This window comes from Macrotis lagotis, chromosome 2 (assembly GCF_037893015.1).
Source record: "Macrotis lagotis isolate mMagLag1 chromosome 2, bilby.v1.9.chrom.fasta, whole genome shotgun sequence".
NCBI classification, from domain to species: domain Eukaryota; kingdom Metazoa; phylum Chordata; class Mammalia; order Peramelemorphia; family Peramelidae; genus Macrotis; species Macrotis lagotis.
The window spans coordinates 27,337,952-27,408,748 of NC_133659.1; positions in this window are offsets into that span (position 1 = coordinate 27,337,952).

The following is a 70,797-nucleotide window of genomic DNA, read 5'->3' on the forward strand; positions in this document are numbered from 1 at the left end:
CGACAACCCAAGGCTCGGCAATAAACGGAAGGCAAGCAAAGAGTAACGGAAGGCAAGGAAGGCAAGGGAAAGCAGGGGAAGGCAAGGGTAACGGAAGGAACGGCACGGTAATGGGAAACAAGGCTAAGTCACGACAACGCAGGGCTAGCCAATGCACGGCAAGGAAAGGAAAGGGTAACGCAAGGCAAGGCACCGTTACGCGAGGCAAGGCTAAGGCACGACAACGCAAGGCTAGGCAATGCACGGAAGGCAAGCAAAGAGTAACGGAAGGCAAGGAAGGCAAGGGAAAGCAAGGCAAGGCAAGGGTAACGGAAGGAACGGCACGGCAAGGGGAAACAAGGCTAAGGCACGGCAACGCACGGCTAGGCAATGCACGGCCAGGCAAGGAAAGGGTAACGCAAGGCAAGGCACGGTAAGGCAAGACAAGGCTAATGCACGACAACGCACGGCTAGGCAATGCACGGCCAGGCAAGGAAAGGGTAACGCAAGGCAAGGCACGGTGAGGCAAGGCAAGGCAAATGCACGACAACGCACGGCTAGGCAATGCACGGCAAGGCAAGGAAAGGGTAACGCAAGGCAAGGCACGGTCAGGCGAGGCAAGTCTAAGGCACGACAACGCAAGGCTAGGCAATGAACGGAAGGCAAGCAAAGAGTAACGGAAGGCAAGGAAGGCAAGGGAAAGCAAGGGAAGGCAAGGGCAACGAAAGGAACGGCACGGTAAGGGGAAACAAAGCTAAGGCAGGACAATGCAGGGCTAGGCAATGCACGGCAAGGCAAGGAAAGGGTAACGCAAGGCAAAGCACGGTGAGGCAAGACAAGGCAAATGCACGAGAACGCACGGCTAGGCAATGAACGGCAAGGCAAGGAAAGGGTAACGCAAGGCAAGGCACGGTTACGCGAGGCAAGGCTAAGGCACGACAACGCACGGCTAGGCAATGCACGGCGAGGCAAGGAAAAGGTAACGCAAGGCAAGGCACGGTAAGACAAGACAAGGCTAAGGCACGACAACGCACGGCTAGGCAATGCACGGCCAGGCAAGGAAAGAGTATCGCAAGGCAAGGCACGGTGAGGCAAGGCAAGGCAAATGCACGACAACGCACGGCTAGGCAATGCACGGCAAGGCAAGGAAAGGGTAACTCAAAGCAAGGCACGGTCAGGCGAGGCAAGGCTAAGGCACGACAACGCAAGGCTAGGCAATGCACGGAAGGCAAGCAAAGAGTAACGGAAGGCAAGGAAGGCAAGGGAAAGCAAGGCAAGGCAAGGGTAACGGAAGGAACGGCACGGCAAGGGGAAACAAGGCTAAGGCACGACAACACAGGGCTAGGCAATGCACGGCAAGGCAAGGATAGCGTAACGCAAGGCAAGGCACGGTGAGGCAAGGCAAGGCTGATGCACGACAACGCACGGCTAGGCAATGCACGGCAAGGCAAGGAAAGGGTAACGCAAGGCAAGGCACGGTCAGGCGAGGCAAGGCTAAGGCACGACAACGCAAGGCTAGGCAATGCACGGCCAGGCAAGGAAAGGGTAACGCAAGGCAAGGCACGGTAAGGCGCGGCAAGGCTAAGGCACGACAACGCAAGGCTAGGCAATAAACGGAAGGCAAGCAAAGAGTAACGGAAGGCAAGGAAGGCAAGGGAAAGCAGGGGAAGGCAAGGGTAACGGAAGGAACGGCACGGTAAGGGGAAACAAGGCTAAGGCACGACAACGCAGGGCTAGCCAATGCACGGCAAGGAAAGGAAAGGGTAACGCAAGGCAAGGCACCGTTACGCGAGGCATGGCTAAGGCACGACAACGCAAGGCTAGGCAATGCACGGCAAGGCAAGGAAAGGGTAACGCAAGGAAAGGAACGGTCAGGCGAGGCAAGGCTAAGGCACGACAACGCAAGGCTAGGAAATGCACGGCAAGGCAAGGAAAGGGTAACGCAAGACAAGGCACTGTCAGGCGAGGCAAGGCTAAGGCACGACAACGCAAGGCTAGGCAATGCACGGAAGGAAAGCAAAGAGTAACGGAAGGCAAAGAAAGGAAGGGAAAGCAAGGCAAGGTAAGGGTAACGCAAGGCAAGGCACGGTGAGGCAAGGCAAGGCTGATGCACGACAACGCACGGCTAGGCAATTCACGGCAAGGCAAGGAAAGGGTAACGCAAGGCAAGGCACGGTCAGGCGAGGCAAGGCTAAGGCACGACAACGCAAGGCTAGGCAATGCACGGAAGGCAAGCAAAGAGGAACGGAAGGCAAGGAAGGCTAGGGAAAGCAGGGAAAGGCAAGGGTAACGGAAGGAACGGCACTGTAAGGGCAAACAAGACTAAGGCACGACAACACAGGGCTAGGCAATGCAGGGCAAGGCAAGGAAATGGTAACTCAAGGCAAGGCACGGTTTGGGGAGGCAAAGCTAATGCACGACAACGCAAGGCTAGGCAGTGCACGGCTAGGCAAGGAAAGAGTAACGGAATGAAAGGAAGGCAAGGCAAAGCAAGGCAAGGCAAGTGTAACAAAAGGCAAGGCACGGCAAGGGGAAACAAGGCTAAGGAACGGCAACGCACGGCTACGCAATGCACGGCCAGGCAAGGAAAGGGTAACGCAAGGCAAGGCACGGTAAGGCAAGACAAGGCTAATGCACGACAACGCACGGCTAGGCAATGCACGGCCAGGCAAGGAAAGGGTAACGCAAGGCAAGGAACGGTGAGGCAAGGCAAGGCAAATGCACGACAACGCACGGCTAGGCAATGCACGGCAAGGCAAGGAAAGGGTAACGCAAGGCAAGGCACGGTCAGGCGAGGCAAGGCTAAGGCACGACAACGCAAGGCTAGGCAATGAACGGAAGGCAAGCAAAGAGTAACGGAAGGCAACGAAGGCAAGGGAAAGCAAGGGAAGGCAAGGGCAACGAAAGGAACGGCACGGTAAGGGGAAACAAAGCTAAGGCACGACAATGCAGGGCTAGGCAATGCACGGCAAGGCAAGGAAAGGGTAACGCAAGGCAAGGCACGGTTCGGGGAGGAAGGCGAATGCACGACAACGCAAGGCAAGGCAATGCACGGAAGGCAAGCAAAGAGTAACGGAAGGCAAGGAAGGCAAGGGAAAGCAAGGCAAGGCAAGGGTAACAGAAGGAACGGCACGGCAAGGGGAAACAAGGCTAAGGCACGGCAACGCACGGCTAGGCAATGCACGGCAAGGCAAGGAAAGGGTAACGCAAGGCAAGGCACGGTGAGGCAAGGCAAGGCTGATGCACGACAACGCACGGCTAGGCAATGCACGGCAAGGCAAGGAAAGGGTAACGCAAGGCAAGGCACGGTCAGGCGAGGCAAGGCTAAGGCACGACAACGCAAGGCTAGGAAATGCACGGCAAGGCAAGGAAAGGGTAACGCAAGACAAGGCACGGTCAGGCGAGGCAAGGCTAAGGCACGACAACGCAAGGCTAGGCAATGCACGGAAGGCAAGCAAAGAGTAACGGAAGGGTAACGCAAGGCAAGGCACGGTGAGGCAAGGCAAGGCTGATGCACGACAACGCACGGCTAGGCAATTCACGGCAAAGCAAGGAAAGGGTAACGCAATGCAAGGCACGGTCAGGCGAGGCAAGGCTAAGGCACGACAACGCAAGGCTAGGCAATGCACGGAAGGCAAGCAAAGAGGAACGGAAGGCAAGGAAGGCTAGGGAAAGCAGGGAAAGGCAAGGGTAACGGAAGGAACGGCACGGTAAGGGCAAACAAGACTAAGGCACGACAACACAGGGCTAGGCAATGCAGGGCAAGGCAAGGAAATGGTAACGCAAGGCAAGGCACGGTTTGGGGAGGCAAAGCTAATGCACGACAACGCAAGGCTAGGCAGTGCACGGCTAGGCAAGGAAAGAGTAACGGAATGAAAGGAAGGCAAGGCAAAGCAAGGCAAGGCAAGTGTAACAAAAGGCAAGGCACGGCAAGGGGAAACAAGGCTAAGGAACGGCAACGCACGGCTACGCAATGCACGGCCAGGCAAGAAAAGGGTAACGCAAGGCAAGGCACGGTAAGGCAAGACAAGGCTAATGCACGACAACGCACGGCTAGGCAATGCACGGCCAGGCAAGGAAAGGGTAACGCAAGGCAAGGAACGGTGAGGCAAGGCAAGGCAAATGCACGACAACGCACGGCTAGGCAATGCACGGCAAGGCAAGGAAAGGGTAACCCAAGGCAAGGCACGGTAAGGCGCGGCAAGGCTAAGGCACGACAACGCAAGGCTAGGCAATAAACGGAAGGCAAGCAAAGAGTAACGGAAGGCAAGGAAGGCAAGGGAAAGCAGGGGAAGGCAAGGGTAACGGAAGGAACGGCACGGTAAGGGGAAACAAGGCTAAGGCACGACAACGCAGGGCTAGCCAATGCACGGCAAGGAAAGGAAAGGGTAACGCAAGGCAAGGCACCGTTACGCGAGGCAAGGCTAAGGCACGACAACGCAAGGCTAGGCAATGCACGGAAGGCAAGCAAAGAGTAACGGAAGGCAAGGAAGGCAAGGGAAAGCAAGGGAAGGCAAGGGCAACGAAAGGAACGGCACGGTAAGGGGAAACAAAGCTAAGGCAGGACAATGCAGGGCTAGGCAATGCACGGCAAGGCAAGGAAAGGGTAACGCAAGGCAAAGCACGGTGAGGCAAGACAAGGCAAATGCACGAGAACGCACGGCTAGGCAATGCACGGCAAGGCAAGGAAAGGGTAACGCAAGGCAAGGCACGGTTACGCGAGGCAAGGCTAAGGCACGACAACGCACGGCTAGGCAATGCACGGCCAGGCAAGGAAAGGGTAACGCAAGGCAAGGCACGGTAAGTCAAGACAAGGCTAATGCACGACAACGCACGGCTAGGCAATGCACGGCCAGGCAAGGAAAGGGTATCGCAAGGCAAGGCACGGTGAGGCAAGGCAAGGCAAATGCACGACAACGCACGGCTAGGCAATGCACGGCAAGGCAAGGAAAGGGTTACGCAAGGCAAGGCACGGTCAGGCGAGGCAAGGCTAAGGCACGACAACGCAAGGCTAGGCAATGCAGGGAAGGCAAGGAAGGCAAGGGAAAGCAAGGGAAGGCAAGGGCAACGAAAGGAACGGCACGGTAAGGGGAAACAAAGCAAGGCACGACAATGCAGGGCTAGGCAATGCACGGCAAGGCAAGGAAAGGGTAACGCAAGGCAAAGCACGGTGACGCAAGACAAGGCAAATGCACGACAACGCACGGCTAGGCAATGCACGGCAAGGCAAGGAAAGGGTAACTCAAAGCAAGGCACGGTCAGGCGAGGCAAGGCTGATGCACGACAACGCACGGCTAGGCAATGCACGGCAAGGCAAGGAAAGGGTAACGCAAGGCAAGGCACCGTTACGCGAGGCAAGGCTAGGGCACGACAACGCAAGGCTAGGCAATGCACAGAAGGCAAGCAAAGAGTAACGGAAGGCAAGGAAGGCAAGGGAAAGCAAGGAAAGGCAAGGATAACGGAAGGAACGGCACGGCAAGGGGAAACAAGGCTAAGGCACGGCAACGCACGGCTAGGCAATGCACGGCAAGGCAAGGAAAGGGTAACGCAAGGCAAGGCACTGTCAGGCGAGGCAAGGCTAAGGCACGACAACGCAAGGCTAGGCAATGCACGGAAGGAAAGCAAAGAGTAACGGAAGGCAATGAAAGGAAGTGAAAGCAAGGCAAGGTAAGGGTAACGCAAGGCAAGGCACGGTGAGGCAAGGCAAGGCTGATGCACGACAACGCACGGCTAGGCAATTCACGGCAAGGCAAGGAAAGGGTAACGCGAGGCAAGGCACGGTCAGGCGAGGCAAGGCTAAGGCACGACATCGCAAGGCTAGGCAATGCACGGAAGGCAAGCAAAGAGGAACGGAAGGCAAGGAAGGCTAGGGAAAGCAGGGAAAGGCAAGGGTAACGGAAGGAACGGCACGGTAAGGGCAAACAAGACTAAGGCACGACAACACAGGGCTAGGCAATGCAGGGCAAGGCAAGGAAATGGTAACGCAAGGCAAGGCACGGTTTGGGGAGGCAAAGCTAATGCACGACAACGCAAGGCTAGGCAGTGCACGGCTAGCCAAGGAAAGAGTAACGGAAGGAAAGGAAGGCAAGGCAAAGCAAGGCAAGGCAAGTGTAACAAAAGGCAAGGCACGGCAAGGGGAAACAAGGCTAAGGAACGGCAACGCACGGCTACGCAATGCACGGCCAGGCAAGGAAAGGGTAACGCAAGGCAAGGCACGGTAAGGCAAGACAAGGCTAATGCACGACAACGCACGGCTAGGCAATGCACGGCCAGGCAAGGAAAGGGTAACGCAAGGCAAGGCACGGTGAGGCAAGGCAAGGCAAATGCACGACAACGCACGGCTAGGCAATGCACGGCCAGGCAAGGAAAGGGTAACGCAAGGCAAGGCACGGTGAGGCAAGGCAAGGCAAATGCACGACAACGCACGGCTAGGCAATGCACGGCAAGGCAAGGAAAGGGTAACGCAAGGCAAGGCACGGTCAGGCGAGGCAAGTCTAAGGCACGACAACGCAAGGCTAGGCAATGAACGGAAGGCAAGCAAAGAGTAACGGAAGGCAACGAAGGCAAGGGAAAGCAAGGGAAGGCAAGGGCAACGAAAGGAACGGCACGGTAAGGGGAAACAAAGCTAAGGCACGACAATGCAGGGCTAGGCAATGCACGGCAAGGCAAGGAAAGGGTAACGCAAGGCAAAGCACGGTGAGGCAAGACAAGGCAAATGCACGACAACGCACGGCTAGGCAATGCACGGCAAGGCAAGGAAAGGGTAACTCAAGGCAAGGCGACGGTCAGGCGAGGCAAGGCTAAGGCACGACAACGCAAGGCTAGGCAATGCACGGAAGGCAAGCAAAGAGTAACGGAAGGCAAGGAAGGCAAGGGAAAGCAAGGCAAGGCAAGGGTAACGGAAGGAACGGCACGGCAAGGGGAAACAAGGCTAAGGCACGGCAACGCACGGCTAGGCAATGCACGGCAAGGCAAGGAAAGGGTAACGCAAGGCAAGGCACTGTCAGGCGAGGCAAGGCTAAGGCACGACAACGCAAGGCTAGGCAATGCACGGAAGGCAAGCAAAGAGGAACGGAAGGCAAGGAAGGCTAGGGAAAGCAGGGAAAGGCAAGGGTAACGGAAGGAACGGCACGGTAAGGGCAAACAAGACTAAGGCACGACAACACAGGGCTAGGCAATGCAGGGCAAGGCAAGGAAATGGTAACGCAAGGCAAGGCACGGTTTGGGGAGGCAAAGCTAATGCACGACAACGCAAGGCTAGGCAGTGCACGGCTAGGCAAGGAAAGAGTAACGGAAGGAAAGGAAGGCAAGGCAAAGCAATGCAAGGCAAGTGTAACAAAAGGCAAGGCAGGGCAAGGGGAAACAAGGCTAAGGAACGGCAACGCACGGCTACGCAATGCACGGCCAGGCAAGGAAAGGGTAACGCAAGGCAAGGCACGGTAAGGCAAGACAAGCCTAATGCACGACAACGCACGGCTAGGCAATGCACGGCCAGGCAAGGAAAGGGTAACGCAAGGCAAGGCACGGTGAGGCAAGGCAAGGCAAATGCACGACAACGCACGGCTAGGCAATGCACGGCAAGGCAAGGAAAGGGTAACGCAAGGCAAGGCACGGTCAGGCGAGGCAAGGCTAAGGCACGACAACGCAAGGCTAGGCAATGAACGGAAGGCAAGCAAAGAGTAACGGAAGGCAAGGAAGGCAAGGGAAAGCAGGGGAAGGCAAGGGTAACGGAAGGAACGGCACGGTAAGGGGAAACAAGGCTAAGGCACGACAACGCAGGGCTAGCCAATGCACGGCAATGAAAGGAAAGGGTAACGCAAAGCAAGGCACCGTTAGGCGAGGCAAGGCTAGGGCACGACAACGCAAGGCTAGGCAATGCACGGAAGGCAAGCAAAGAGTAACGGAAGGCCAGGAAGGCAAGGGAAAGCAAGGCAAGGCAAGGGTAACGGAAGGAACGGCATGGCAAGGGGAAACAAGGCTAAGGCACGGCAACGCACGGCTAGGCAATGCACGGCAAGGCAAGGAAAGGGTAACGCAAGACAAGGCACTGTCAGGCGAGGCAAGGCTAAGGCACGACAACGCAAGGCTAGGCAATGCACGGAAGGAAAGCAAAGAGTAACGGAAGGCAATGAAAGGAAGGGAAAGCAAGGCAAGGTAAGGGTAACGCAAGGCAAGGCACGGTGAGGCAAGGCAAGGCTGATGCACGACAACGCACGGCTAGGCAATTCACGGCAAGGCAAGGAAAGGGTAACGCAAGGCAAGGCACGGTCAGGCGAGGCAAGGCTAAGGCACGACAACGCAAGGCTAGGCAATGCACGGAAGGCAAGCAAAGAGGAACGGAAGGCAAGGAAGGCTAGGGAAAGCAGGGAAAGGCAAGGGTAACGGAAGGAACGGCACGGTAAGGGCAAACAAGACTAAGGCACGACAACACAGGGCTAGGCAATGCAGGGCAAGGCAAGGAAATGGTAACGCAAGGCAAGGCACGGTTTGGGGAGGCAAAGCTAATGCACGACAACGCAAGGCTAGGCAGTGCACGGCTAGGCAAGGAAAGAGTAACGGAAGGAAAGGAAAGCAAGGCAAAGCAAGGCAAGGCAAGGGTAACAAAAGGCAAGGCACGGCAAGGGGAAACAAGGCTAAGGAACGGCAACGCACGGCTACGCAATGCACGGCCAGGCAAGGAAAGGGTAACGCAAGGCAAGGCACGGTAAGGCAAGACAAGGCTAATGCACGACAACGCACGGCTAGGCAATGCACGGCCAGGCAAGGAAAGGGTAACGCAAGGCAAGGAACGGTGAGGCAAGGCAAGGCAAATGCACGACAACGCACGGCTAGGCAATGCACGGCAAGGCAAGGAAAGGGTAACGCAAGGAAGGCACGGTCAGGCGAGGCAAGGCTAAGGCACGACAACGCAAGGCTAGGCAATGAACGGAAGGCAAGCAAAGAGTAACGGAAGGCAAGGAAGGCAAGGGAAAGCAAGGGAAGGCAAGGGCAACGAAAGGAACGGCACGGTAAGGGGAAACAAAGCTAAGGCACGACAATGCAGGGCTAGGCAATGCACGGCAAGGCAAGGAAAGGGTAACGCAAGGCAAAGCACGGTGAGGCAAGACAAGACAAATGCACGACAACGCAGGGCTAGGCAATGCACGGCAAGGCAAGGAAAGGGTAACTCACGGCAAGGCACGGTCAGGCGAGGCAAGGCTAAGGCACGACAACGCAAGGCTAGGCAACGCACGGAAGGCAAGCAAAGAGTAACGGAAGGCAAGGAAGGCAAGGGAAAGCTGGGGAAGGCAAGGGTAACGAAAGGAACGGCACGGTAAGGGGAAACAAGGCTAAGACACGACAACACAGGGCTAGGCAATGCACGGCAAGGCAAGGAAAGGGTAACGCAAGGGAAGGCACGGTGAGGCAAGGCAAGGCTGATGCACGACAACGCACGGCTAGGCAATGCACGGCAAGGCAAGGAAAGGGTAACGCAAGGCAAGGCACGGTAAGGCGCGGCAAGGCTAAGGCACGACAACCCAAGGCTCGGCAATAAACGGAAGGCAAGCAAAGAGTAACGGAAGGCAAGGAAGGCAAGGGAAAGCAGGGGAAGGCAAGGGTAACGGAAGGAACGGCACGGTAATGGGAAACAAGGCTAAGTCACGACAACGCAGGGCTAGCCAATGCACGGCAAGGAAAGGAAAGGGTAACGCAAGGCAAGGCACCGTTACGCGAGGCAAGGCTAAGGCACGACAACGCAAGGCTAGGCAATGCACGGAAGGCAAGCAAAGAGTAACGGAAGGCAAGGAAGGCAAGGGAAAGCAAGGCAAGGCAAGGGTAACGGAAGGAACGGCACGGCAAGGGGAAACAAGGCTAAGGCACGGCAACGCACGGCTAGGCAATGCACGGCCAGGCAAGGAAAGGGTAACACAAGGCAAGGCACGGTAAGGCAAGACAAGGCTAATGCACGACAACGCACGGCTAGGCAATGCACGGCCAGGCAAGGAAAGGGTAACGCAAGGCAAGGCACGGTGAGGCAAGGCAAGGCAAATGCACGACAACGCACGGCTAGGCAATGCACGGCAAGGCAAGGAAAGGGTAACGCAAGGCAAGGCACGGTCAGGCGAGGCAAGTCTAAGGCACGACAACGCAAGGCTAGGCAATGAACGGAAGGCAAGCAAAGAGTAACGGAAGGCAAGGAAGGCAAGGGAAAGCAAGGGAAGGCAAGGGCAACGAAAGGAACGGCACGGTAAGGGGAAACAAAGCTAAGGCACGACAATGCAGGGCTAGGCAATGCACGGCAAGGCAAGGAAAGGGTAACGCAAGGCAAAGCACGGTGAGGCAAGGCAAGGCAAATGCACGACAACGCACGGCTAGGCAATGAACGGCAAGGCAAGGAAAGGGTAACGCAAGGCAAGGCACGGTTACGCGAGGCAAGGCTAAGGCACGACAACGCACGGCTAGGCAATGCACGGCCAGGCAAGGAAAGGGTATCGCAAGGCAAGGCACGGTGAGGCAAGGCAAGGCTAATGCACGACAACGCACGGCTAGGCAATGCACGGCAAGGCAAGGAAAGGGTAACGCAAGGCAAGGCACGGTCAGGCGAGGCAAGGCTAAGGCACGACAACGCAAGGCTAGGCAATGAACGGAAGGCAAGGAAGGCAAGGGAAAGCAAGGGAAGGCAAGGGCAACGAAAGGAACGGCACGGTAAGGGGAAACAAAGCAAGGCACGACAATGCAGGGCTAGGCAATGCACGGCAAGGCAAGGAAAGGGTAACGCAAGGCAAAGCACGGTGACGCCAGACAAGGCAAATGCACGACAACGCACGGCTAGGCAATGCACGGCAAGGCAAGGAAAGGGTAACTCAAAGCAAGGCACGGTCAGGCGAGGCAAGGCTGATGCACGACAACGCACGGCTAGGCAATGCACGGCAAGGCAAGGAAAGGGTAACGCAAGGCAAGGCACGGTCAGGCGAGGCAAGGCTAAGGCACGACAACGCAAGGCTAGGCAATGCACGGCAAGGCAAGGAAAGGGTAACGCAAGGCAAGGCACCGTTACGCGAGGCAAGGCTAGGGCACGACAACGCAAGGCTAGGCAATGCACGGAAGGCAAGCAAAGAGTAACGGAAGGCAAGGAAGGCAAGGGAAAGCAAGGAAAGGCAAGGGTAACGGAAGGAACGGCACGGCAAGGGGAAACAAGGCTAAGGCACGGCAACGCACGGCTAGGCAATGCACGGCAAGGCAAGGAAAGGGTAACGCAAGGCAAGGCACTGTCAGGCGAGGCAAGGCTAAGGCACGACAACGCAAGGCTAGGCAATGCACGGAAGGAAAGCAAAGAGTAACGGAAGGCAATGAAAGGAAGTGAAAGCAAGGCAAGGTAAGGGTAACGCAAGGCAAGGCACGGTGAGGCAAGGCAAGGCTGATGCACGACAACGCACGGCTAGGCAATTCACGGCAAGGCAAGGAAAGGGTAACGCGAGGCAAGGCACGGTCAGGCGAGGCAAGGCTAAGGCAAGACAACGCAAGGCTAGGCAATGCACGGAAGGCAAGCAAAGAGGAACGGAAGGCAAGGAAGGCTAGGGAAAGCAGGGAAAGGCAAGGGTAACGGAAGGAACGGCACGGTAAGGGCAAACAAGACTAAGGCACGACAACACAGGGCTAGGCAATGCAGGGCAAGGCAAGGAAATGGTAACGCAAGGCAAGGCACGGTTTGGGGAGGCAAAGCTAATGCACGACAACGCAAGGCTAGGCAGTGCACGGCTAGGCAAGGAAAGAGTAACGGAAGGAAAGGAAGGCAAGGCAAAGCAAGGCAAGGCAAGTGTAACAAAAGGCAAGGCACGGCAAGGGGAAACAAGGCTAAGGAACGGCAACGCACGGCTACGCAATGCACGGCCAGGCAAGGAAAGGGTAACGCAAGGCAAGGCACGGTAAGGCAAGACAAGGCTAATGCACGACAACGCACGGATAGGCAATGCACGGCAAGGCAAGGAAAGGGTAACGCAAGGCAAGGCACGGTGAGGCAAGGAAAGGGTAACGCAAGGCAAGGCACGGTCACGCGAGGCAAGGCTAAGGCACGACAACGCAAGGCTAGGCAATGCACGGAAGGCAAGCAAAGAGTAACGGAAATCAAGGAAGGCAAGGGAAAGCAAGGGAAGGCAAGGGCAAAGAAAGGAACGGCACGGTAAGGGGAAACAAAGCTAAGGCACGACAATGCAGGGCTAGGCAACGCACGGCAAGGCAAGGAAAGGGTATCGCAAGGCAAAGCACGGTGAGGCAAGACAAGGCAAATGCACGACAAAGCACGGCTAGGCAATGCACGGCAAGGCAAGGAAAGGGTAACTCAAGGCAAGGCACGGTCAGGCGAGGCAAGGCTAAGGCACGACAACGCAAGGCTACGCAATAAACGGAAGGCAAGCAAAGAGTAACGGAAGGCAAGGAAGGCAAGGGAAAGCAGGGGAAGGCAAGGGTAACGAAAGGAACGGCACGGTAAGGGGAAACAATGCTAAGGCACGACAGCACAGGGCTAGGCAATGCAGGGCAAGGCAAGGAAAGGGTAACGCAAGGCAAGGCACGGTTTGGGGAGGAAGGCGAATGCACGACAACGCAAGGCTAGGCAATGCACGGAAGGCAAGCAAAGAGTAACGGAAGGCAAGGAAGGCAAGGGAAAGCAAGGCAAGGCAAGGGTAACAGAAGGAACGGCACGGCAAGGGGAAACAAGGCTAAGGCACGGCAACGCACGGCTAGGCAATGCACGGCAAGGCAAGGAAAGGGTAACGCAAGGCAAGGCACGGTGAGGCAAGGCAAGGCTGATGCACGACAACGCACGGCTAGGCAATGCACGGCAAGGCAAGGAAAGGGTAACGCAAGGCAAGGCACGGTCAGGCGAGGCAAGGCTAAGGCACGACAACGCAAGGCTAGGCAATGCACGGCAAGGCAAGGAAAGGTTAACGCAAGGCAAGGCACCGTTACGCGAGGCAAGGCTAAGGCACGACAACGCACGGCTAGGCAATGCACGGCCAGGCAAGGAAAGGGTAACGCAAGGCAAGGCACGGTAAGGCAAGACAAGGCTAATGCACGACAACGCACGGCTAGGCAATGCACGGCCAGGCAAGGAAAGGGTAACGCAAGGCAAGGCACGGTGAGGCAAGGCAAGGCAAATGCACGACAACGCACGGCTAGGCAATGCACGGCAAGGCAAGGAAAGGGTAACGCAAGGCAAGGCACGGTCAGGCGAGGCAAGTCTAAGGCACGACAACGCAAGGCTAGGCAATGAACGGAAGGCAAGCAAAGAGTAACGGAAGGCAACGAAGGCAAGGGAAAGCAAGGGAAGGCAAGGGCAACGAAAGGAACGGCACGGTAAGGGGAAACAAAGCTAAGGCACGACAATGCAGGGCTAGGCAATGCACGGCAAGGCAAGGAAAGGGTAACGCAAGGCAAAGCACGGTGAGGCAAGACAAGGCAAATGCACGACAACGCACGGCTAGGCAATGCACGGCAAGGCAAGGAAAGGGTAACGCAAGGCAAGGCACGGTCAGGCGAGGCAAGGCTAAGGCACGACAACGCAAGGCTAGGCAATGCACGCAAGGAAAGCAAAGAGTAACGGAAGGCAATGAAAGGAAGGGAAAGCAAGGCAAGGTAAGGGTAACGCAAGGCAAGGCACGATGAGGCAAGGCAAGGCTGATGCACGACAACGCACGGCTAGGCAATTCACGGCAAGGCAAGGAAAGGGTAACGCAAGGCAAGGCACGGTCAGGCGAGGCAAGGCTAAGGCACGACAACGCAAGGCTAGGCAATGCACGGAAGGCAAGCAAAGAGGAACGGAAGGCAAGGAAGGCTAGGGAAAGCAGGGAAAGGCAAGGGTAACGGAAGGAACGGCACGGTAAGGGCAAACAAGACTAAGGCACGACAACACAGGGCTAGGCAATGCAGGGCAAGGCAAGGAAATGGTAACGCAAGGCAAGGCACGGTTTGGGGAGGCAAAGCTAATGCACGACAACGCAAGGCTAGGCAGTGCACGGCTAGGCAAGGAAAGAGTAACGGAAGGAAAGGAAGGCAAGGCAAAGCAAGGCAAGGCAAGTGTAACAAAAGGCAAGGCACGGCAAGGGGAAACAAGGCTAAGGAACGGCAACGCACGGCTACGCAATGCACGGCCAGGCAAGGAAAGGGTAACGCAAGGCAAGGCACGGTAAGGCAAGACAAGCCTAATGCACGACAACGCACGGCTAGGCAATGCACGGCCAGGCAAGGAAAGGGTAACGCAAGGCAAGGCACGGTGAGGCAAGGCAAGGCAAATGCACGACAACGCACGGCTAGGCAATGCACGGCAAGGCAAGGAAAGGGTAACGCAAGGCAAGGCACGGTCAGGCGAGGCAAGGCTAAGGCACGACAACGCAAGGCTAGGCAATGAACGGAAGGCAAGGAAAGAGTAACGGAAGGCAAGGAAGGCAAGGGAAAGCAGGGGAAGGCAAGGGTAACGGAAGGAACGGCACGGAAAGGGGAAACAAGGCTAAGGCACGACAACGCAGGGCTAGCCAATGCACGGCAATGAAAGGAAAGGGTAACGCAAAGCAAGGCACCGTTACGCGAGGCAAGGCTAGGGCACGACAACGCAAGGCTAGGCAATGCACGGAAGGCAAGCAAAGAGTAACGGAAGGCCAGGAAGGCAAGGGAAAGCAAGGCAAGGCAAGGGTAACGGAAGGAACGGCATGGCAAGGGGAAACAAGGCTAAGGCACGGCAACGCACGGCTAGGCAATGCACGGCAAGGCAAGGAAAGGGTAACGCAAGACAAGGCACTGTCAGGCGAGGCAAGGCTAAGGCACGACAACGCAAGGCTAGGCAATGCACGGAAGGAAAGCAAAGAGTAACGGAAGGCAATGAAAGGAAGGGAAAGCAAGGCAAGGTAAGGGTAACGCAAGGCAAGGCACGGTGAGGCAAGGCAAGGCTGATGCACGACAACGCACGGCTAGGCAATTCACGGCAAGGCAAGGAAAGGGTAACGCAAGGCAAGGCACGGTCAGGCGAGGCAAGGCTAAGGCACGACAACGCAAGGCTAGGCAATGCACGGAAGGCAAGCAAAGAGGAACGGAAGGCAAGGAAGGCTAGGGAAAGCAGGGAAAGGCAAGGGTAACGGAAGGAACGGCACGGTAAGGGCAAACAAGACTAAGGCACGACAACACAGGGCTAGGCAATGCAGGGCAAGGCAAGGAAATGGTAACGCAAGGCAAGGCACGGTTTGGGGAGGCAAAGCTAATGCACGACAACGCAAGGCTAGGCAGTGCACGGCTAGGCAAGGAAAGAGTAACGGAAGGAAAGGAAGGCAAGGCAAAGCAAGGCAAGGCAAGTGTAACAAAAGGCAAGGCACGGCAAGGGGAAACAAGGCTAAGGAACGGCAACGCACGGCTGCGCAATGCACGGCCAGGCAAGGAAAGGGTAACGCAAGGCAAGGCACGGTAAGGCAAGACAAGCCTAATGCACGACAACGCACGGCTAGGCAATGCACGGCCAGGCAAGGAAAGGGTAACGCAAGGCAAGGCACGGTGAGGCAAGGCAAGGCAAATGCACGACAACGCACGGCTAGGCAATGCACGGCAAGGCAAGGAAAGGGTAACGCAAGGCAAGGCACGGTCAGGCGAGGCAAGGCTAAGGCACGACAACGCAAGGCTAGGCAATGAACGGAAGGCAAGCAAAGAGTAACGGAAGGCAAGGAAGGCAAGGGAAAGCAGGGGAAGGCAAGGGTAACGGAAGGAACGGCACGGAAAGGGGAAACAAGGCTAAGGCACGACAACGCAGGGCTAGCCAATGCACGGCAATGAAAGGAAAGGGTAACGCAAAGCAAGGCACCGTTACGCGAGGCAAGGCTAGGGCACGACAACGCAAGGCTAGGCAATGCACGGAAGGCAAGCAAAGAGTAACGGAAGGCCAGGAAGGCAAGGGAAAGCAAGGCAAGGCAAGGGTAACGGAAGGAACGGCATGGCAAGGGGAAACAAGGCTAAGGCACGGCAACGCACGGCTAGGCAATGCACGGCAAGGCAAGGAAAGGGTAACGCAAGACAAGGCACTGTCAGGCGAGGCAAGGCTAAGGCACGACAACGCAAGGCTAGGCAATGCACGGCCAGGCAAGGAAAGAGTAACGGAAGGCAAGGAAAGCAAGGGAAAGCAAGGCAAGGTAAGGGTAACGCAAGGCAAGGCACGGTGAGGCAAGGCAAGGCTGATGCACGACAACGCACGGCTAGGCAATTCACGGCAAGGCAAGGAAAGGGTAACGCAAGGCAAGGCACGGTCAGGCGAGGCAAGGCTAAGGCACGACAACGCAAGGCTAGGCAATGCACGGAAGGCAAGCAAAGAGGAACGGAAGGCAAGGAAGGCTAGGGAAAGCAGGGAAAGGCAAGGGTAACGGAAGGAACGGCACGGTAAGGGCAAACAAGACTAAGGCACGACAACACAGGGCTAGGCAATGCAGGGCAAGGCAAGGAAATGGTAACGCAAGGCAAGGCACGGTTTGGGGAGGCAAAGCTAATGCACGACAACGCACGGCTAGGCAATGCACGGCCAGGCAAGGAAAGAGTAACGGAAGGCAATGAAAGGAAGGGAAAGCAAGGCAAGGTAAGGGTAACAAAAGGCAAGGCACGGCAAGGGGAAACAAGGCTAAGGAACGGCAACGCACGGCTACGCAATGCACGGCCAGGCAAGGAAAGGGTAACGCAAGGCAAGGCACGGTAAGGCAAGACAAGGCTAATGCACGACAACGCACGGCTAGGCAATGCACGGCCAGGCAAGGAAAGGGTAACGCAAGGCAAGGAACGGTGAGGCAAGGCAAGGCAAATGCACGACAACGCACGGCTAGGCAATGCACGGCTAGGCAAGGAAAGAGTAACGGAATGAAAAGGCACGGTCAGGCGAGGCAAGGTTAAGGAACGACAACGCAAGGCTAGGCAATGCACGGAAGGCAAGCAAAGAGTAACGGAAGGCAAGGAAGGCAAGGGAAAGCAAGGGAAGGCAAGGGCAACGAAAGGAACGGCACGGTAAGGGGAAACAAAGCTAAAGCACGACAATGCAGGGCTAGGCAATGCACGGCAAGGCAAGGAAAGGGTAACGCAAGGCAAGGCACGGTAAGGCAAGACAAGGCTAATGCACGACAACGCAGGGCTAGGCAATGCACGGCAAGGCAAGGAAAGGGTAACGCAAGGCAAGGCACGGTCAGGCGAGGCAAGGCTAAGGCACGACAACGCAAGGCTAGGCAACGCACGGAAGGCAAGCAAAGAGTAACGGAAGGCAAGGAAGGCAAGGGAAAGCTGGGGAAGGCAAGGGTAACGAAAGGAACGGCACGGTAAGGGGAAACAAGGCTAAGGCACGACAACACAGGGCTAGGCAATGCACGGCAAGGCAAGGAAAGGGTAACGCAAGGGAAGGCACGGTGAGGCAAGGCAAGGCTGATGCACGACAACGCACGGCTAGGCAATGCACGGCAAGGCAAGGAAAGGGTAACGCAAGGCAAGGCACGGTAAGGCGCGGCAAGGCTAAGGCACGACAACGCAGGGCTAGGCAATGCAGGGCAAGGCAAGGAAATGGTAACGCAAGGCAAGGCACGGTTTGGGGAGGCAAAGCTAATGCACGACAACGCAAGGCTAGGCAGTGCACGGCTAGGCAAGGAAAGAGTAACGGAATGAAAGGAAGGCAAGGCAAAGCAAGGCAAGGCAAGTGTAACAAAAGGCAAGGCACGGCAAGGGGAAACAAGGCTAAGGAACGGCAACGCACGGCTACGCAATGCACGGCCAGGCAAGGAAAGGGTAACGCAAGGCAAGGCACGGTAAGGCAAGACAAGGCTAATGCACGACAACGCACGGCTAGGCAATGCACGGCCAGGCAAGGAAAGGGTAACGCAAGGCAAGGAACGGTGAGGCAAGGCAAGGCAAATGCACGACAACGCACGGCTAGGCAATGCACGGCAAGGCAAGGAAAGGGTAACGCAAGGCAAGGCACGGTCAGGCGAGGCAAGGCTAAGGCACGACAACGCAAGGCTAGGCAATGAACGGAAGGCAAGCAAAGAGTAACGGAAGGCAACGAAGGCAAGGGAAAGCAAGGGAAGGCAAGGGCAACGAAAGGAACGGCACGGTAAGGGGAAACAAAGCTAAGGCACGACAATGCAGGGCTAGGCAATGCACGGCAAGGCAAGGAAAGGGTAACGCAAGGCAAGGCACGGTTCGGGGAGGAAGGCGAATGCACGACAACGCAAGGCAAGGCAATGCACGGAAGGCAAGCAAAGAGTAACGGAAGGCAAGGAAGGCAAGGGAAAGCAAGGCAAGGCAAGGGTAACAGAAGGAACGGCACGGCAAGGGGAAACAAGGCTAAGGCACGGCAACGCACGGCTAGGCAATGCACGGCAAGGCAAGGAAAGGGTAACGCAAGGCAAGGCACGGTGAGGCAAGGCAAGGCTGATGCACGACAACGCACGGCTAGGCAATGCACGGCAAGGCAAGGAAAGGGTAACGCAAGGAAAGGAACGGTCAGGCGAGGCAAGGCTAAGGCACGACAACGCAAGGCTAGGAAATGCACGGCAAGGCAAGGAAAGGGTAACGCAAGACAAGGCACTGTCAGGCGAGGCAAGGCTAAGGCACGACAACGCAAGGCTAGGCAATGCACGGAAGGAAAGCAAAGAGTAACGGAAGGCAATGAAAGGAAGGGAAAGCAAGGCAAGGTAAGGGTAACGCAAGGCAAGGCACGGTGAGGCAAGGCAAGGCTGATGCACGACAACGCACGGCTAGGCAATTCACGGCAAGGCAAGGAAAGGGTAACGCAAGGCAAGGCACGGTCAGGCGAGGCAAGGCTAAGGCACGACAACGCAAGGCTAGGCAATGCACGGAAGGCAAGCAAAGAGGAACGGAAGGCAAGGAAGGCTAGGGAAAGCAGGGAAAGGCAAGGGTAACGGAAGGAACGGCACGGTAAGGGCAAACAAGACTAAGGCACGACAACACAGGGCTAGGCAATGCAGGGCAAGGCAAGGAAATGGTAACGCAAGGCAAGGCACGGTTTGGGGAGGCAAAGCTAATGCACGACAACGCAAGGCTAGGCAGTGCACGGCTAGGCAAGGAAAGAGTAACGGAATGAAAGGAAGGCAAGGCAAAGCAAGGCAAGGCAAGTGTAACAAAAGGCAAGGCACGGCAAGGGGAAACAAGGCTAAGGAACGGCAAAGCACGGCTACGCAATGCACGGCCAGGCAAGGAAAGGGTAACGCAAGGCAAGGCACGGTAAGGCAAGACAAGGCTAATGCACGACAACGCACGGCTAGGCAATGCACGGCCAGGCAAGGAAAGGGTAACGCAAGGCAAGGAACGGTGAGGCAAGGCAAGGCAAATGCACGACAACGCACGGCTAGGCAATGCACGGCAAGGCAAGGAAAGGGTAACCCAAGGCAAGGCACGGTAAGGCGCGGCAAGGCTAAGGCACGACAACGCAAGGCTAGGCAATAAACGGAAGGCAAGCAAAGAGTAACGGAAGGCAAGGAAGGCAAGGGAAAGCAGGGGAATGCAAGGGTAACGGAAGGAACGGCACGGTAAGGGGAAACAAGGCTAAGGCACGACAACGCAGGGCTAGCCAATGCACGGCAAGGAAAGGAAAGGGTAACGCAAGGCAAGGCACCGTTACGCGAGGCAAGGCTAAGGCACGACAACGCAAGGCTAGGCAATGCACGGAAGGCAAGCAAAGAGTAACGGAAGGCAAGGAAGGCAAGGGAAAGCAAGGGAAGGCAAGGGCAACGAAAGGAACGGCACGGTAAGGGGAAACAAAGCTAAGGCAGGACAATGCAGGGCTAGGCAATGCACGGCAAGGCAAGGAAAGGGTAACGCAAGGCAAAGCACGGTGAGGCAAGACAAGGCAAATGCACGAGAACGCACGGCTAGGCAATGCACGGCAAGGCAAGGAAAGGGTAACGCAAGGCAAGGCACGGTTACGCGAGGCAAGGCTAAGGCACGACAACGCACGGCTAGGCAATGCACGGCCAGGCAAGGAAAGGGTAACGCAAGGCAAGGCACGGTAAGTCAAGACAAGGCTAATGCACGACAACGCACGGCTAGGCAATGCACGGCCAGGCAAGGAAAGGGTATCGCAAGGCAAGGCACGGTGAGGCAAGGCAAGGCAAATGCACGACAACGCACGGCTAGGCAATGCACGGCAAGGCAAGGAAAGGGTTACGCAAGGCAAGGCACGGTCAGGCGAGGCAAGTCTAAGGCACGACAACGCAAGGCTAGGCAATGAACGGAAGGCAAGGAAGGCAAGGGAAAGCAAGGGAAGGCAAGGGCAACGAAAGGAACGGCACGGTAAGGGGAAACAAAGCAAGGCACGACAATGCAGGGCTAGGCAATGCACGGCAAGGCAAGGAAAGGGTAACGCAAGGCAAAGCACGGTGACGCAAGACAAGGCAAATGCACGACAACGCACGGCTAGGCAATGCACGGCAAGGCAAGGAAAGGGTAACTCAAAGCAAGGCACGGTCAGGCGAGGCAAGGCTGATGCACGACAACGCACGGCTAGGCAATGCACGGCAAGGCAAGGAAAGGGTAACGCAAGGCAAGGCACCGTTACGCGAGCCAAGGCTAGGGCACGACAACGCAAGGCTAGGCAATGCACGGAAGGCAAGCAAAGAGTAACGGAAGGCAAGGAAGGCAAGGGAAAGCAAGGAAAGGCAAGGATAACGGAAGGAACGGCACGGCAAGGGGAAACAAGGCTAAGGCACGGCAACGCACGGCTAGGCAATGCACGGCAAGGCAAGGAAAGGGTAACGCAAGGCAAGGCACTGTCAGGCGAGGCAAGGCTAAGGCACGACAACGCAAGGCTAGGCAATGCACGGAAGGAAAGCAAAGAGTAACGGAAGGCAATGAAAGGAAGTGAAAGCAAGGCAAGGTAAGGGTAACGCAAGGCAAGGCACGGTGAGGCAAGGCAAGGCTGATGCACGACAACGCCCGGCTAGGCAATTCACGGCAAGGCAAGGAAAGGGTAACGCGAGGCAAGGCACGGTCAGGCGAGGCAAGGCTAAGGCACGACATCGCAAGGCTAGGCAATGCACGGAAGGCAAGCAAAGAGGAACGGAAGGCAAGGAAGGCTAGGGAAAGCAGGGAAAGGCAAGGGTAACGGAAGGAACGGCACGGTAAGGGCAAACAAGACTAAGGCACGACAACACAGGGCTAGGCAATGCAGGGCAAGGCAAGGAAATGGTAACGCAAGGCAAGGCACGGTTTGGGGAGGCAAAGCTAATGCACGACAACGCAAGGCTAGGCAGTGCACGGCTAGCCAAGGAAAGAGTAACGGAAGGAAAGGAAGGCAAGGCAAAGCAAGGCAAGGCAAGTGTAACAAAAGGCAAGGCACGGCAAGGGGAAACAAGGCTAAGGAACGGCAACGCACGGCTACGCAATGCACGGCCAGGCAAGGAAAGGGTAACGCAAGGCAAGGCACGGTAAGGCAAGACAAGGCTAATGCACGACAACGCACGGCTAGGCAATGCACGGCCAGGCAAGGAAAGGGTAACGCAAGGCAAGGCACGGTGAGGCAAGGCAAGGCAAATGCACGACAACGCACGGCTAGGCAATGCACGGCCAGGCAAGGAAAGGGTAACGCAAGGCAAGGCACGGTGAGGCAAGGCAAGGCAAATGCACGACAACGCACGGCTAGGCAATGCACGGCAAGGCAAGGAAAGGGTAACGCAAGGCAAGGCACGGTCAGGCGAGGCAAGTCTAAGGCACGACAACGCAAGGCTAGGCAATGAACGGAAGGCAAGCAAAGAGTAACGGAAGGCAACGAAGGCAAGGGAAAGCAAGGGAAGGCAAGGGCAACGAAAGGAACGGCACGGTAAGGGGAAACAAAGCTAAGGCACGACAATGCAGGGCTAGGCAATGCACGGCAAGGCAAGGAAAGGGTAACGCAAGGCAAAGCACGGTGAGGCAAGACAAGGCAAATGCACGACAACGCACGGCTAGGCAATGCACGGCAAGGCAAGGAAAGGGTAACTCAAGGCAAGGCACGGTCAGGCGAGGCAAGGCTAAGGCACGACAACGCAAGGCTAGGCAATGCACGGAAGGCAAGCAAAGAGTAACGGAAGGCAAGGAAGGCAAGGGAAAGCAAGGCAAGGCAAGGGTAACGGAAGGAACGGCACGGCAAGGGGAAACAAGGCTAAGGCACGGCAACGCACGGCTAGGCAATGCACGGCAAGGCAAGGAAAGGGTAACGCAAGGCAAGGCACTGTCAGGCGAGGCAAGGCTAAGGCACGACAACGCAAGGCTAGGCAATGCACGGAAGGCAAGCAAAGAGGAACGGAAGGCAAGGAAGGCTAGGGAAAGCAGGGAAAGGCAAGGGTAACGGAAGGAACGGCACGGTAAGGGCAAACAAGACTAAGGCACGACAACACAGGGCTAGGCAATGCAGGGCAAGGCAAGGAAATGGTAACGCAAGGCAAGGCACGGTTTGGGGAGGCAAAGCTAATGCACGACAACGCAAGGCTAGGCAGTGCACGGCTAGGCAAGGAAAGAGTAACGGAAGGAAAGGAAGGCAAGGCAAAGCAAGGCAAGGCAAGTGTAACAAAAGGCAAGGCACGGCAAGGGGAAACAAGGCTAAGGAACGGCAACGCACGGCTACGCAATGCACGGCCAGGCAAGGAAAGGGTAACGCAAGGCAAGGCACGGTAAGGCAAGACAAGCCTAATGCACGACAACGCACGGCTAGGCAATGCACGGCCAGGCAAGGAAAGGGTAACGCAAGGCAAGGCACGGTGAGGCAAGGCAAGGCAAATGCACGACAACGCACGGCTAGGCAATGCACGGCAAGGCAAGGAAAGGGTAACGCAAGGCAAGGCACGGTCAGGCGAGGCAAGGCTAAGGCACGACAACGCAAGGCTAGGCAATGAACGGAAGGCAAGCAAAGAGTAACGGAAGGCAAGGAAGGCAAGGGAAAGCAGGGGAAGGCAAGGGTAACGGAAGGAACGGCACGGTAAGGGGAAACAAGGCTAAGGCACGACAACGCAGGGCTAGCCAATGCACGGCAATGAAAGGAAAGGGTAACGCAAAGCAAGGCACCGTTACGCGAGGCAAGGCTAGGGCACGACAACGCAAGGCTAGGCAATGCACGGAAGGCAAGCAAAGAGTAACGGAAGGCCAGGAAGGCAAGGGAAAGCAAGGCAAGGCAAGGGTAACGGAAGGAACGGCATGGCAAGGGGAAACAAGGCTAAGGCACGGCAACGCACGGCTAGGCAATGCACGGCAAGGCAAGGAAAGGGTAACGCAAGACAAGGCACTGTCAGGCGAGGCAAGGCTAAGGCACGACAACGCAAGGCTAGGCAATGCACGGAAGGAAAGCAAAGAGTAACGGAAGGCAATGAAAGGAAGGGAAAGCAAGGCAAGGTAAGGGTAACGCAAGGCAAGGCACGGTGAGGCAAGGCAAGGCTGATGCACGACAACGCACGGCTAGGCAATTCACGGCAAGGCAAGGAAAGGGTAACGCAAGGCAAGGCACGGTCAGGCGAGGCAAGGCTAAGGCACGACAACGCAAGGCTAGGCAATGCACGGAAGGCAAGCAAAGAGGAACGGAAGGCAAGGAAGGCTAGGGAAAGCAGGGAAAGGCAAGGGTAACGGAAGGAACGGCACGGTAAGGGCAAACAAGACTAAGGCACGACAACACAGGGCTAGGCAATGCAGGGCAAGGCAAGGAAATGGTAACGCAAGGCAAGGCACGGTTTGGGGAGGCAAAGCTAATGCACGACAACGCAAGGCTAGGCAGTGCACGGCTAGGCAAGGAAAGAGTAACGGAAGGAAAGGAAAGCAAGGCAAAGCAAGGCAAGGCAAGGGTAACAAAAGGCAAGGCACGGCAAGGGGAAACAAGGCTAAGGAACGGCAACGCACGGCTACGCAATGCACGGCCAGGCAAGGAAAGGGTAACGCAAGGCAAGGCACGGTAAGGCAAGACAAGGCTAATGCACGACAACGCACGGCTAGGCAATGCACGGCCAGGCAAGGAAAGGGTAACGCAAGGCAAGGAACGGTGAGGCAAGGCAAGGCAAATGCACGACAACGCACGGCTAGGCAATGCACGGCAAGGCAAGGAAAGGGTAACGCAAGGAAGGCACGGTCAGGCGAGGCAAGGCTAAGGCACGACAACGCAAGGCTAGGCAATGAACGGAAGGCAAGCAAAGAGTAACGGAAGGCAAGGAAGGCAAGGGAAAGCAAGGGAAGGCAAGGGCAACGAAAGGAACGGCACGGTAAGGGGAAACAAAGCTAAGGCACGACAATGCAGGGCTAGGCAATGCACGGCAAGGCAAGGAAAGGGTAACGCAAGGCAAAGCACGGTGAGGCAAGACAAGACAAATGCACGACAACGCAGGGCTAGGCAATGCACGGCAAGGCAAGGAAAGGGTAACTCACGGCAAGGCACGGTCAGGCGAGGCAAGGCTAAGGCACGACAACGCAAGGCTAGGCAACGCACGGAAGGCAAGCAAAGAGTAACGGAAGGCAAGGAAGGCAAGGGAAAGCTGGGGAAGGCAAGGGTAACGAAAGGAACGGCACGGTAAGGGGAAACAAGGCTAAGACACGACAACACAGGGCTAGGCAATGCACGGCAAGGCAAGGAAAGGGTAACGCAAGGGAAGGCACGGTGAGGCAAGGCAAGGCTGATGCACGACAACGCACGGCTAGGCAATGCACGGCAAGGCAAGGAAAGGGTAACGCAAGGCAAGGCACGGTAAGGCGCGGCAAGGCTAAGGCACGACAACCCAAGGCTCGGCAATAAACGGAAGGCAAGCAAAGAGTAACGGAAGGCAAGGAAGGCAAGGGAAAGCAGGGGAAGGCAAGGGTAACGGAAGGAACGGCACGGTAATGGGAAACAAGGCTAAGTCACGACAACGCAGGGCTAGCCAATGCACGGCAAGGAAAGGAAAGGGTAACGCAAGGCAAGGCACCGTTACGCGAGGCAAGGCTAAGGCACGACAACGCAAGGCTAGGCAATGCACGGAAGGCAAGCAAAGAGTAACGGAAGGCAAGGAAGGCAAGGGAAAGCAAGGCAAGGCAAGGGTAACGGAAGGAACGGCACGGCAAGGGGAAACAAGGCTAAGGCACGGCAACGCACGGCTAGGCAATGCACGGCCAGGCAAGGAAAGGGTAACGCAAGGCAAGGCACGGTAAGGCAAGACAAGGCTAATGCACGACAACGCACGGCTAGGCAATGCACGGCCAGGCAAGGAAAGGGTAACGCAAGGCAAGGCACGGTGAGGCAAGGCAAGGCAAATGCACGACAACGCACGGCTAGGCAATGCACGGCAAGGCAAGGAAAGGGTAACGCAAGGCAAGGCACGGTCAGGCGAGGCAAGTCTAAGGCACGACAACGCAAGGCTAGGCAATGAACGGAAGGCAAGCAAAGAGTAACGGAAGGCAAGGAAGGCAAGGGAAAGCAAGGGAAGGCAAGGGCAACGAAAGGAACGGCACGGTAAGGGGAAACAAAGCTAAGGCAGGACAATGCAGGGCTAGGCAATGCACGGCAAGGCAAGGAAAGGGTAACGCAAGGCAAAGCACGGTGAGGCAAGACAAGGCAAATGCACGAGAACGCACGGCTAGGCAATGAACGGCAAGGCAAGGACAGGGTAACGCAAGGCAAGGCACCGTTAGGCGAGGCAAGGCTAAGGCACGACAACGCAGGGCTAGGCAATGCACGGCCAGGCAAGGAAAGGGTAACGCAAGGCAAGGCACGGTGAGGCAAGGCAAGGCTAATGCACGACAACGCACGGCTAGGCAATACACGGCAAGGCAAGGAAAGGGTAACGCAAGGCAAGGCACGGTGAGGCAAGGCAAGGCTAATGCACGACAACGCACGGCTAGGCAAGGCACGGCAAGGCAAGGAAAGGGTTACGCAAGGCAAGGCACGGTCAGGCGAGGCAAGGCTAAGGCACGACAACGCAAGGCTAGGCAATGAACGGAAGGCAAGCAAAGAGTAACGGAAGGCAAGGAAGGCAAGGGAAAGCAAGGGAAGGCAAGGGCAACGAAAGGAACGGCAAGTTAAGGGGAAACAAAGCTAAGGCACGACAATGCAGGGCTAGGCAATGCACGGCAAGGCAAGGAAAGGGTAACGCAAGGAAAAGCACGGTGAGGCAAGACAAGGCAAATGCACGACAACGCACGGCTAGGCAATGCACGGCAAGGCAAGGAAAGGGTAACTCAAAGCAAGGCACGGTCAGGCGAGGCAAGGCTAAGGCACGACAACGCAAGGCTAGGCAATGCACGGAAGGCAAGCAAAGAGTAACGGAAGGCAAGGAAGGCAAGGGAAAGCAGGGGAAGGCAAGGGTAACGAAAGGAACGGCACGGTAAGGGGAAACAAGGCTAAGGCACGACAACACAGGGCTAGGCAATGCACGGCAAGGCAAGGATAGCGTAACGCAAGGCAAGGCACGGTGAGGCAAGGCAAGGCTGATGCACGACAACGCACGGCTAGGCAATGCACGGCAAGGCAAGGAAAGGGTAACGCAAGGCAAGGCACGGTCAGGCGAGGCAAGGCTAAGGCACGACAACGCAAGGCTAGGCAATGCACGGCCAGGCAAGGAAAGGGTAACGCAAGGCAAGGCACGGTAAGGCGCGGCAAGGCTAAGGCACGACAACGCAAGGCTAGGCAATAAACGGAAGGCAAGCAAAGAGTAACGGAAGGCAAGGAAGGCAAGGGAAAGCAGGGGAAGGCAAGGGTAACGGAAGGAACGGCACGGTAAGGGGAAACAAGGCTAAGGCACGACAACGCAGGGCTAGCCAATGCACGGCAAGGAAAGGAAAGGGTAACGCAAGGCAAGGCACCGTTACGCGAGGCAAGGCTAAGGCACGACAACGCAAGGCTAGGCAATGCACGGAAGGCAAGCAAGGCAAGGAACGGTCAGGCGAGCCAAGGCTAAGGCACGACAACGCAAGGCTAGGCAATGCACGGCAAGGCAAGGAAAGGGTAACGCAAGACAAGGCACTGTCAGGCGAGGCAACGCTAAGGCACGACAACGCAAGGCTAGGCAATGCACGGAAGGAAAGCAAAGAGTAACGGAAGGCAAAGAAAGGAAGGGAAAGCAAGGCAAGGTAAGGGTAACGCAAGGCAAGGCACGGTGAGGCAAGGCAAGGCTGATGCACGACAACGCACGGCTAGGCAATTCACGGCAAGGCAAGGAAAGGGTAACGCAAGGCAAGGCACGGTCAGGCGAGGCAAGGCTAAGGCACGACAACGCAAGGCTAGGCAATGCACGGAAGGCAAGCAAAGAGGAACGGAAGGCAAGGAAGGCTAGGGAAAGCAGGGAAAGGCAAGGGTAACGGAAGGAACGGCACTGTAAGGGCAAACAAGACTAAGGCACGACAACACAGGGCTAGGCAATGCAGGGCAAGGCAAGGAAATGGTAACTCAAGGCAAGGCACGGTTTGGGGAGGCAAAGCTAATGCACGACAACGCAAGGCTAGGCAGTGCACGGCTAGGCAAGGAAAGAGTAACGGAATGAAAGGAAGGCAAGGCAAAGCAAGGCAAGGCAAGTGTAACAAAAGGCAAGGCACGGCAAGGGGAAACAAGGCTAAGGAACGGCAACGCACGGCTACGCAATGCACGGCCAGGCAAGGAAAGGGTAACGCAAGGCAAGGCACGGTAAGGCAAGACAAGGCTAATGCACGACAACGCACGGCTAGGCAATGCACGGCCAGGCAAGGAAAGGGTAACGCAAGGCAAGGAACGGTGAGGCAAGGCAAGGCAAATGCACGACAACGCACGGCTAGGCAATGCACGGCAAGGCAAGGAAAGGGTAACGCAAGGCAAGGCACGGTCAGGCGAGGCAAGGCTAAGGCACGACAACGCAAGGCTAGGCAATGAACGGAAGGCAAGCAAAGAGTAACGGAAGGCAACGAAGGCAAGGGAAAGCAAGGGAAGGCAAGGGCAACGAAAGGAACGGCACGGTAAGGGGAAACAAAGCTAAGGCACGACAATGCAGGGCTAGGCAATGCACGGCAAGGCAAGGAAAGGGTAACGCAAGGCAAGGCACGGTTCGGGGAGGAAGGCGAATGCACGACAACGCAAGGCAAGGCAATGCACGGAAGGCAAGCAAAGAGTAACGGAAGGCAAGGAAGGCAAGGGAAAGCAAGGCAAGGCAAGGGTAACAGAAGGAACGGCACGGCAAGGGGAAACAAGGCTAAGGCACGGCAACGCACGGCTAGGCAATGCACGGCAAGGCAAGGAAAGGGTAACGCAAGGCAAGGCACGGTGAGGCAAGGCAAGGCTGATGCACGACAACGCACGGCTAGGCAATGCACGGCAAGGCAAGGAAAGGGTAACGCAAGGAAAGGAACGGTCAGGCGAGGCAAGGCTAAGGCACGACAACGCAAGGCTAGGAAATGCACGGCAAGGCAAGGAAAGGGTAACGCAAGACAAGGCACTGTCAGGCGAGGCAAGGCTAAGGCACGACAACGCAAGGCTAGGCAATGCACGGAAGGAAAGCAAAGAGTAACGGAAGGCAATGAAAGGAAGGGAAAGCAAGGCAAGGTAAGGGTAACGCAAGGCAAGGCACGGTGAGGCAAGGCATGGCTGATGCACGACAACGCACGGCTAGGCAATTCACGGCAAGGCAAGGAAAGGGTAACGCAATGCAAGGCACGGTCAGGCCAGGCAAGGCTAAGGCACGACAACGCAAGGCTAGGCAATGCACGGAAGGCAAGCAAAGAGGAACGGAAGGCAAGGAAGGCTAGGGAAAGCAGGGAAAGGCAAGGGTAACGGAAGGAACGGCACGGTAAGGGCAAACAAGACTAAGGCACGACAACACAGGGCTAGGCAATGCAGGGCAAGGCAAGGAAATGGTAACGCAAGGCAAGGCACGGTTTGGGGAGGCAAAGCTAATGCACGACAACGCAAGGCTAGGCAGTGCACGGCTAGGCAAGGAAAGAGTAACGGAATGAAAGGAAGGCAAGGCAAAGCAAGGCAAGGCAAGTGTAACAAAAGGCAAGGCACGGCAAGGGGAAACAAGGCTAAGGAACGGCAACGCACGGCTACGCAATGCACGGCCAGGCAAGAAAAGGGTAACGCAAGGCAAGGCACGGTAAGGCAAGACAAGGCTAATGCACGAAAACGCACGGCTAGGCAATGCACGGCCAGGCAAGGAAAGGGTAACGCAAGGCAAGGAACGGTGAGGCAAGGCAAGGCAAATGCACGACAACGCACGGCTAGGCAATGCACGGCAAGGCAAGGAAAGGGTAACCCAAGGCAAGGCACGGTAAGGCGCGGCAAGGCTAAGGCACGACAACGCAAGGCTAGGCAATAAACGGAAGGCAAGCAAAGAGTAACGGAAGGCAAGGAAGGCAAGGGAAAGCAGGGGAAGGCAAGGGTAACGGAAGGAACGGCACGGTAAGGGGAAACAAGGCTAAGGCACGACAACGCAGGGCTAGCCAATGCACGGCAAGGAAAGGAAAGGGTAACGCAAGGCAAGGCACCGTTACGCGAGGCAAGGCTAAGGCACGACAACGCAAGGCTAGGCAATGAACGGAAGGCAAGCAAAGAGTAACGGAAGGCAAGGAAGGCAAGGGAAAGTAAGGGAAGGCAAGGGCAACGAAAGGAACGGCACGGTAAGGGGAAACAAAGCTAAGGCAGGACAATGCAGGGCTAGGCAATGCACGGCAAGGCAAGGAAAGGGTAACGCAAGGCAAAGCACGGTGAGGCAAGACAAGGCAAATGCACGAGAACGCACGGCTAGGCAATGCACGGCAAGGCAAGGAAAGGGTAACGCAAGGCAAGGCACGGTTACGCGAGGCAAGGCTAAGGCACGACAACGCACGGCTAGGCAATGCACGGCCAGGCAAGGAAAGGGTAACGCAAGGCAAGGCACGGTAAGTCAAGACAAGGCTAATGCACGACAACGCACGGCTAGGCAATGCACGGCCAGGCAAGGAAAGGGTATCGCAAGGCAAGGCACGGTGAGGCAAGGCAAGGCAAATGCACGACAACGCACGGCTAGGCAATGCACGGCAAGGCAAGGAAAGGGTTACGCAAGGCAAGGCACGGTCAGGCGAGGCAAGGCTAAGGCACGACAACGCAAGGCTAGGTAATGAACGGAAGGCAAGGAAGGCAAGGGAAAGCAAGGCAAGGCAAGGATAACGAAAGGAACGGCACGGTAAGGGGAAACAAAGCAAGGCACGACAATGCAGGGCTAGGCAATGCACGGCAAGGCAAGGAAAGGGTAACGCAAGGCAAAGCACGGTGACGCAAGACAAGGCAAATGCACGACAACGCACGGCTAGGCAATGCACGGCAAGGCAAGGAAAGGGTAACTCAAAGCAAGGCACGGTCAGGCGAGGCAAGGCTGATGCACGACAACGCACGGCTAGGCAATGCACGGCAAGGCAAGGAAAGGGTAACGCAAGGCAAGGCACCGTTACGCGAGGCAAGGCTAGGGCACGACAACGCAAGGCTAGGCAATGCACAGAAGGCAAGCAAAGAGTAACGGAAGGCAAGGAAGGCAAGGGAAAGCAAGGAAAGGCAAGGATAACGGAAGGAACGGCACGGCAAGGGGAAACAAGGCTAAGGCACGGCAACGCACGGCTAGGCAATGCACGGCAAGGCAAGGAAAGGGTAACGCAAGGCAAGGCACTGTCAGGCGAGGCAAGGCTAAGGCACGACAACGCAAGGCTAGGCAATGCACGGAAGGAAAGCAAAGAGTAACGGAAGGCAATGAAAGGAAGTGAAAGCAAGGCAAGGTAAGGGTAACGCAAGGCAAGGCACGGTGAGGCAAGGCAAGGCTGATGCACGACAACGCACGGCTAGGCAATTCACGGCAAGGCAAGGAAAGGGTAACGCGAGGCAAGGCACGGTCAGGCGAGGCAAGTCTAAGGCACGACATCGCAAGGCTAGGCAATGCACGGAAGGCAAGCAAAGAGGAACGGAAGGCAAGGAAGGCTAGGGAAAGCAGGGAAAGGCAAGGGTAACGGAAGGAACGGCACGGTAAGGGCAAACAAGACTAAGGCACGACAACACAGGGCTAGGCAATGCAGGGCAAGGCAAGGAAATGGTAACGCAAGGCAAGGCACGGTTTGGGGAGGCAAAGCTAATGCACGACAACGCAAGGCTAGGCAGTGCACGGCTAGCCAAGGAAAGAGTAACGGAAGGAAAGGAAGGCAAGGCAAAGCAAGGCAAGGCAAGTGTAACAAAAGGCAAGGCACGGCAAGGGGAAACAAGGCTAAGGAACGGCAACGCACGGCTACGCAATGCACGGCCAGGCAAGGAAAGGGTAACGCAAGGCAAGGCACGGTAAGGCAAGACAAGGCTAATGCACGACAACGCACGGCTAGGCAATGCACGGCCAGGCAAGGAAAGGGTAACGCAAGGCAAGGCACGGTGAGGCAAGGCAAGGCAAATGCACGACAACGCACGGCTAGGCAATGCACGGCCAGGCAAGGAAAGGGTAACGCAAGGCAAGGCACGGTGAGGCAAGGCAAGGCAAATGCACGACAACGCACGGCTAGGCAATGCACGGCAAGGCAAGGAAAGGGTAACGCAAGGCAAGGCACGGTCAGGCGAGGCAAGTCTAAGGCACGACAACGCAAGGCTAGGCAATGAACGGAAGGCAAGCAAAGAGTAACGGAAGGCAACGAAGGCAAGGGAAAGCAAGGGAAGGCAAGGGCAACGAAAGGAACGGCACGGTAAGGGGAAACAAAGCTAAGGCACGACAATGCAGGGCTAGGCAATGCACGGCAAGGCAAGGAAAGGGTAACGCAAGGCAAAGCACGGTGAGGCAAGACAAGGCAAATGCACGACAACGCACGGCTAGGCAATGCACGGCAAGGCAAGGAAAGGGTAACTCAAGGCAAGGCACGGTCAGGCGAGGCAAGGCTAAGGCACGACAACGCAAGGCTAGGCAATGCACGGAAGGCAAGCAAAGAGTAACGGAAGGCAAGGAAGGCAAGGGAAAGCAAGGCAAGGCAAGGGTAACGGAAGGAACGGCACGGCAAGGGGAAACAAGGCTAAGGCACGGCAACGCACGGCTAGGCAATGCACGGCAAGGCAAGGAAAGGGTAACGCAAGGCAAGGCACTGTCAGGCGAGGCAAGGCTAAGGCACGACAACGCAAGGCTAGGCAATGCACGGAAGGCAAGCAAAGAGGAACGGAAGGCAAGGAAGGCTAGGGAAAGCAGGGAAAGGCAAGGGTAACGGAAGGAACGGCACGGTAAGGGCAAACAAGACTAAGGCACGACAACACAGGGCTAGGCAATGCAGGGCAAGGCAAGGAAATGGTAACGCAAGGCAAGGCACGGTTTGGGGAGGCAAAGCTAATGCACGACAACGCAAGGCTAGGCAGTGCACGGCTAGGCAAGGAAAGAGTAACGGAAGGAAAGGAAGGCAAGGCAAAGCAAGGCAAGGCAAGTGTAACAAAAGGCAAGGCAGGGCAAGGGGAAACAAGGCTAAGGAACGGCAACGCACGGCTACGCAATGCACGGCCAGGCAAGGAAAGGGTAACGCAAGGCAAGGCACGGTAAGGCAAGACAAGCCTAATGCACGACAACGCACGGCTAGGCAATGCACGGCCAGGCAAGGAAAGGGTAACGCAAGGCAAGGCACGGTGAGGCAAGGCAAGGCAAATGCACGACAACGCACGGCTAGGCAATGCACGGCAAGGCAAGGAAAGGGTAACGCAAGGCAAGGCACGGTCAGGCGAGGCAAGGCTAAGGCACGACAACGCAAGGCTAGGCAATGAACGGAAGGCAAGCAAAGAGTAACGGAAGGCAAGGAAGGCAAGGGAAAGCAGGGGAAGGCAAGGGTAACGGAAGGAACGGCACGGTAAGGGGAAACAAGGCTAAGGCACGACAACGCAGGGCTAGCCAATGCACGGCAATGAAAGGAAAGGGTAACGCAAAGCAAGGCACCGTTACGCGAGGCAAGGCTAGGGCACGACAACGCAAGGCTAGGCAATGCACGGAAGGCAAGCAAAGAGTAACGGAAGGCCAGGAAGGCAAGGGAAAGCAAGGCAAGGCAAGGGTAACGGAAGGAACGGCATGGCAAGGGGAAACAAGGCTAAGGCACGGCAACGCACGGCTAGGCAATGCACGGCAAGGCAAGGAAAGGGTAACGCAAGACAAGGCACTGTCAGGCGAGGCAAGGCTAAGGCACGACAACGCAAGGCTAGGCAATGCACGGAAGGAAAGCAAAGAGTAACGGAAGGCAATGAAAGGAAGGGAAAGCAAGGCAAGGTAAGGGTAACGCAAGGCAAGGCACGGTGAGGCAAGGCAAGGCTAATGCACGACAACGCACGGCTAGGCAATGCACGGCCAGGCAAGGAAAGGGTAACGCAAGGCAAGGCACGGTCAGGCAAGGCAAGGCTAAGGCACGACAACGCACGGCTAGGCAATGCACGGCCAGGCAAGGAAAGGGTAACGCAAGGCAAGGAACGGTGAGGCAAGGCAAGGCAAATGCACGACAACGCACGGCTAGGCAATGCACGGCAAGGCAAGGAAAGGGTAACGCAAGGCAAGGCACGGTCAGGCGAGGCAAGGCTAAGGCACGACAACGCAAGGCTAGGCAATGAACGGAAGGCAAGCAAAGAGTAACGGAAGGCAAGGAAGGCAAGGGAAAGCAGGGGAAGGCCAGGGCAACGAAAGGAACGGCACGGTAAGGGGAAACAAAGCTAAGGCACGACAATGCAGGGCTAGGCAATGCACGGCAAGGCAAGGAAAGGGTAACGCAAGGCAAAGCACGGTGAGGCAAGACAAGACAAATGCACGACAACGCAGGGCTAGGCAATGCACGGCAAGGCAAGGAAAGGGTAACTCACGGCAAGGCACGGTCAGGCGAGGCAAGGCTAAGGCACGACAACGCAAGGCTAGGCAACGCACGGAAGGCAAGCAAAGAGTAACGGAAGGCAAGGAAGGCAAGGGAAAGCTGGGGAAGGCAAGGGTAACGAAAGGAACGGCACGGTAAGGGGAAACAAGGCTAAGACACGACAACACAGGGCTAGGCAATGCACGGCAAGGCAAGGAAAGGGTAACGCAAGGGAAGGCACGGTGAGGCAAGGCAAGGCTGATGCACGACAACGCACGGCTAGGCAATGCACGGCAAGGCAAGGAAAGGGTAACGCAAGGCAAGGCACGGTAAGGCGCGGCAAGGCTAAGGCACGACAACCCAAGGCTCGGCAATAAACGGAAGGCAAGCAAAGAGTAACGGAAGGCAAGGAAGGCAAGGGAAAGCAGGGGAAGGCAAGGGTAACGGAAGGAACGGCACGGTAATGGGAAACAAGGCTAAGTCACGACAACGCAGGGCTAGCCAATGCACGGCAAGGAAAGGAAAGGGTAACGCAAGGCAAGGCACCGTTACGCGAGGCAAGGCTAAGGCACGACAACGCAAGGCTAGGCAATGCACGGAAGGCAAGCAAAGAGTAACGGAAGGCAAGGAAGGCAAGGGAAAGCAAGGCAAGGCAAGGGTAACGGAAGGAACGGCACGGCAAGGGGAAACAAGGCTAAGGCACGGCAACGCACGGCTAGGCAATGCACGGCCAGGCAAGGAAAGGGTAACACAAGGCAAGGCACGGTAAGGCAAGACAAGGCTAATGCACGACAACGCACGGCTAGGCAATGCACGGCCAGGCAAGGAAAGGGTAACGCAAGGCAAGGCACGGTGAGGCAAGGCAAGGCAAATGCACGACAACGCACGGCTAGGCAATGCACGGCAAGGCAAGGAAAGGGTAACGCAAGGCAAGGCACGGTCAGGCGAGGCAAGTCTAAGGCACGACAACGCAAGGCTAGGCAATGAACGGAAGGCAAGCAAAGAGTAACGGAAGGCAAGGAAGGCAAGGGAAAGCAAGGGAAGGCAAGGGCAACGAAAGGAACGGCACGGTAAGGGGAAACAAAGCTAAGACAGGACAATGCAGGGCTAGGCAATGCACGGCAAGGCAAGGAAAGGGTAACGCAAGGCAAAGCACGGTGAGGCAAGACAAGGCAAATGCACGAGAACGCACGGCTAGGCAATGAACGGCAAGGCAAGGAAAGGGTAACGCAAGGCAAGGCACGGTTACGCGAGGCAAGGCTAAGGCACGACAACGCACGGCTAGGCAATGCACGGCCAGGCAAGGAAAGGGTATCGCAAGGCAAGGCACGGTGAGGCAAGGCAAGGCAAATGCACGACAACGCACGGCTAGGCAATGCACGGCAAGGCAAGGAAAGGGTTACGCAAGGCAAGGCACGGTCAGGCGAGGCAAGTCTAAGGCACGACAACGCAAGGCTAGGCAATGAACGGAAGGCAAGGAAGGCAAGGGAAAGCAAGGGAAGGCAAGGGCAACGAAAGGAACGGCACGGTAAGGGGAAACAAAGCAAGGCACGACAATGCAGGGCTAGGCAATGCACGGCAAGGCAAGGAAAGGGTAACGCAAGGCAAAGCACGGTGACGCCAGACAAGGCAAATGCACGACAACGCACGGCTAGGCAATGCACGGCAAGGCAAGGAAAGGGTAACTCAAAGCAAGGCACGGTCAGGCGAGGCAAGGCTGATGCACGACAACGCACGGCTAGGCAATGCACGGCAAGGCAAGGAAAGGGTAACGCAAGGCAAGGCACGGTCAGGCGAGGCAAGGCTAAGGCACGACAACGCAAGGCTAGGCAATGCACGGCAAGGCAAGGAAAGGGTAACGCAAGGCAAGGCACCGTTACGCGAGGCAAGGCTAGGGCACGACAACGCAAGGCTAGGCAATGCACGGAAGGCAAGCAAAGAGTAACGGAAGGCAAGGAAGGCAAGGGAAAGCAAGGAAAGGCAAGGGTAACGGAAGGAACGGCACGGCAAGGGGAAACAAGGCTAAGGCACGGCAACGCACGGCTAGGCAATGCACGGCAAGGCAAGGAAAGGGTAACGCAAGGCAAGGCACTGTCAGGCGAGGCAAGGCTAAGGCACGACAACGCAAGGCTAGGCAATGCACGGAAGGAAAGCAAAGAGTAACGGAAGGCAATGAAAGGAAGTGAAAGCAAGGCAAGGTAAGGGTAACGCAAGGCAAGGCACGGTGAGGCAAGGCAAGGCTGATGCACGACAACGCACGGCTAGGCAATTCACGGCAAGGCAAGGAAAGGGTAACGCGAGGCAAGGCACGGTCAGGCGAGGCAAGGCTAAGGCAAGACAACGCAAGGCTAGGCAATGCACGGAAGGCAAGCAAAGAGGAACGGAAGGCAAGGAAGGCTAGGGAAAGCAGGGAAAGGCAAGGGTAACGGAAGGACCGGCACGGTAAGGGCAAACAAGACTAAGGCACGACAACACAGGGCTAGGCAATGCAGGGCAAGGCAAGGAAATGGTAACGCAAGGCAAGGCACGGTTTGGGGAGGCAAAGCTAATGCACGACAACGCAAGGCTAGGCAGTGCACGGCTAGGCAAGGAAAGAGTAACGGAAGGAAAGGAAGGCAAGGCAAAGCAAGGCAAGGCAAGTGTAACAAAAGGCAAGGCACGGCAAGGGGAAACAAGGCTAAGGAACGGCAACGCACGGCTACGCAATGCACGGCCAGGCAAGGAAAGGGTAACGCAAGGCAAGGCACGGTAAGGCAAGACAAGGCAAATGCACGACAACGCACGGATAGGCAATGCACGGCCAGGCAAGGAAAGGGTAACGCAAGGCAAGGCACGGTGAGGCAAGGAAAGGGTAACGCAAGGCAAGGCACGGTCAGGCGAGGCAAGGCTAATGCACGACAACGCAAGGCTAGGCAATGAACGGAAGGCAAGCAAAGAGTAACGGAAATCAAGGAAGGCAAGGGAAAGCAAGGGAAGGCAAGGGCAAAGAAAGGAACGGCACGGTAAGGGGAAACAAAGCTAAGGCACGACAATGCAGGGCTAGGCAATGCACGGCAAGGCAAGGAAAGGGTAACGCAAGGCAAAGCACGGTGAGGCAAGACAAGGCAAATGCACGGCAAGGCAAGGAAAGGGTAACGCAAGGCAAGGCACGGTCAGGCGAGGCAAGGCTAAGGCACGACAACGCAAGGCTACGCAATCAACGGAAGGCAAGCAAAGAGTAACGGAAGGCAAGGAAGGCAAGGGAAAGCAGGGGAAGGCAAGGGTAACGAAAGGAACGGCACGGTAAGGGGAAACAATGCTAAGGCACGACAACACAGGGCTAGGCAATGCAGGGCAAGGCAAGGAAAGGGTAACGCAAGGCAAGGCACGGTTTGGGGAGGAAGGCGAATGCACGACAACGCAAGGCTAGGCAATGCACGGAAGGCAAGCAAAGAGTAACGGAAGGCAAGGAAGGCAAGGGAAAGCAAGGCAAGGCAAGGGTAACAGAAGGAACGGCACGGCAAGGGGAAACAAGGCTAAGGCACGGCAACGCACGGCTAGGCAATGCACGGCAAGGCAAGGAAAGGGTAACGCAAGGCAAGGCACGGTGAGGCAAGGCAAGGCTGATGCACGACAACGCACGGCTAGGCAATGCACGGCAAGGCAAGGAAAGGGTAACGCAAGGCAAGGCACGGTCAGGCGAGGCAAGGCTAAGGCACGACAACGCAAGGCTAGGCAATGCACGGCAAGGCAAGGAAAGGTTAACGCAAGGCAAGGCACCGTTACGCGAGGCAAGGCTAAGGCACGACAACGCACGGCTAGGCAATGCACGGCCAGGCAAGGAAAGGGTAACGCAAGGCAAGGCACGGTAAGGCAAGACAAGGCTAATGCACGACAACGCACGGCTAGGCAATGCACGGCCAGGCAAGGAAAGGGTAACGCAAGGCAAGGCACGGTGAGGCAAGGCAAGGCAAATGCACGACAACGCACGGCTAGGCAATGCACGGCAAGGCAAGGAAAGGGTAACGCAAGGCAAGGCACGGTCAGGCGAGGCAAGTCTAAGGCACGACAACGCAAGGCTAGGCAATGAACGGAAGGCAAGCAAAGAGTAACGGAAGGCAACGAAGGCAAGGGAAAGCAAGGGAAGGCAAGGGCAACGAAAGGAACGGCACGGTAAGGGGAAACAAAGCTAAGGCACGACAATGCAGGGCTAGGCAATGCACGGCAAGGCAAGGAAAGGGTAACGCAAGGCAAAGCACGGTGAGGCAAGACAAGGCAAATGCACGACAACGCACGGCTAGGCAATGCACGGCAAGGCAAGGAAAGGGTAACTCAAGGCAAGGCACGGTCAGGCGAGGCAAGGCTAAGGCACGACAACGCAAGGCTAGGCAATGCACGGAAGGCAAGCAAAGAGTAACGGAAGGCAAGGAAGGCAAGGGAAAGCAAGGCAAGGCAAGGGTAACGGAAGGAACGGCACGGCAAGGGGAAACAAGGCTAAGGCACGGCAACGCACGGCTAGGCAATGCACGGCAAGGCAAGGAAAGGGTAACGCAAGGCAAGGCACTGTCAGGCGAGGCAAGGCTAAGGCACGACAACGCAAGGCTAGGCAATGCACGGAAGGCAAGCAAAGAGGAACGGAAGGCAAGGAAGGCTAGGGAAAGCAGGGAAAGGCAAGGGTAACGGAAGGAACGGCACGGTAAGGGCAAACAAGACTAAGGCACGACAACACAGGGCTAGGCAATGCAGGGCAAGGCAAGGAAATGGTAACGCAAGGCAAGGCACGGTTTGGGGAGGCAAAGCTAATGCACTACAACGCAAGGCTAGGCAGTGCACGGCTAGGCAAGGAAAGAGTAACGGAAGGAAAGGAAGGCAAGGCAAAGCAAGGCAAGGCAAGTGTAACAAAAGGCAAGGCACGGCAAGGGGAAACAAGGCTAAGGAACGGCAACGCACGGCTACGCAATGCACGGCCAGGCAAGGAAAGGGTAACGCAAGGCAAGGCACGGTAAGGCAAGACAAGGCTAATGCACGACAACGCACGGCTAGGCAATGCACGGCCAGGCAAGGAAAGGGTAATGCAAGGCAAGGCACGGTGAGGCAAGGCAAGGCAAATGCACGACAACGCACGGCTAGGCAATGCACGGCAAGGCAAGGAAAGGGTAACGCAAGGCAAGGCACGGTCAGGCGAGGCAAGGCTAAGGCACGACAACGCAAGGCTAGGCAATGAACGGAAGGCAAGCAAAGAGTAACGGAAGGCAAGGAAGGCAAGGGAAAGCAGGGGAAGGCAAGGGTAACGGAAGGAACGGCACGGTAAGGGGAAACAAGGGTAAGGCACGACAACGCAGGGCTTGCCAATGCACGGCAATGAAAGGAAAGGGTAACGCAAAGCAAGGCACCGTTACGCGAGGCAAGGCTAGGGCACGACAACGCAAGGCTAGGCAATGCACGGAAGGCAAGCAAAGAGTAACGGAAGGCCAGGAAGGCGAGGGAAAGCAAGGCAAGGCAAGGGTAACGGAAGGAACGGCATGGCAAGGGGAAACAAGGCTAAGGCACGGCAACGCACGGCTAGGCAATGCACGGCAAGGCAAGGAAAGGGTAACGCAAGACAAGGCACTGTCAGGCGAGGCAAGGCTAAGGCACGACAACGCAAGGCTAGGCAATGCACGCAAGGAAAGCAAAGAGTAACGGAAGGCAATGAAAGGAAGGGAAAGCAAGGCAAGGTAAGGGTAACGCAAGGCAAGGCACGATGAGGCAAGGCAAGGCTGATGCACGACAACGCACGGCTAGGCAATTCACGGCAAGGCAAGGAAAGGGTAACGCAAGGCAAGGCACGGTCAGGCGAGGCAAGGCTAAGGCACGACAACGCAAGGCTAGGCAATGCACGGAAGGCAAGCAAAGAGGAACGGAAGGCAAGGAAGGCTAGGGAAAGCAGGGAAAGGCAAGGGTAACGGAAGGAACGGCACGGTAAGGGCAAACAAGACTAAGGCACGACAACACAGGGCTAGGCAATGCAGGGCAAGGCAAGGAAATGGTAACGCAAGGCAAGGCACGGTTTGGTTAGGCAAAGCTAATGCACGACAACGCAAGGCTAGGCAGTGCACGGCTAGGCAAGGAAAGAGTAACGGAAGGAAAGGAAGGCAAGGCAAAGCAAGGCAAGGCAAGTGTAACAAAAGGCAAGGCACGGCAAGGGGAAACAAGGCTAAGGAACGGCAACGCACGGCTACGCAATGCACGGCCAGGCAAGGAAAGGGTAACGCAAGGCAAGGCACGGTAAGGCAAGACAAGGCTAATGCACGACAACGCACGGCTAGGCAATGCACGGCCAGGCAAGGAAAGGGTAACGCAAGGCAAGGAACGGTGAGGCAAGGCAAGGCAAATGCACGACAACGCACGGCTAGGCAATGCACGGCAAGGCAAGGAAAGGGTAACTCAAGGCAAGGCACGGTCAGGCGAGGCAAGGCTAAGGCACGACAACGCAAGGCTAGGCAATGAACGGAAGGCAAGCAAAGAGTAACGGAAGGCAAGGAAGGCAAGGGAAAGCAAGGGAAGGCAAGGGCAACGAAAGGAACGGCAAGTTAAGGGGAAACAAAGCTAAGGCACGACAATGCAGGGCTAGGCAATGCACGGCAAGGCAAGGAAAGGGTAACGCAAGGAAAAGGACGGTGAGGCAAGACAAGGCAAATGCACGACAACGCACGGCTAGGCAATGCACGGCAAGGCAAGGAAAGGGTAACTCAAAGCAAGGCACGGTCAGGCGAGGCAAGGCTAAGGCACGACAACGCAAGGCTAGGCAATGCACGGAAGGCAAGCAAAGAGTAACGGAAGGCAAGGAAGGCAAGGGAAAGCAGGGGAAGGCAAGGGTAACGAAAGGAACGGCACGGTAAGGGGAAACAAGGCTAAGGCACGACAACACAGGGCTAGGCAATGCACGGCAAGGCAAGGATAGCGTAACGCAAGGCAAGGCACGGTGAGGCAAGGCAAGGCTGATGCACGACAACGCACGGCTAGGCAATGCACGGCAAGGCAAGGAAAGGGTAACGCAAGGCAAGGCACGGTCAGGCGAGGCAAGGCTAAGGCACGACAACGCAAGGCTAGGCAATGCACGGCAAGGCAATTAAAGGGTAACCCAAGGCAAGGCACGGTAAGGCGCGGCCAGGCTAAGGCACGACAACGCAAGGCTAGGCAATAAACGGAAGGCAAGCAAAGAGTAACGGAAGGCAAGGAAGGCAAGGGAAAGCAGGGGAAGGCAAGGGTAACGGAAGGAACGGCACGGTAAGGGGAAACAAGGCTAAGGCACGACAACGCAGGGCTAGCCAATGCACGGCAAGGAAAGGAAAGGGTAACGCAAGGCAAGGCACGGTAAGGCAAGACAAGGCTAATGCACGACAACGCACGGCTAGGCAATGCACGGCCAGGCAAGGAAAGGGTAACGCAAGGCAAGGCACGGTGAGGCAAGGCAAGGCAAATGCACGACAACGCACGGCTAGGCAATGCACGGCAAGGCAAGGAAAGGGTAACGCAAGGCAAGGTACGGTCAGGCGAGGCAAGTCTAAGGCACGACAACGCAAGGCTAGGCAATGAACGGAAGGCAAGCAAAGAGTAACGGAAGGCAACGAAGGCAAGGGAAAGCAAGGGAAGGCAAGGGCAACGAAAGGAACGGCACGGTAAGGGGAAACAAAGCTAAGGCACGACAATGCAGGGCTAGGCAATGCACGGCAAGGCAAGGAAAGGGTAACGCAAGGCAAGGCACGGTTCGGGGAGGAAGGCGAATGCACGACAACGCAAGGCAAGGCAATGCACGGAAGGCAAGCAAAGAGTAACGGAAGGCAAGGAAGGCAAGGGAAAGCAAGGCAAGGCAAGGGTAACAGAAGGAACGGCACGGCAAGGGGAAACAAGGCTAAGGCACGGCAACGCACGGCTAGGCAATGCACGGCAAGGCAAGGAAAGGGTAACGCAAGGCAAGGCACGGTGAGGCAAGGCAAGGCTGATGCACGACAACGCACGGCTAGGCAATGCACGGCAAGGCAAGGAAAGGGTAACGCAAGGAAAGGAACGGTCAGGCGAGGCAAGGCTAAGGCACGACAACGCAAGGCTAGGAAATGCACGGCAAGGCAAGGAAAGGGTAACGCAAGACAAGGCACTGTCAGGCGAGGCAAGGCTAAGGCACGACAACGCAAGGCTAGGCAATGCACGGAAGGAAAGCAAAGAGTAACGGAAGGCAATGAAAGGAAGGGAAAGCAAGGCAAGGTAAGGGTAACGCAAGGCAAGGCACGGTGAGGCAAGGCAAGGCTGATGCACGACAACGCACGGCTAGGCAATTCACGGCAAGGCAAGGAAAGGGTAACGCAAGGCAAGGCACGGTCAGGCGAGGCAAGGCTAAGGCACGACAACGCAAGGCTAGGCAATGCACGGAAGGCAAGCAAAGAGGAACGGAAGGCAAGGAAGGCTAGGGAAAGCAGGGAAAGGCAAGGGTAACGGAAGGAACGGCACGGTAAGGGCAAACAAGACTAAGGCACGACAACACAGGGCTAGGCAATGCAGGGCAAGGCAAGGAAAGGGTAACTCAAGGCAAGGCACGGTTTGGGGAGGCAAAGCTAATGCACGACAACGCAAGGCTAGGCAGTGCACGGCTAGGCAAGGAAAGAGTAACGGAATGAAAGGAAGGCAAGGCAAAGCAAGGCAAGGCAAGTGTAACAAAAGGCAAGGCACGGCAAGGGGAAACAAGGCTAAGGAACGGCAACGCACGGCTACGCAATGCACGGCCAGGCAAGGAAAGGGTAACGCAAGGCAAGGCACGGTAAGGCAAGACAAGGCTAATGCACGACAACGCACGGCTAGGCAATGCACGGCCAGGCAAGGAAAGGGTAACGCAAGGCAAGGAACGGTGAGGCAAGGCAAGGCAAATGCACGACAACGCACGGCTAGGCAATGCACGGCAAGGCAAGGAAAGGGTAACGCAAGGCAAGGCACGGTCAGGCGAGGCAAGGCTAAGGCACGACAACGCAAGGCTAGGCAATGCACGGCAAGGCAAGGAAAGGGTAACCCAAGGCAAGGCACGGTAAGGCGCGGCAAGGCTAAGGCACGACAACGCAAGGCTAGGCAATAAACGGAAGGCAAGCAAAGAGTAACGGAAGGCAAGGAAGGCAAGGGAAAGCAGGGGAAGGCAAGGGTAACGGAAGGAACGGCACGGTAAGTGGAAACAAGGCTAAGGCACGACAACGCAGGGCTAGCCAATGCACGGCAAGGAAAGGAAAGGGTAACGCAAGGCAAGGCACCGTTACGCGAGGCAAGGCTAAGGCACGACAACGCAAGGCTAGGCAATGCACGGAAGGCAAGCAAAGAGTAACGGAAGGCAAGGAAGGCAAGGGAAAGCAAGGCAAGGCAAGGGTAACGGAAGGAACGGCACGGCAAGGGGAAACAAGGCTAAGGCACGGCAACGCACGGCTAGGCAATGCACGGCCAGGCAAGGAAAGGGTAACGCAAGGCAAGGCACGGTAAGGCAAGACAAGGCTAATGCACGACAACGCACGGCTAGGCAATGCACGGCCAGGCAAGGAAAGGGTAACGCAAGGCAAGGCACGGTGAGGCAAGGCAAGGCAAATGCACGACAACGCACGGCTAGGCAATGCACGGCAAGGCAAGGAAAGGGTAACGCAAGGCAAGGCACGGTCAGGCGAGGCAAGTCTAAGGCACGACAACGCAAGGCTAGGCAATGAACGGAAGGCAAGCAAAGAGTAACGGAAGGCAAGGAAGGCAAGGGAAAGCAAGGGAAGGCAAGGGCAACGAAAGGAACGGCACGGTAAGGGGAAACAAAGCTAAGGCAGGACAATGCAGGGCTAGGCAATGCACGGCAAGGCAAGGAAAGGGTAACGCAAGGCAAAGCACGGTGAGGCAAGACAAGGCAAATGCACGAGAACGCACGGCTAGGCAATGCACGGCAAGGCAAGGAAAGGGTAACGCAAGGCAAGGCACGGTTACGCGAGGCAAGGCTAAGGCACGACAACGCACGGCTAGGCAATGCACGGCCAGGCAAGGAAAGGGTAACGCAAGGCAAGGCACGGTAAGTCAAGACAAGGCTAATGCACGACAACGCACGGCTAGGCAATGCACGGCCAGGCAAGGAAAGGGTATCGCAAGGCAAGGCACGGTGAGGCAAGGCAAGGCAAATGCACGACAACGCACGGCTAGGCAATGCACGGCAAGGCAAGGAAAGGGTTACGCAAGGCAAGGCACGGTCAGGCGAGGCAAGTCTAAGGCACGACAACGCAAGGCTAGGCAATGAACGGAAGGGAAGGAAGGCAAGGGAAAGCAAGGGAAGGCAAGGGCAACGAAAGGAACGGCACGGTAAGGGGAAACAAAGCAAGGCACGACAATGCAGGGCTAGGCAATGCACGGCAAGGCAAGGAAAGGGTAACGCAAGGCAAAGCACGGTGACGCAAGACAAGGCAAATGCACGACAACGCACGGCTAGGCAATGCACGGCAAGGGAAGGAAAGGGTAACTCAAAGCAAGGCACGGTCAGGCGAGGCAAGGCTGATGCACGACAACGCACGGCTAGGCAATGCACGGCAAGGCAAGGAAAGGGTAACGCAAGGCAAGGCACGGTCAGGCGAGGCAAGGCTAAGGCACGACAACGAAAGGCTAGGCAATGCACGGCAAGGCAAGGAAAGGGTAACGCAAGGCAAGGCACCGTTACGCGAGGCAAGGCTAGGGCACGACAACGCAAGGCTAGGCAATGCACGGAAGGCAAGCAAAGAGTAACGGAAGGCAAGGAAGGCAAGGGAAAGCAAGGAAAGGCAAGGGTAACGGAAGGAACGGCACGGCAAGGGGAAACAAGGCTAAGGCACGGCAACGCACGGCTAGGCAATGCACGGCAAGGCAAGGAAAGGGTAACGCAAGGCAAGGCACTGTCAGGCGAGGCAAGGCTAAGGCACGACAACGCAAGGCTAGGCAATGCACGGAAGGAAAGCAAAGAGTAACGGAAGGCAATGAAAGGAAGTGAAAGCAAGGCAAGGTAAGGGTAACGCAAGGCAAGGCACGGTGAGGCAAGGCAAGGCTGATGCACGACAACGCACGGCTAGGCAATTCACGGCAAGGCAAGGAAAGGGTAACGCGAGGCAAGGCACGGTCAGGCGAGGCAAGGCTAAGGCACGACAACGCAAGGCTAGGCAATGCACGGAAGGCAAGCAAAGAGGAACGGAAGGCAAGGAAGGCTAGGGAAAGCAGGGAAAGGCAAGGGTAACGGAAGGAACGGCACGGTAAGGGCAAACAAGACTAAGGCACGACAACACAGGGCTAGGCAATGCAGGGCAAGGCAAGGAAATGGTAACGCAAGGCAAGGCACGGTTTGGGGAGGCAAAGCTAATGCACGACAACGCAAGGCTAGGCAGTGCACGGCTAGGCAAGGAAAGAGTAACGGAAGGAAAGGAAGGCAAGGCAAAGCAAGGCAAGACAAGTGTAACAAAAGGCAAGGCACGGCAAGGGGAAACAAGGCTAAGGAACGGCAACGCACGGCTACGCAATGCACGGCCAGGCAAGGAAAGGGTAACGCAAGGCAAGGCACGGTAAGGCAAGACAAGGCTAATGCACGACAACGCACGGCTAGGCAATGCACGGCCAGGCAAAGAAAGGGTAACGCAAGGCAAGGCACGGTGAGGCAAGGCAAGGCAAATGCACGACAATGCACGGCTAGGCAATGCACGGCAAGGCAAGGAAAGGGTAACGCAAGCAAGGCACGGTCACGCGAGGCAAGGCTAAGGCACGACAACGCAAGGCTAGGCAATGAACGGAAGGCAAGCAAAGAGTAACGGAAATCAAGGAAGGCAAGGGAAAGCAAGGGAAGGCAAGGGCAAAGAAAGGAACGGCACGGTAAGGGGAAACAAAGCTAAGGCACGACAATGCAGGGCTAGGCAATGCACGGCAAGGCAAGGAAAGGGTATCGCAAGGCAAAGCACGGTGAGGCAAGACAAGGCAAATGCACGACAAAGCACGGCTAGGCAATGCACGGCAAGGCAAGGAAAGGGTAACTCAAGGCAAGGCACGGTCAGGCGAGGCAAGGCTAAGGCACGACAACGCAAGGCTACGCAATAAACGGAAGGCAAGCAAAGAGTAACGGAAGGCAAGGAAGGCAAGGGAAAGCAGGGGAAGGCAAGGGTAACGAAAGGAACGGCACGGTAAGGGGAAACAATGCTAAGGCACGACAACACAGGGCTAGGCAATGCAGGGCAAGGCAAGGAAAGGGTAACGCAAGGCAAGGCACGGTTTGGGGAGGAAGGCGAATGCACGACAACGCAAGGCTAGGCAATGCACGGAAGGCAAGCAAAGAGTAACGGAAGGCAAGGAAGGCAAGGGAAAGCAAGGCAAGGCAAGGGTAACAGAAGGAACGGCACGGCAAGGGGAAACAAGGCTAAGGCACGGCAACGCACGGCTAGGCAATGCACGGCAAGGCAAGGAAAGGGTAACGCAAGGCAAGGCACGGTGAGGCAAGGCAAGGCTGATGCACGACAACGCACGGCTAGGCAATGCACGGCAAGGCAAGGAAAGGGTAACGCAAGGCAAGGCACGGTCAGGCGAGGCAAGGCTAAGGCACGACAACGCAAGGCTAGGCAATGCACGGCAAGGCAAGGAAAGGGTAACGCAAGGCAAGGCACCGTTACGCGAGGCAAGGCTAAGGCACGACAACACACGGCTAGGCAATGCACGGCAAGGCAAGGAAAGGGTAACGCAAGGCAAGGCACGGTAAGGCAAGACAAGGCTAATGCACGACAACGCACGGCTAGGCAATGCACGGCCAGGCAAGGAAAGGGTAACGCAAGGCAAGGCACGGTCAGGCGAGGCAAGGCTAAGGCACGACAACGCACGGCTAGGCAATGCACGGCAAGGCAAGGAAAGGGTAACGCAAGGCAAGGCACGGTCAGGCGAGGCAAGGCTAAGGCACGACAACGCAAGGCTAGGCAATGAACGGAGGCAAGCAAAGAGTAACGGAAGGCAAGGAAGGCAAGGGAAAGCAAGGGAAGGCAAGGGCAACGAAAGGAACGGCACGGTAAGGGGAAACAAGGCTAAGGCACGACAATGCAGGGCTAGGCAAGGCACGGCAAGGCAAGGAAAGGGTAACGCAAGGCAAGGCACGGTGAGGCAAGACAAGGCAAATGCACGACAACGCACGGCTAGGCAATGCACGGCAAGGCAAGGAAAGGGTAACTCAAGGCAAGGCACGGTCAGGCGAGGCAAGGCTAAGGCACGACAACGCAAGGCTAGGCAATGCACGGAAGGCAAGCAAAGAGGAACGGAAGGCAAGGAAGGCTAGGGAAAGCAGGGAAAGGCAAGGGTAACGGAAGGAACGGCACGGTAAAGGCAAACAAGACTAAGGCACGACAACACAGGGCTAGGCAATGCAGGGCAAGGCAAGGAAATGGTAACGCAAGGCAAGGCACGGTTTGGGGAGGCAAAGCTAATGCACTACAACGCAAGGCTAGGCAGTGCACGGCTAGGCAAGGAAAGAGTAACGGAAGGAAAGGAAGGCAAGGCAAAGCAAGGCAAGGCAAGTGTAACAAAAGGCAAGGCACGGCAAGGGGAAACAAGGCTAAGGAACGGCAACGCACGGCTACGCAATGCACGGCCAGGCAAGGAAAGGGTAACGCAAGGCAAGGCACGGTAAGGCAAGACAAGGCTAATGCACGACAACGCACGGCTAGGCAATGCACGGCCAGGCAAGGAAAGGGTAACGCAAGGCAAGGCACGGTGAGGCAAGGCAAGGCAAATGCACGACAACGCACGGCTAGGCAATGCACGGCAAGGCAAGGAAAGGGTAACGCAAGGCAAGGCACGGTCAGGAGAGGCAAGGCTAAGGCACGACAACGCAAGGCTAGGCAATGCACGGAAGGCAAGCAAAGAGTAACGGAAGGCAAGGAAGGCAAGGGAAAGCAGGGGAAGGCAAGGGTAACGGAAGGAACGGCACGGTAAGGGGAAACAAGGGTAAGGCACGACAACGCAGGGCTTGCCAATGCACGGCAATGAAAGGAAAGGGTAACGCAAGGCAAAGCACGGTGAGGCAAGACAAGGCAAATGCACGAGAACGCACGGCTAGGCAATGCACGGCAAGGCAAGGAAAGGGTAACGCAAGGCAAGGCACGGTCAGTCGAGGTAAGGCTAAGGCACGACAACGCAAGGCTAGGCAATGCACGGCAAGGCAAGGAAAGGGTAACGCAAGGCAAGGCACGGTCAGGCGAGGCAAGGCTAAGGCACGACAACGAAAGGCTAGGCAATGCACGGCAAGGCAAGGAAAGGGTAACGCAAGGCAAGGCACGGTTACGCGAGGCAAGGCTAGGGCACGACAACGCAAGGCTAGGCAATGCACGGAAGGCAAGCAAAGAGTAACGGAAGGCAAGGAAGGCAAGGGAAAGCAAGGAAAGGCAAGGGTAACGGAAGGAACGGCACGGCAAGGGGAAACAAGGCTAAGGCACGGCAACGCACGGCTAGGCAATGCACGGCAAGGCAAGGAAAGGGTAACGCAAGGCAAGGCACTGTCAGGCGAGGCAAGGCTAAGGCACGACAACGCAAGGCTAGGCAATGCACGGAAGGAAAGCAAAGAGTAACGGAAGGCAATGAAAGGAAGTGAAAGCAAGGCAAGGTAAGGGTAACGCAAGGCAAGGCACGGTGAGGCAAGGCAAGGCTGATGCACGACAACGCACGGCTAGGCAATTCACGGCAAGGCAAGGAAAGGGTAACGCGAGGCAAGGCACGGTCAGGCGAGGCAAGGCTAAGGCACGACAACGCAAGGCTAGGCAATGCACGGAAGGCAAGCAAAGAGGAACGGAAGGCAAGGAAGGCTAGGGAAAGCAGGGAAAGGCAAGGGTAACGGAAGGAACGGCACGGTAAGGGCAAACAAGACTAAGGCACGACAACACAGGGCTAGGCAATGCAGGGCAAGGCAAGGAAATGGTAACGCAAGGCAAGGCACGGTTTGGGGAGGCAAAGCTAATGCACGACAACGCAAGGCTAGGCAGTGCACGGCTAGGCAAGGAAAGAGTAACGGAAGGAAAGGAAGGCAAGGCAAAGCAAGGCAAGGCAAGTGTAACAAAAGGCAAGGCACGGCAAGGGGAAACAAGGCTAAGGAACGGCAACGCACGGCTACGCAATGCACGGCCAGGCAAGGAAAGGGTAACGCAAGGCAAGGCACGGTAAGGCAAGACAAGGCTAATGCACGACAACGCACGGCTAGGCAATGCACGGCCAGGCAAGGAAAGGGTAACGCAAGGCAAGGCACGGTGAGGCAAGGCAAGGCAAATGCACGACAACGCACGGCTAGGCAATGCACGGCAAGGCAAGGAAAGGGTAACGCAAGCAAGGCACGGTCAAGCGAGGCAAGGCTAAGGCACGACAACGCAAGGCTAGGCAATGAACGGAAGGCAAGCAAAGAGTAACGGAAATCAAGGAAGGCAAGGGAAAGCAAGGGAAGGCAAGGGCAAAGAAAGGAACGGCACGGTAAGGGGAAACAAAGCTAAGGCACGACAATGCAGGGCTAGGCAATGCACGGCAAGGCAAGGAAAGGGTATCGCAAGGCAAAGCACGGTGAGGCAAGACAAGGCAAATGCACGACAAAGCACGGCTAGGCAATGCACGGCAAGGCAAGGAAAGGGTAACTCAAGGCAAGGCACGGTCAGGCGAGGCAAGGCTAAGGCACGACAACGCAAGGCTACGCAATAAACGGAAGGCAAGCAAAGAGTAACGGAAGGCAAGGAAGGCAAGGGAAAGCAGGGGAAGGCAAGGGTAACGAAAGGAACGGCACGGTAAGGGGAAACAATGCTAAGGCACGACAACACAGGGCTAGGCAATGCAGGGCAAGGCAAGGAAAGGGTAACGCAAGGCAAGGCACGGTTTGGGGAGGAAGGCGAATGCACGACAACGCAAGGCTAGGCAATGCACGGAAGGCAAGCAAAGAGTAACGGAAGGCAAGGAAGGCAAGGGAAAGCAAGGCAAGGCAAGGGTAACAGAAGGAACGGCACGGCAAGGGGAAACAAGGCTAAGGCACGGCAACGCACGGCTAGGCAATGCACGGCAAGGCAAGGAAAGGGTAACGCAAGGCAAGGCACGGTGAGGCAAGGCAAGGCTGATGCACGACAACGCACGGCTAGGCAATGCACGGCAAGGCAAGGAAAGGGTAACGCAAGGCAAGGCACGGTCAGGCGAGGCAAGGCTAAGGCACGACAACGCAAGGCTAGGCAATGCACGGCAAGGCAAGGAAAGGTTAACGCAAGGCAAGGCACCGTTACGCGAGGCAAGGCTAAGGCACGACAACGCACGGCTAGGCAATGCACGGCCAGGCAAGGAAAGGGTAACGCAAGGCAAGGCACGGTAAGGCAAGACAAGGCTAATGCACGACAACGCACGGCTAGGCAATGCACGGCCAGGCAAGGAAAGGGTAACGCAAGGCAAGGCACGGTGAGGCAAGGCAAGGCAAATGCACGACAACGCACGGCTAGGCAATGCACGGCAAGGCAAGGAAAGGGTAACGCAAGGCAAGGCACGGTCAGGCGAGGCAAGTCTAAGGCACGACAACGCAAGGCTAGGCAATGAACGGAAGGCAAGCAAAGAGTAACGGAAGGCAACGAAGGCAAGGGAAAGCAAGGGAAGGCAAGGGCAACGAAAGGAACGGCACGGTAAGGGGAAACAAAGCTAAGGCACGACAATGCAGGGCTAGGCAATGCACGGCAAGGCAAGGAAAGGGTAACGCAAGGCAAAGCACGGTGAGGCAAGACAAGGCAAATGCACGAGAACGCACGGCTAGGCAATGCACGGCAAGGCAAGGAAAGGGTAACTCAAGGCAAGGCACGGTCAGGCGAGGCAAGGCTAAGGCACGACAACGCAAGGCTAGGCAATGCACGGAAGGCAAGCAAAGAGTAACGGAAGGCAAGGAAGGCAAGGGAAAGCAAGGCAAGGCAAGGGTAACGGAAGGAACGGCACGGCAAGGGGAAACAAGGCTAAGGCACGGCAACGCACGGCTAGGCAATGCACGGCAAGGCAAGGAAAGGGTAACGCAAGGCAAGGCACTGTCAGGCGAGGCAAGGCTAAGGCACGACAACGCAAGGCTAGGCAATGCACGGAAGGCAAGCAAAGAGGAACGGAAGGCAAGGAAGGCTAGGGAAAGCAGGGAAAGGCAAGGGTAACGGAAGGAACGGCACGGTAAGGGCAAACAAGACTAAGGCACGACAACACAGGGCTAGGCAATGCAGGGCAAGGCAAGGAAATGGTAACGCAAGGCAAGGCACGGTTTGGGGAGGCAAAGCTAATGCACTACAACGCAAGGCTAGGCAGTGCACGGCTAGGCAAGGAAAGAGTAACGGAAGGAAAGGAAGGGAAGGCAAAGCAAGGCAAGGCAAGTGTAACAAAAGGCAAGGCACGGCAAGGGGAAACAAGGCTAAGGAACGGCAACGCACGGCTACGCAATGCACGGCCAGGCAAGGAAAGGGTAACGCAAGGCAAGGCACGGTAAGGCAAGACAAGCCTAATGCACGACAACGCACGGCTAGGCAATGCACGGCCAGGCAAGGAAAGGGTAACGCAAGGCAAGGCACGGTGAGGCAAGGCAAGGCAAATGCACGACAACGCACGGCTAGGCAATGCACGGCAAGGCAAGGAAAGGGTAACGCAAGGCAAGGCACGGTCAGGCGAGGCAAGGCTAAGGCTCGACAACGCAAGGCTAGGCAATGAACGGAAGGCAAGCAAAGAGTACCGGAAGGCAAGGAAGGCAAGGGAAAGCAGGGGAAGGCAAGGGTAACGGAAGGAACGGCACGGTAAGGGGAAACAAGGCTAAGGCACGACAACGCAGGGCTAGCCAATGCACGGCAATGAAAGGAAAGGGTAACGCAAAGCAAGGCACCGTTACGCGAGGCAAGGCTAGGGCACGACAACGCAAGGCTAGGCAATGCACGGAAGGCAAGCAAAGAGTAACGGAAGGCAAGGAAGGCAAGGGAAAGCAAGGCAAGGCAAGGGTAACAGAAGGAACGGCATGGCAAGGGGAAACAAGGCTAAGGCACGGCAACGCACGGCTAGGCAATGCACGGCAAGGCAAGGAAAGGGTAACGCAAGGCAAGGCACGGTGAGGCAAGGCAAGGCTGATGCACGACAACGCACGGCTAGGCAATGCACGGCAAGGCAAGGAAAGGGTAACGCAAGGAAAGGAACGGTCAGGCGAGGCAAGGCTAAGGCACGACAACGCAAGGCTAGGCAATGCACGGCAAGGCAAGGAAAGGTTAACGCAAGACAAGGCACTGTCAGGCGAGGCAAGGCTAAGGCACGACAACGCAAGGCTAGGCAATGCACGGAAGGAAAGCAAAGAGTAACGGAAGGCAATGAAAGGAAGGGAAAGCAAGGCAAGGTAAGGGTAACGCAAGGCAAGGCACGGTGAGGCAAGGCAAGGCTGATGCACGACAACGCACGGCTAGGCAAATCACGGCAAGACAAGGAAAGGGTAACGCAAGGCAAGGCACGGTCAGGCGAGGCAAGGGTAAGGCACGACAACGCAAGGCTAGGCAATGCACGGAAGGCAAGCAAAGAGGAACGGAAGGCAAGGAAGGCTAGGGAAAGCAGGGAAAGGCAAGGGTAACGGAAGGAACGGCACGGTAAGGGCAAACAAGACTTAGGCACGACAACACAGGGCTAGGCAATGCAGGGCAAGGCAAGGAAATGGTAACTCAAGGCAAGGCACGGTTTGGGGAGGCAAAGCTAATGCACGACAACGCAAGGCTAGGCAGTGCACGGCTAGGCAAGGAAAGAGTAACGGAATGAAAGGAAGGCAAGGCAAAGCAAGGCAAGGCAAGTGTAACAAAAGGCAAGGCACGGCAAGGGGAAACAAGGCTAAGGAACGGCAACGCACGGCTACGCAATGCACGGCCAGGCAAGGAAAGGGTAACGCAAGGCAAGGAACGGTGAGGCAAGGCAAGGCAAATGCACGACAACGCACGGCTAGGCAATGCACGGCCAGGCAAGGAAAGGGTAACGCAAGGCAAGGCACGGTGAGGCAAGGCAAGGCAAATGCACGACAACGCACGGCTAGGCAATGCACGGCAAGGCAAGGAAAGGGTAACGCAAGGCAAGGCACGGTCAGGCGAGGCAAGTCTAAGGCACGACAACGCAAGGCTAGGCAATGAACGGAAGGCAAGCAAAGAGTAACGGAAGGCAAGGAAGGCAAGGGAAAGCAAGGGAAGGCAAGGGCAACGAAAGGAACGGCACGGTAAGGGGAAACAAAGCTAAGGCAGGACAATGCAGGGCTAGGCAATGCACGGCAAGGCAAGGAAAGGGTAACGCAAGGCAAAGCACGGTGAGGCAAGACAAGGCAAATGCACGAGAACGCACGGCTAGGCAATGCACGGCAAGGCAAGGAAAGGGTAACGCAAGGCAAGGCACGGTTACGCGAGGCAAGGCTAAGGCACGACAACGCACGGCTAGGCAATGCACGGCCAGGCAAGGAAAGGGTAACGCAAGGCAAGGCACGGTAAGTCAAGACAAGGCTAATGCACGACAACGCACGGCTAGGCAATGCACGGCCAGGCAAGGAAAGGGTATCGCAAGGCAAGGCACGGTGAGGCAAGGCAAGGCAAATGCACGACAACGCACGGCTAGGCAATGCACGGCAAGGCAAGGAAAGGGTTACGCAAGGCAAGGCACGGTCAGGCGAGGCAAGTGTAAGGCACGACAACGCAAGGCTAGGCAATGAACGGAAGGCAAGGAAGGCAAGGGAAAGCAAGGGAAGGCAAGGGCAACGAAAGGAACGGCACGGTAAGGGGAAACAAAGCAAGGCACGACAATGCAGGGCTAGGCAATGCACGGCAAGGCAAGGAAAGGGTAACGCAAGGCAAAGCACGGTGACGCAAGACAAGGCAAATGCACGACAACGCACGGCTAGGCAATGCACGGCAAGGCAAGGAAAGGGTAACTCAAAGCAAGGCACGGTCAGGCGAGGCAAGGCTGATGCACGACAACGCACGGCTAGGCAATGCACGGCAAGGCAAGGAAAGGGTAACGCAAGGCAAGGCACGGTCAGGCGAGGCAAGGCTAAGGCACGACAACGAACGGCTAGGCAATGCACTGCAAGGCAAGGAAAGGGTAACGCAAGGCAAGGCACGGTCAGGCGAGGCAAGGCTAAGGCACGACAACGCAAGGCTAGGCAATGCACGGAAGGCATGAAAAGAGTAACGGAATGCAAAGAAGGCAAGGGAAAGCAAGGGAAGGCAAGGGTAACCGAAGGAACGACACGGCAAGGGGAAACAATGCTAAGGCACGACAACGCAGGGCTAGGCAATGCAGGGCAAGGCAAGGAAAGGGTAACGCAAGGCAAGGCACGGTTTGGGGAGGAAGGCGAATGCACGACAACGCAAGGCTAGGCAATGCACGGAAGGCAAGCAAAGAGTAACGGAAGGCAAGGAAGGCAAGGGAAAGCAAGGCAAGGCAAGGGTAACAGAAGGAACGGCACGGCAAGGGGAAACAAGGCTAAGGCACGGCAACGCACGGCTAGGCAATGCACGGCAAGGCAAGGAAAGGGTAACGCAAGGCAAGGCACGGTGAGGCAAGGCAAGGCTGATGCACGACAACGCACGGCTAGGCAATGCACGGCAAGGCAAGGAAAGGGTAACGCAAGGCAAGGCACGGTCAGGCGAGGCAAGGCTAAGGCACGACAACGCAAGGCTAGGCAATGCACGGCAAGGCAAGGAAAGGTTAACGCAAGGCAAGGCACCGTTACGCGAGGCAAGGCTAAGGCACGACAACGCACGGCTAGGCAATGCACGGCCAGGCAAGGAAAGGGTAACGCAAGGCAAGGCACGGTAAGGCAAGACAAGGCTAATGCACGACAACGCACGGCTAGGCAATGCACGGCCAGGCAAGGAAAGGGTAACGCAAGGCAAGGCACGGTGAGGCAAGGCAAGGCAAATGCACGACAACGCACGGCTAGGCAATGCACGGCAAGGCAAGGAAAGGGTAACGCAAGGCAAGGCACGGTCAGGCGAGGCAAGTCTAAGGCACGACAACGCAAGGCTAGGCAATGAACGGAAGGCAAGCAAAGAGTAACGGAAGGCAACGAAGGCAAGGGAAAGCAAGGGAAGGCAAGGGCAACGAAAGGAACGGCACGGTAAGGGGAAACAAAGCTAAGGCACGACAATGCAGGGCTAGGCAATGCACGGCAAGGCAAGGAAAGGGTAACGCAAGGCAAAGCACGGTGAGGCAAGACAAGGCAAATGCACGAGAACGCACGGCTAGGCAATGCACGGCAAGGCAAGGAAAGGGTAACTCAAGGCAAGGCACGGTCAGGCGAGGCAAGGCTAAGGCACGACAACGCAAGGCTAGGCAATGCACGGAAGGCAAGCAAAGAGTAACGGAAGGCAAGGAAGGCAAGGGAAAGCAAGGCAAGGCAAGGGTAACGGAAGGAACGGCACGGCAAGGGGAAACAAGGCTAAGGCACGGCAACGCACGGCTAGGCAATGCACGGCAAGGCAAGGAAAGGGTAACGCAAGGCAAGGCACTGTCAGGCGAGGCAAGGCTAAGGCACGACAACGCAAGGCTAGGCAATGCACGGAAGGCAAGCAAAGAGGAACGGAAGGCAAGGAAGGCTAGGGAAAGCAGGGAAAGGCAAGGGTAACGGAAGGAACGGCACGGTAAGGGCAAACAAGACTAAGGCACGACAACACAGGGCTAGGCAATGCAGGGCAAGGCAAGGAAATGGTAACGCAAGGCAAGGCACGGTTTGGGGAGGCAAAGCTAATGCACTACAACGCAAGGCTAGGCAGTGCACGGCTAGGCAAGGAAAGAGTAACGGAAGGAAAGGAAGGGAAGGCAAAGCAAGGCAAGGCAAGTGTAACAAAAGGCAAGGCACGGCAAGGGGAAACAAGGCTAAGGAACGGCAACGCACGGCTACGCAATGCACGGCCAGGCAAGGAAAGGGTAACGCAAGGCAAGGCACGGTAAGGCAAGACAAGCCTAATGCACGACAACGCACGGCTAGGCAATGCACGGCCAGGCAAGGAAAGGGTAACGCAAGGCAAGGCACGGTGAGGCAAGGCAAGGCAAATGCACGACAACGCACGGCTAGGCAATGCACGGCAAGGCAAGGAAAGGGTAACGCAAGGCAAGGCACGGTCAGGCGAGGCAAGGCTAAGGCTCGACAACGCAAGGCTAGGCAATGAACGGAAGGCAAGCAAAGAGTACCGGAAGGCAAGGAAGGCAAGGGAAAGTAGGGGAAGGCAAGGGTAACGGAAGGAACGGCACGGTAAGGGGAAACAAGGCTAAGGCACGACAACGCAGGGCTAGCCAATGCACGGCAATGAAAGGAAAGGGTAACGCAAAGCAAGGCACCGTTACGCGAGGCAAGGCTAGGGCACGACAACGCAAGGCTAGGCAATGCACGGAAGGCAAGGAAAGAGTAACGGAAGGCAAGGAAGGCAAGGGAAAGCAAGGCAAGGCAAGGGTAACAGAAGGAACGGCACGGCAAGGGGAAACAAGGCTAAGGCACGGCAACGCACGGCTAGGCAATGCACGGCAAGGCAAGGAAAGGGTAACGCAAGGCAAGGCACGGTGAGGCAAGGCAAGGCTGATGCACGACAACGCACGGCTAGGCAATGCACGGCAAGGCAAGGAAAGGGTAACGCAAGGCAAGGCACGGTGAGGCAAGGCAAGGCTAAGGCACGACAACGCAAGGCTAGGCAATGCACGGCAAGGCAAGCAAAGGGCTAAGGCACGACAACGCAAGGCTAGGCAATGCACGGAAGGAAAGCAAAGAGTAACGGAAGGCAATGAAAGGAAGGGAAAGCAAGGCAAGGTAAGGGTAACGCAAGGCAAGGCACGGTGAGGCAAGGCAAGGCTGATGCACGACAACGCACGGCTAGGCAAATCACGGCAAGACAAGGAAAGGGTAACGCAAGGCAAGGCACGGTCAGGCGAGGCAAGGCTAAGGCACGACAACGCAAGGCTAGGCAATGCACGGAAGGCAAGCAAAGAGGAACGGAAGGCAAGGAAGGCTAGGGAAAGCAGGGAAAGGCAAGGGTAACGGAAGGAACGGCACGGTAAGGGCAAACAAGACTTAGGCACGACAACACAGGGCTAGGCAATGCAGGGCAAGGCAAGGAAATGGTAACTCAAGGCAAGGCACGGTTTGGGGAGGCAAAGCTAATGCACGACAACGCAAGGCTAGGCAGTGCACGGCTAGGCAAGGAAAGAGTAACGGAATGAAAGGAAGGCAAGGCAAAGCAAGGCAAGGCAAGTGTAACAAAAGGCAAGGCACGGCAAGGGGAAACAAGGCTAAGGAACGGCAACGCACGGCTACGCAATGCACGGCCAGGCAAGGAAAGGGTAACGCAAGGCAAGGAACGGTGAGGCAAGGCAAGGCAAATGCACGACAACGCACGGCTAGGCAATGCACGGCCAGGCAAGGAAAGGGTAACGCAAGGCAAGGCACGGTGAGGCAAGGCAAGGCAAATGCACGACAACGCACGGCTAGGCAATGCACGGCAAGGCAAGGAAAGGGTAACGCAAGGCAAGGCACGGTCAGGCGAGGCAAGTCTAAGGCACGACAACGCAAGGCTAGGCAATGAACGGAAGGCAAGCAAAGAGTAACGGAAGGCAAGGAAGGCAAGGGAAAGCAAGGGAAGGCAAGGGCAACGAAAGGAACGGCACGGTAAGGGGAAACAAAGCTAAGGCAGGACAATGCAGGGCTAGGCAATGCACGGCAAGGCAAGGAAAGGGTAACGCAAGGCAAAGCACGGTGAGGCAAGACAAGGCAAATGCACGAGAACGCACGGCTAGGCAATGCACGGCAAGGCAAGGAAAGGGTAACGCAAGGCAAGGCACGGTTACGCGAGGCAAGGCTAAGGCACGACAACGCACGGCTAGGCAATGCACGGCCAGGCAAGGAAAGGGTAACGCAAGGCAAGGCACGGTAAGTCAAGACAAGGCTAATGCACGACAACGCACGGCTAGGCAATGCACGGCCAGGCAAGGAAAGGGTATCGCAAGGCAAGGCACGGTGAGGCAAGGCAAGGCAAATGCACGACAACGCACGGCTAGGCAATGCACGGCAAGGCAAGGAAAGGGTTACGCAAGGCAAGGCACGGTCAGGCGAGGCAAGTGTAAGGCACGACAACGCAAGGCTAGGCAATGAACGGAAGGCAAGGAAGGCAAGGGAAAGCAAGGGAAGGCAAGGGCAACGAAAGGAACGGCACGGTAAGGGGAAACAAAGCAAGGCACGACAATGCAGGGCTAGGCAATGCACGGCAAGGCAAGGAAAGGGTAACGCAAGGCAAAGCACGGTGACGCAAGACAAGGCAAATGCACGACAACGCACGGCTAGGCAATGCACGGCAAGGCAAGGAAAGGGTAACTCAAAGCAAGGCACGGTCAGGCGAGGCAAGGCTGATGCACGACAACGCACGGCTAGGCAATGCACGGCAAGGCAAGGAAAGGGTAACGCAAGGCAAGGCACGGTCAGGCGAGGCAAGGCTAAGGCACGACAACGAAAGGCTAGGCAATGCACGGCAAGGCAAGGAAAGGGTAACGCAAGGCAAGGCACCGTTACGCGAGGCAAGGCTAGGGCACGACAACGCAAGGCTAGGCAATGCACGGAAGGCAAGCAAAGAGTAACGGAAGGCAAGGAAGGCAAGGGAAAGCAGGGGAAGGCAAGGGTAACGAAAGGAACGGCACGGTAAGGGGAAACAATGCTAAGGCACGACAACACAGGGCTAGGCAATGCAGGGCAAGGCAAGGAAAGGGTAACGCAAGGCAAGGCACGGTTTGGGGAGGAAGGCGAATGCACGACAACGCAAGGCTAGGCAATGCACGGAAGGCAAGCAAAGAGTAACGGAAGGCAAGGAAGGCAAGGGAAAGCAAGGCAAGGCAAGGGTAACCGAAGGAACGGCACGGCAAGGGGAAACAAGGGGAAACAAGGCTAAGGCACGACAACGCAGGGCTAGGCAATGCACGGCCAGGCAAGGAAAGGGTAACGCAAGGCAAGGCACGGTGAGGCAAGGCAAGGCTGATGCACGACAACGCACGGCTAGGCAATGCACGGCAAGGCAAGGAAAGGGTAACGCAAGGCAAGGCACGGTCAGGCGAGGCAAGGCTAAGGCACGACAACGCAAGGCTAGGCAATGCACGGCAAGGCAAGGAAAGGTTAACGCAAGGCAAGGCACCGTTACGCGAGGCAAGGCTAAGGCACGACAACGCACGGCTAGGCAATGCACGGCCAGGCAAGGAAAGGGTAACGCAAGGCAAGGCACGGTAAGGCAAGACAAGGCTAATGCACGACAACGCACGGCTAGGCAATGCACGGCCAGGCAAGGAAAGGGTAACGCAAGGCAAGGCACGGTGAGGCAAGGCAAGGCAAATGCACGACAACGCACGGCTAGGCAATGCACGGCAAGGCAAGGAAAGGGTAACGCAAGGCAAGGCACGGTCAGGCGAGGCAAGTCTAAGGCACGACAACGCAAGGCTAGGCAATGAACGGAAGGCAAGCAAAGAGTAACGGAAGGCAACGAAGGCAAGGGAAAGCAAGGGAAGGCAAGGGCAACGAAAGGAACGGCACGGTAAGGGGAAACAAAGCTAAGGCACGACAATGCAGGGCTAGGCAATGCACGGCAAGGCAAGGAAAGGGTAACGCAAGGCAAAGCACGGTGAGGCAAGACAAGGCAAATGCACGAGAACGCACGGCTAGGCAATGCACGGCAAGGCAAGGAAAGGGTAACTCAAGGCAAGGCACGGTCAGGCGAGGCAAGGCTAAGGCACGACAACGCAAGGCTAGGCAATGCACGGAAGGCAAGCAAAGAGTAACGGAAGGCAAGGAAGGCAAGGGAAAGCAAGGCAAGGCAAGGGTAACGGAAGGAACGGCACGGCAAGGGGAAACAAGGCTAAGGCACGGCAACGCACGGCTAGGCAATGCACGGCAAGGCAAGGAAAGGGTAACGCAAGGCAAGGCACTGTCAGGCGAGGCAAGGCTAAGGCACGACAACGCAAGGCTAGGCAATGCACGGAAGGCAAGCAAAGAGGAACGGAAGGCAAGGAAGGCTAGGGAAAGCAGGGAAAGGCAAGGGTAACGGAAGGAACGGCACGGTAAGGGCAAACAAGACTAAGGCACGACAACACAGGGCTAGGCAATGCAGGGCAAGGCAAGGAAATGGTAACGCAAGGCAAGGCACGGTTTGGGGAGGCAAAGCTAATGCACTACAACGCAAGGCTAGGCAGTGCACGGCTAGGCAAGGAAAGAGTAACGGAAGGAAAGGAAGGGAAGGCAAAGCAAGGCAAGGCAAGTGTAACAAAAGGCAAGGCACGGCAAGGGGAAACAAGGCTAAGGAACGGCAACGCACGGCTACGCAATGCACGGCCAGGCAAGGAAAGGGTAACGCAAGGCAAGGCACGGTAAGGCAAGACAAGCCTAATGCACGACAACGCACGGCTAGGCAATGCACGGCCAGGCAAGGAAAGGGTAACGCAAGGCAAGGCACGGTGAGGCAAGGCAAGGCAAATGCACGACAACGCACGGCTAGGCAATGCACGGCAAGGCAAGGAAAGGGTAACGCAAGGCAAGGCACTGTCAGGCGAGGCAAGGCTAAGGCTCGACAACGCAAGGCTAGGCAATGAACGGAAGGCAAGCAAAGAGTACCGGAAGGCAAGGAAGGCAAGGGAAAGTAGGGGAAGGCAAGGGTAACGGAAGGAACGGCACGGTAAGGGGAAACAAGGCTAAGGCACGACAACGCAGGGCTAGCCAATGCACGGCAATGAAAGGAAAGGGTAACGCAAAGCAAGGCACCGTTACGCGAGGCAAGGCTAGGGCACGACAACGCAAGGCTAGGCAATGCACGGAAGGCAAGGAAAGAGTAACGGAAGGCAAGGAAGGCAAGGGAAAGCAAGGCAAGGCAAGGGTAACAGAAGGAACGGCATGGCAAGGGGAAACAAGGCTAAGGCACGGCAACGCACGGCTAGGCAATGCACGGCAAGGCAAGGAAAGGGTAACGCAAGGCAAGGCACGGTGAGGCAAGGCAAGGCTGATGCACGACAACGCACGGCTAGGCAATGCACGGCAAGGCAAGGAAAGGGTAACGCAAGGAAAGGAACGGTCAGGCGAGGCAAGGCTAAGGCACGACAACGCAAGGCTAGGCAATGCACGGCAAGGCAAGGAAAGGTTAACGCAAGACAAGGCACTGTCAGGCGAGGCAAGGCTAAGGCACGACAACGCAAGGCTAGGCAATGCACGGAAGGAAAGCAAAGAGTAACGGAAGGCAATGAAAGGAAGGGAAAGCAAGGCAAGGTAAGGGTAACGCAAGGCAAGGCACGGTGAGGCAAGGCAAGGCTGATGCACGACAACGCACGGCTAGGCAAATCACGGCAAGACAAGGAAAGGGTAACGCAAGGCAAGGCACGGTCAGGCGAGGCAAGGCTAAGGCACGACAACGCAAGGCTAGGCAATGCACGGAAGGCAAGCAAAGAGGAACGGAAGGCAAGGAAGGCTAGGGAAAGCAGGGAAAGGCAAGGGTAACGGAAGGAACGGCACGGTAAGGGCAAACAAGACTTAGGCACGACAACACAGGGCTAGGCAATGCAGGGCAAGGCAAGGAAATGGTAACTCAAGGCAAGGCACGGTTTGGGGAGGCAAAGCTAATGCACGACAACGCAAGGCTAGGCAGTGCACGGCTAGGCAAGGAAAGAGTAACGGAATGAAAGGAAGGCAAGGCAAAGCAAGGCAAGGCAAGTGTAACAAAAGGCAAGGCACGGCAAGGGGAAACAAGGCTAAGGAACGGCAACGCACGGCTACGCAATGCACGGCCAGGCAAGGAAAGGGTAACGCAAGGCAAGGAACGGTGAGGCAAGGCAAGGCAAATGCACGACAACGCACGGCTAGGCAATGCACGGCCAGGCAAGGAAAGGGTAACGCAAGGCAAGGCACGGTGAGGCAAGGCAAGGCAAATGCACGACAACGCACGGCTAGGCAATGCACGGCAAGGCAAGGAAAGGGTAACGCAAGGCAAGGCACGGTCAGGCGAGGCAAGTCTAAGGCACGACAACGCAAGGCTAGGCAATGAACGGAAGGCAAGCAAAGAGTAACGGAAGGCAAGGAAGGCAAGGGAAAGCAAGGGAAGGCAAGGGCAACGAAAGGAACGGCACGGTAAGGGGAAACAAAGCTAAGGCAGGACAATGCAGGGCTAGGCAATGCACGGCAAGGCAAGGAAAGGGTAACGCAAGGCAAAGCACGGTGAGGCAAGACAAGGCAAATGCACGAGAACGCACGGCTAGGCAATGCACGGCAAGGCAAGGAAAGGGTAACGCAAGGCAAGGCACGGTTACGCGAGGCAAGGCTAAGGCACGACAACGCACGGCTAGGCAATGCACGGCCAGGCAAGGAAAGGGTAACGCAAGGCAAGGCACGGTAAGTCAAGACAAGGCTAATGCACGACAACGCACGGCTAGGCAATGCACGGCCAGGCAAGGAAAGGGTATCGCAAGGCAAGGCACGGTGAGGCAAGGCAAGGCAAATGCACGACAACGCACGGCTAGGCAATGCACGGCAAGGCAAGGAAAGGGTTACGCAAGGCAAGGCACGGTCAGGCGAGGCAAGTGTAAGGCACGACAACGCAAGGCTAGGCAATGAACGGAAGGCAAGGAAGGCAAGGGAAAGCAAGGGAAGGCAAGGGCAACGAAAGGAACGGCACGGTAAGGGGAAACAAAGCAAGGCACGACAATGCAGGGCTAGGCAATGCACGGCAAGGCAAGGAAAGGGTAACGCAAGGCAAAGCACGGTGACGCAAGACAAGGCAAATGCACGACAACGCACGGCTAGGCAATGCACGGCAAGGCAAGGAAAGGGTAACTCAAAGCAAGGCACGGTCAGGCGAGGCAAGGCTGATGCACGACAACGCACGGCTAGGCAATGCACGGCAAGGCAAGGAAAGGGTAACGCAAGGCAAGGCACGGTCAGGCGAGGCAAGGCTAAGGCACGACAACGAAAGGCTAGGCAATGCACGGCAAGGCAAGGAAAGGGTAACGCAAGGCAAGGCACCGTTACGCGAGGCAAGGCTAGGGCACGACAACGCAAGGCTAGGCAATGCACGGAAGGCAAGCAAAGAGTAACGGAAGGCAAGGAAGGCAAGGGAAAGCAAGGAAAGGCAAGGGTAACGGAAGGAACGGCACGGCAAGGGGAAACAAGGCTAAGGCACGGCAACGCACGGCTAGGCAATGCACGGCAAGGCAAGGAAAGGGTAACGCAAGGCAAGGCACTGTCAGGCGAGGCAAGGCTAAGGCACGACAACGCAAGGCTAGGCAATGCACGGAAGGAAAGCAAAGAGTAACGGAAGGCAATGAAAGGAAGTGAAAGCAAGGCAAGGTAAGGGTAACGCAAGGCAAGGCACGGTGAGGCAAGGCAAGGCTGATGCACGACAACGCACGGCTAGGCAATTCACGGCAAGGCAAGGAAAGGGTAACGCGAGGCAAGGCACGGTCAGGCGAGGCAAGGCTAAGGCACGACAACGCAAGGCTAGGCAATGCACGGAAGGCAAGCAAAGAGGAACGGAAGGCAAGGAAGGCTAGGGAAAGCAGGGAAAGGCAAGGGTAACGGAAGGAACGGCACGGTAAGGGCAAACAAGACTAAGGCACGACAACACAGGGCTAGGCAATGCAGGGCAAGGCAAGGAAATGGTAACGCAAGGCAAGGCACGGTTTGGGGAGGCAAAGCTGATGCACGACAACGCAAGGCTAGGCAGTGCACGGCTAGGCAAGGAAAGAGTAACGGAAGGAAAGGAAGGCAAGGCAAAGCAAGGCAAGGCAAGTGTAACAAAAGGCAAGGCACGGCAAGGGGAAACAAGGCTAAGGAACGGCAACGCACGGCTACGCAATGCACGGCCAGGCAAGGAAAGGGTAACGCAAGGCAAGGCACGGTAAGGCAAGACAAGGCTAATGCACGACAACGCACGGCTAGGCAATGCACGGCCAGGCAAGGAAAGGGTAACGCAAGGCAAGGCACGGTGAGGCAAGGCAAGGCAAATGCACGACAACGCACGGCTAGGCAATGCACGGCAAGGCAAGGAAAGGGTAACGCAAGCAAGGCACGGTCAAGCGAGGCAAGGCTAAGGCACGACAACGCAAGGCTAGGCAATGAACGGAAGGCAAGCAAAGAGTAACGGAAATCAAGGAAGGCAAGGGAAAGCAAGGGAAGGCAAGGGCAAAGAAAGGAACGGCACGGTAAGGGGAAACAAAGCTAAGGCACGACAACGCACGGCTAGGCAATGCACGGCAAGGCAAGGAAAGGGTATCGCAAGGCAAAGCACGGTGAGGCAAGACAAGGCAAATGCACGACAAAGCACGGCTAGGCAATGCACGGCAAGGCAAGGAAAGGGTAACTCAAGGCAAGGCACGGTCAGGCGAGGCAAGGCTAAGGCACGACAACGCAAGGCTACGCAATAAACGGAAGGCAAGCAAAGAGTAACGGAAGGCAAGGAAGGCAAGGGAAAGCAGGGGAAGGCAAGGGTAACGAAAGGAACGGCACGGTAAGGGGAAACAATGCTAAGGCACGACAACACAGGGCTAGGCAATGCAGGGCAAGGCAAGGAAAGGGTAACGCAAGGCAAGGCACGGTTTGGGGAGGAAGGCGAATGCAGGACAACGCAAGGCTAGGCAATGCACGGAAGGCAAGCAAAGAGTAACGGAAGGCAAGGAAGGCAAGGGAAAGCAAGGCAAGGCAAGGGTAACAGAAGGAACGGCACGGCAAGGGGAAACAAGGCTAAGGCACGGCAACGCACGGCTAGGCAATGCACGGCAAGGCAAGGAAAGGGTAACGCAAGGCAAGGCACGGTGAGGCAAGGCAAGGCTGATGCACGACAACGCACGGCTAGGCAATGCACGGCAAGGCAAGGAAAGGGTAACGCAAGGGAAGGCACGGTCAGGCGAGGCAAGGCTAAGGCACGACAACGCACGGTTAGACAATGCACGGCAAGGCAAGGAAAGGTTAAAGCAAGGGAATGCACGGTCAGGGGAAACAAGGCTAAGGCACGACAACGCACGGCTAGGCAATGCACGGCAAGGCAAGGAAAGGGTAACGCAAGGCAAGGCACGGTCAGGCAAGGCAAGGCTAATGCACGACAACGCACGGCTAGGCAATGCACGGCAAGGCAAGGAAAGGGTAACGCAAGGCAAGGCACGGTCAGGCAAGGCAAGGCTAATGCACGACAACGCAAGGCAAGGCACGGTCAGGCGAGGCAAGGCTAAGGCACGACAACGCAAGGCTAGGCAATGAACGGAAGGCAAGCAAAGAGTAACGGAATGCAACGAAGGCAAGGGAAAGCAAGGGAAGGCAAGGGCAACGAAAGGAACGGCACGGTAAGGGGAAACAAAGCTAAGGCACGACAATGCAGGGCTAGGCAATGCACGGCAAGGCAAGGAAAGGGTAACGCAAGGCAAGGCACGGTGAGGCAAGGCAAGGCTAATGCACGACAACGCACGGCTAGGCAAGGCACGGCAAGGCAAGGAAAGGGTAACGCAAGGCAAGGCACGGTCAGGCGAGGCAAGGCTAAGGCACGACAACGCAAGGCTAGGCAATGCACGGAAGGCAAGCAAAGAGTAACGGAAGGCAAGGAAGGCAAGGGAAAGCAAGGCAAGGCAAGGGTAACGGAAGGAACGGCACGGCAAGGGGAAACAAGGCTAAGGCACGGCAACGCACGGCTAGGCAATGCACGGCAAGGCAAGGAAAGGGTAACGCAAGGCAAGGCACTGTCAGGCGAGGCAAGGCTAAGGCACGACAACGCAAGGCTAGGCAATGCACGGAAGGCAAGCAAAGAGGAACGGAAGGCAAGGAAGGCTAGGGAAAGCAGGGAAAGGCAAGGGTAACGGAAGGAACGGCACGGTAAGGGCAAACAAGACTAAGGCACGACAACACAGGGCTAGGCAATGCAGGGCAAGGCAAGGAAATGGTAACGCAAGGCAAGGCACGGTTTGGGGAGGCAAAGCTAATGCACTACAACGCAAGGCTAGGCAGTGCACGGCTAGGCAAGGAAAGAGTAACGGAAGGAAAGGAAGGCAAGGCAAAGCAAGGCAAGGCAAGTGTAACAAAAGGCAAGGCACGGCAAGGGGAAACAAGGCTAAGGAACGGCAACGCACGGCTACGCAATGCACGGCCAGGCAAGGAAAGGGTAACGCAAGGCAAGGCACGGTAAGGCAAGACAAGCCTAATGCACGACAACGCACGGCTAGGCAATGCACGGCCAGGCAAGGAAAGGGTAACGCAAGGCAAGGCACGGTGAGGCAAGGCAAGGCAAATGCACGACAACGCACGGCTAGGCAATGCACGGCAAGGCAAGGAAAGGGTAACGCAAGGCAAGGCACGGTCAGGCGAGGCAAGGCTAAGGCACGACAACGCAAGGCTAGGCAATGAACGGAAGGCAAGCAAAGAGTAACGGAAGGCAAGGAAGGCAAGGGAAAGCAGGGGAAGGCAAGGGTAACGGAAGGAACGGCACGGTAAGGGGAAACAAGGCTAAGGCACGACAACGCAGGGCTAGCCAATGCACGGCAATGAAAGGAAAAGGTAACGCAAAGCAAGGCACCGTTACGCGAGGCAAGGCTAGGGCACGACAACGCAAGGCTAGGCAATGCACGGAAGGCAAGCAAAGAGTAACGGAAGGCCAGGAAGGCAAGGGAAAGCAAGGCAAGGCAAGGGTAACGGAAGGAACGGCATGGCAAGGGGAAACAAGGCTAAGGCACGGCAACGCACGGCTAGGCAATGCACGGCAAGGCAAGGAAAGGGTAACGCAAGACAAGGCACTGTCAGGCGAGGCAAGGCTAAGGCACGACAACGCAAGGCTAGGCAATGCACGGAAGGAAAGCAAAGAGTAACGGAAGGCAATGAAAGGAAGGGAAAGCAAGGCAAGGTAAGGGTAACGCAAGGCAAGGCACGGTGAGGCAAGGCAAGGCTGATGCACGACAACGCACGGCTAGGCAATTCACGGCAAGGCAAGGAAAGGGTAACGCAAGGCAAGGCACGGTCAGGCGAGGCAAGGCTAAGGCACGACAACGCAAGGCTAGGCAATGCACGGAAGGCAAGCAAAGAGGAACGGAAGGCAAGGAAGGCTAGGGAAAGCAGGGAAAGGCAAGGGTAACGGAAGGAACGGCACGGTAAGGGCAAACAAGACTAAGGCACGACAACACAGGGCTAGGCAATGCAGGGCAAGGCAAGGAAATGGTAACGCAAGGCAAGGCACGGTTTGGGGAGGCAAAGCTAATGCACGACAACGCAAGGCTAGGCAGTGCACGGCTAGGCAAGGAAAGAGTAACGGAAGGAAAGGAAAGCAAGGCAAAGCAAGGCAATTCAAGGGTAACAAAAGGCAAGGCACGGCAAGGGGAAACAAGGCTAAGGAACGGCAACGCACGACTACGCAATGCACGGCCAGGCAAGGAAAGGGTAACGCAAGGCAAGGCACGGTAAGGCAAGTCAAGGCTAATGCACGACAACGCACGGCTAGGCAATGCACGGCCAGGCAAGGAAAGGGTAACGCAAGGCAAGGAACGGTGAGGCAAGGCAAGGCAAATGCACGACAACGCACGGCTAGGCAATGCACGGCAAGGCAAGGAAAGGGTAACGCAAGGCAAGGCACGGTCAGGCGAGGCAAGGCTAAGGCACGACAACGCAAGGCTAGGCAATGAACGGAAGGCAAGCAAAGAGTAACGGAAGGCAAGGAAGGCAAGGGAAAGCAAGGGAAGGCAAGGGCAACGAAAGGAACGGCACGGTAAGGGGAAACAAACCTAAGGCACGACAATGCAGGGCTAGGCAATGCACGGCAAGGCAAGGAAAGGGTAACGCAAGGCAAGGCACGGTGAGGCAAGACAAGACAAATGCACGACAACGCAGGGCTAGGCAATGCACGGCAAGGCAAGGAAAGGGTAACTCACGGCAAGGCACGGTCAGGCGAGGCAAGGCTAAGGCACGACAACGCAAGGCTAGGCAACGCACGGAAGGCAAGCAAAGAGTAACGGAAGGCAAGGAAGGCAAGGGAAAGCTGGGGAAGGCAAGGGTAACGAAAGGAACGGCACGACAAGGGGAAACAAGGCTAAGACACGACAATGCACGGCTAGGCAAGGCACGGCAAGGCAAGGAAAGGGTAACGCAAGGCAAGGCACCGTCAGGCAAGGCTAAGGCACGACAACGCACGGCTAGGCAATGCACGGCAAGGCAAGGAAAGGGTAACGCAAGGCAAGGCACGGTCAGGCGAGGCAAGGCTAAGGCAGGACAACGCAAGGCTAGGCAATGCACGGCAAGGCAAGGAAAGGGTAAAGCAAGGCAAGGCACGGTCAGGCGAGGCAAGGCTAAGGCACGACAACCCAAGGAGAGGCAATAAACGGAAGGCAAGCAAAGAGTAACGGAAGGCAAGCAAGGCAAGGGAAAGCAGGGGAAGGCAAGGGTAACGGAAGGAACGGCACGGTAATGGGAAACAAGGCTAAGGCACGACAACGCAGGGCTAGCCAATGCACGGCAAGGAAAGGAAAGGGTAACGCAAGGCAAGGCACCGTTACGCGAGGCAAGGCTAAGGCACGACAACGCAAGGCTAGGCAATGCACGGAAGGCAAGCAAAGAGTAACGGAAGGCAAGGAAGGCAAGGGAAAGCAAGGCAAGGCAAGGGTAACGGAAGGAACGGCACGGCAAGGGGAAACAAGGCTAAGGCACGGCAACGCACGGATAGGCAATGCACGGCCAGGCAAGGAAAGGGTAACGCAAGGCAAGGCACGGTCAGGCAAGGCAAGGCTAATGCACGACAACGCACGGCTAGGCAATGCACGGCCAGGCAAGGAAAGGGTAACGCAAGGCAAGGCACGGTGAGGCAAGGCAAGGCAAATGCACGACAACGCACGGCTAGGCAATGCACGGCAAGGCAAGGAAAGGGTAACGCAAGGCAAGGCACGGTCAGGCGAGGCAAGTCTAAGGCACGACAACGCAAGGCTAGGCAATGAACGGAAGGCAAGCAAAGAGTAACGGAAGGCAAGGAAGGCAAGGGAAAGCAAGGGAAGGCAAGGGCAACGAAAGGAACGGCACGGTAAGGGGAAACAAAGCTAAGGCAGGACAATGCAGGGCTAGGCAATGCACGGCAAGGCAAGGAAAGGGTAACGCAAGGCAAGGCACGGTTACGCGAGGCAAGGCTAAGGCACGACAACGCACGGCTAGGCAATGCACGGCAAGGCAAGGAAAGGGTAACGCAAGGCAAGGCACGGTAAGTCAAGACAAGGCTAATGCACGACAACGCACGGCTAGGCAATGCACGGCCAGGCAAGGAAAGGGTATCGCAAGGCAAGGCACGGTGAGGCAAGGCAAGGCAAATGCACGACAACGCACGGCTAGGCAATGCACGGCAAGGCAAGGAAGGGGTTACGCAAGGCAAGGCACGGTCAGGCGAGGCAAGGCTAAGGCACGACAACGCAAGGCTAGGCAATGAACGGAAGGCACGACAACGAAGGCAAGGAAGGCAAGGGAAAGCAAGGGAAGGCAAGGGCAACGAAAGGAACGGCACGGTAAGGGGAAACAAAGCAAGGCACGACAATGCAGGGCTAGGCAATGCACGGCAAGGCAAGGAAAGGGTAACGCAAGGCAAAGCACGGTGACGCAAGACAAGGCAAATGCACGACAACGCACGGCTAGGCAATGCACGGCAAGGCAAGGAAAGGGTAACTCAAAGCAAGGCACGGTCAGGCGAGGCAAGGCTGATGCACGACAACGCACGGCTAGGCAATGCACGGCAAGGCAAGGAAAGGGTAACGCAAGGCAAGGCACGGTCAGGCGAGGCAAGGCTAAGGCACGACAACGCAAGGCTAGGCAATGCACGGCAAGGCAAGGAAAGGGTAACGCAAGGCAAGGCACCGTTACGCGAGGCAAGGCTAGGGCACGACAACGCAAGGCTAGGCAATGCACGGAAGGCAAGCAAAGAGTAACGGAAGGCAAGGAAGGCAAGGGAAAGCAAGGAAAGGCAAGGGTAACGGAAGGAACGGCACGGCAAGGGGAAACAAGGCTAAGGCACGGCAACGCACGGCTAGGCAATGCACGGCAAGGCAAGGAAAGGGTAACGCAAGGCAAGGCACTGTCAGGCGAGGCAAGGCTAAGGCACGACAACGCAAGGCTAGGCAATGCACGGAAGGAAAGCAAAGAGTAACGGAAGGCAATGAAAGGAAGGGAAAGCAAGGCAAGGTAAGGGTAACGCAAGGCAAGGCACGGTGAGGCAAGGCAAGGCTGATGCACGACAACGCACGGCTAGGCAATTCACGGCAAGGCAAGGAAATGGTAACGCAAGGCAAGGCACGGTTTGGGGAGGCAAAGCTAATGCACGACAACGCAAGGCTAGGCAGTGCACGGCTAGGCAAGGAAAGAGTAACGGAAGGAAAGGAAGGCAAGGCAAGTGTAACAAAAGGCAAGGCACGGCAAGGGGAAACAAGGCTAAGGAACGGCAACGCACGGCTACGCAATGCACGGCCAGGCAAGGAAAGGGTAACGCAAGGCAAGGCACGGTAAGGCAAGACAAGGCTAAGGCACGACAACGCACGGCTAGGCAATGCACGGCAAGGCAAGGAAAGGGTAACGCAAGGCAAGGCACGGTGAGGCAAGGAAAGGGTAACGCAAGGCAAGGCACGGTCAGGCGAGGCAAGGCTAAGGCACGACAACGCAAGGCTAGGCAATGCACGGAAGGCAAGCAAAGAGTAACGGAAGGCAAGGAAGGCAAGGGAAAGCAAGGGAAGGCAAGGGCAACGAAAGGAACGGCACGGTAAGGGGAAACAAAGCTAAGGCACGACAATGCAGGGCTAGGCAATGCACGGCAAGGCAAGGAAAGGGTAACGCAAGGCAAGGCACGGTCAGGCAAGGCAAGGCTAAGGCACGACAAAGCACGGCTAGGCAATGCACGGCAAGGCAAAGAAAGGGTAACGCAAGGCAAGGCACGGTAAGGCAAGACAAGCCTAAGGCACGACAACGCAAGGCTACGCAATAAACGGAAGGCAAGCAAAGAGTAACGGAAGGCAAGGAAGGCAAGGAAAGCAGGGGAAGGCAAGGGTAACGAAAGGAACGGCACGGTAAGGGGAAACAATGCTAAGGAACGGCAACACAGGGCT